The sequence below is a fragment of the Halichoerus grypus genome, chromosome 2 (genome assembly GCF_964656455.1).
Source record: "Halichoerus grypus chromosome 2, mHalGry1.hap1.1, whole genome shotgun sequence".
Lineage (NCBI taxonomy): Eukaryota > Metazoa > Chordata > Mammalia > Carnivora > Phocidae > Halichoerus > Halichoerus grypus.
The window spans coordinates 185,317,082-185,378,029 of NC_135713.1; the positions used below are offsets into that span (position 1 = coordinate 185,317,082).

At 47.3% G+C, this 60,948-nt stretch overlaps 2 protein-coding genes across 4 annotated transcripts in view; one reads left to right on the forward strand and one right to left on the reverse strand.

Annotated features, from left to right (window-relative positions):
* Positions 1-12,622, reverse strand: part of CALCOCO2 (calcium binding and coiled-coil domain 2) — a 26,722-nt gene extending 14,100 nt beyond the window's left edge. The window contains exons 1-2 of one of the 3 annotated variants that reach the window (XM_036092823.2): positions 12,498-12,622; positions 5,530-5,719 (exon numbers count right to left, since the gene is read on the reverse strand). In XM_036092823.2, coding sequence (XP_035948716.2) covers positions 5,530-5,719; positions 12,498-12,601 — 294 coding nt within the window. In that variant the 5' untranslated portion in view covers positions 12,602-12,622. The other 2 variants (XM_036092824.2, XM_078065617.1) reach the window with 2 other exon arrangements.
* Positions 12,623-29,185: 16,563 nt separating this feature from the next.
* Positions 29,186-56,115, forward strand: TTLL6 (tubulin tyrosine ligase like 6). Its single transcript, XM_036092806.2, has 13 exons — positions 29,186-29,226; positions 30,165-30,283; positions 30,426-30,556; positions 32,100-32,256; positions 33,213-33,356; positions 33,980-34,065; positions 40,705-40,930; positions 42,232-42,407; positions 44,718-44,906; positions 45,934-46,108; positions 47,056-47,337; positions 55,007-55,373; positions 55,856-56,115. Exons 2-13 carry the CDS (start codon positions 30,263-30,265, stop codon positions 56,113-56,115), a joined length of 2,214 nt encoding a protein of 737 aa, XP_035948699.1. The 5' UTR covers positions 29,186-29,226; positions 30,165-30,262.
* Positions 56,116-60,948: the final 4,833 nt, after the last annotated feature.

The following is a 60,948-nucleotide window of genomic DNA, read 5'->3' on the forward strand; positions in this document are numbered from 1 at the left end:
ATTTGTGCTAGGTCTTCTTAAAATGCACTTACTATTTACTTGTTTATGTTGAAAATAGAATGAGTCCCTTATGATATGTGGTATGAAGTCTGATACACCTAGAAACTGGCACGCACACAGTCCAGAATACCTGGCTCAGAAGGAAATGAAAACTGACCCCTCAACACCCAGGACCAGAGTTCCAAAAATTCCATCACCACATCAGACAGAGAACGGTGAGTGGCTGGGGAAAACAGTGAAGACAGTTCTGGGGTTGTGAATCTGATCCCGCTACCTTCTCCCAACAGTGTTCTTAGAACTTCTTAATCAGAAAGCCCTTCTGACCCACCGTCTCCATGGGTCAGTCCTCTCCTGTGTCCAGGCCAGTCTTGTCACCCATACTGACCTGGTTATACTTGTGCATTTAAAAATGCTGTTTTTGAATCAGGTGCATGTGGAGGGGCAAAAGGGTTCTTAAATTATGAGGTAGGTCCCAGATAACAGAGTCCAGTCTATAGAATTTTGTGTTTTTCTTTTCTTTTTTTTTTTTTAAGATTTTATTTATTTATTTTACAGAGCGAGACAGTGAGAGAGGGAACACAAGCAGGGACAGTGGGAGAGGGAGAAGCAGGCTTCCCGCGGAGCAGGGAACCCGATGCAGGGCTCGATCCCAGGACCCTGGGATCATGACCTGAGCAGAAGGCAGACGCTTAATGACTGAGCCACCCAGGCGCTTAGCGACTGAGCCACCCAGGTGCCCCACGTCAGTGTTTTTCTTAATGCGTGCTTAACGAAGGCTTTTTGGTGACAGATACTGACAACAATCTGGCAGTCATAGAGGCCTCCTCCAGGTCTTGAATGCAATAAGTCATGATATAAAATACCGTAAAATATGCCTCAGAATAGAAAGCTGGCTAAGTGGAAAATATTCTCCGTAAACGTGAAGAGGGGTAAAAGATGGCCCAAATCGTATCTGGAGGATAAGGGCACACCCAAGAATAGAAAGGGAGCCATTGTGTCTTCGAGGGGAGAACACTCAGCAAAAGAGAAGTGAAATTACATTTATTGCCATATTTTGACCCTGCCTGAGCCCAGTGGGAAGAAAAAGAACTAAAAATAAATTCCATTTTTATATATGAAGGAATGAGTGCAGGGTTGAAAAGGCTACACTGAAAGCTCATCAGAACATAGCAGGGCATGTTTTAGTGGCTCATGAATACACACCCCATTGCTGTACGCATCTCAGAGACCGCGGCCTGTGGCGGTACAGGAAGCAAGAATTTTATGGAGTCTTCATTCACATCCTGTAGTTTCTTAATGCACTGTGACCAAAATACCATCTGGGAAGGCCTAAGAATTACAGCAGTCTTGGACCAAGGACACAACTTCTGGCCAGCTACAATTTCTGGCCTTGGCCCCTCCACCTGAGTAGTCCTAGTCCCGGTGGGCCTCTCATGGCATGACATGTCCCCTCTCGGGGCCCTTGGAAACATTTCAATGCCCACGGAAAGAACATGGAGCACAGGGTTGTGCACTGAGGGCAGGAAAGCCAACTCCCACTTACTTTAGGCTCTATCATTGCTGGTAGCTTTTGCTATATTGAGAAGATGAAACATATAGCACATTCGAAAACAGTTCACAAGCGTCTGCTTGGTGCCAGGAAGGACCAGCGTCCCGACTGGTGAGGAGCTGAGGAGTATGGTTGAGACTGCACTGCAAATGGTTCAGTTAATGGAGCATGCGACTTTTTTTTTTTTAATTAGAAAAAAGGAAAAAAAAAATTTTTAAGTGATCTCTACCCCCAATGTGTGGCTTGAACTCACAACCCCGAGATCAAGGGTTGCGGAGCTCCACCGACTGAGCCAGTCAGGCACTGTGAGCAGGGTTGTGAGTCTGAGCCCCATGTGAGGTGTGGAGTTTACTTAAAATAAAATTAAAAAGAGGGGTGCCCGGGTGGCTCAGTTGGTTGAGCGTCCCACTCTTGATTTTGGCTCAGGTCATGATCTCTGGGTTGTGGGATTGGGCCCTGCACTGGGCTCTGCACTCAGCTTGACATTCTCTCCCTCCCTCTGCTCTCTCTCTCTAAAATAAATAAAGTCTTTAAAAAGAGAGAGAGAGATTATACTACAAGAACACCAGGTGAGCTTTCCAAGGGAGATATGAAAGATAACACTTTATAGTCAACTCTCTACCATCTGTTGTTCATATGAATTCAGCAGAATAGGAAAAAAAGCAGAGGTTTAGGAATCAAACAAACTTGTTCACCAGTTACTCACTGGGAAAGTCACCATCTTGAGTATATTCATTTTATTCATCTGTGTGTAAGAGATAAGACTCCCTATCTAAGGGTACTGCTGTGCCGTGAGGCTCAGTGAGGACACACAGACACACATGCACGCACAAAACCTCAGACCCTGCACATCACATGTTCTCAAAAAGTCTGTGTTCTCTTTATTAGTCTTAGAACTTTCTTTCAGGCTTCTAGGTAGCTGTTCAAGTCAATAGCTTCATGGACAATGAACACGAGAGGCCATTTTTTGTATTAATGGTTTTCTTTATGGAATCATGGCGATACGTCTGAAATACATGAAGCATTCCAAAATAGATGCATTTTTCAAAAAAATTTTTTTAAAGATTTCATTTATTTATTTGAGAGAGAGAGAGAGCGATCACAGAGGGAAAGGGAGAAGCGGGCTCCCTGCTCTGCAGGGCTTGATCCCGGGACCCAGAGATCATGACCTGAGCTGAAGGCAGCCGCTTAACCAACTGAGCCACCCAGGCGCCCCTCAAAAATGTTTTTAAACATTTGTTTTTAAAAGGTATAAGATTTTCATTTGGTTTACGGTCAAGTCCTCACTGGAAGTTGCTAAGTCCTTGGAAAATACAACCAGTCTAGGCAAAACAGAAATATAACTGTGTTGAAAAAAAAAAAAGTTATAGGTTACATTTCATTTTTTTTTTAAGATTTTATTTATTTATTTGAGAGAGTGAGATATCACGAGCAGGAGGAAAAGGTAGAAGGAGAAGCAGACTCCCCATTGAGCAGGGAGCCCGACACAGGACTCGATCCCAGAACCTTGGGGTCATGACCTGAGCCAAAGGCAGACATTTAACCGACTGAGCCACCCAGACGCCCACAGATTACATTTCAAAGATGAATAAGCAGTTTTCAAATTGTCCTCTTTTTAAATTATCTGTAGCTGCACTGTCCAGAATGATAGACACTAGCCCATTTAAATTAATTAAATTTTCATAATTCTAGCCACATTTTAAGTGCTCAATACCCACATGTGGCTAGAGCCCATCAGGACGCGTCCTGGACAGTGAAGGTACAGCTCCATTGTAGAAAATTCTACTTGACAGCTTTGCTACATATGGGGAAGAAAAAAACAACAATCATCTTCCAAAATAGGAAATACTCCAGTGTGTCAGTTTTCTGTGTCAGGACATCCTTCAGTCTAACGAGTCAATATCCTGCAGTCTCAGGAGGTGTCCTGCTATCCCTGCCTCTAAACACGAGCTTCCATGGCTCCATCAGTTAGCTTAGAATTCCAAACAATTAAGGAAAAGTAACTCTGTGAGGGATGTGAATAAGCACCAGCTCCTCCACAGTGCAGTCAAGAATGATGTCTGATGAACCATGAGAGACTATGGACTCTGAGAAACAAACTGAGGGTTCTAGAGGTGAGGGGGGTGGGGGGATGGGTTAGCCCAGTGATGGGTAGTAAAGAGGGCACGTATTGAATGGAGCACTGGGTGTTACATGCAAACAATGAATCATGGAACACTACATCAAAAACTAATGATGTAATGTATGGTGACTAACATAATAAAATAAAATTAAAAAAAAAAGAATGATGTCTGATTTCAGATGAACAACACTGGCAAACAAGCACATGACATACTGAGGTGTCAAAACAAAGGTCACTGATCTTGGAACTCAGCAGTGTAAATTACTTAAATTTGACCTTTATCTTCTGTCTCTGGATATAATAGGAAGATCTGTCATTATGGTGTGTGTGTGTGTGTGTGTGTGTGTGTGTGTGTGTGTGTGATGTGAGGGACAGAGAGAGACACAGATGGGGGGAGAAAGGGAGGCAGAGAATAAGTTGACTATAATTAAAAAAAGTACCATTTCTGTACTTGAACTAGGAGAGGTCCCTGAGGGACCTCAGAAAATTTCTATACCTGGAAATCTTTACAAAGAAGCAAGTCACACTTACTCAGTAATAAACGTCTTGGATGCAGGACGTCAAACCAGGTAACTTCTCGACCTCCTTTTTAGATATGTAATACTCATATTAAAACAAATTAAACACTCTTCTAAGTAAGAAAGCAATGTTTAAGGTCACAGAAATTACATAAGGGGCCACTCATCCCAGTCAACTCATAGATGAATATTTCAAAATAGGATAATTTAAAAACATTTACATTTGGTCTTTGAAAGCATCATAAAACTTGGGGGCTATATGATTTGCCATCTTATTTTGGCTTGCGACTGAAATTAAAACTTGAGTCCCACAGCACATGTAGGTGTGTGAAGGGGGAAGTTGGGAAGTACCAGGGAGTTTAGTTTAGTATTTTATTTTTATTTATTCATTTTTTAAAAGATTATTTATTTATTTATTTGACAGAGAGAGCGCACAAGCAGGCAGAGCAGCAGGCAGAGGGAGAGGGAGAAACAGGCTCCCTGCTGAGCAAGGAGCCCCATGTGGGGCTTATCTGAGGATCCCAGGATCATGACCTGAGCCGAAGGCAGTTGCTTAACCAACTGAGCCACCCAGGCGCCCCTAGTTTAGGATTTTTAAAATTGGCCAGGGGTGGGTGCCTGGGTGGCTCAGTCGTTGGGCGTCTGCCTTCAGCTCAGGTCATGGTCCCGGGGTCCTGGGATCGAATCCCACATCGGGCTCCCAGCTCAGCGGGAAGCCTGCTTCTCCTTCTCCCACTCCCCCTGCTTGTGTCCCCTCTCTCGCTGTGTCTCTGTCGAATAAATGAATAAAATCTTTAAAAAAAAAAAAAAAAAATTGGCCAAGGGTGCCTCAGTGGCTCAGTCGGTTAAGTGTCTGCTTTTAGCTCAGGTCATGATCCTGGGGTCCTGGGATCAAGGCCCGTGTTGGGCTCCCTGCTCAGCGGAGAGCCTGCTTCTCCCTCTCCCTCTGCTGCTCCCCCTGCTTGTGCTCTCTCTCTGTCAAATAAATAAAAATCTTAAAAAAAAAAAATTTTTTTTTAAATGGCCAGACCAAAAAAAAAAAGAGGTGTGGGGCGCCTGGGTGGCTCAGTCAGGTAAGTGTCTGACTTCGGCTCAGGTCATGATCTCAGGGTCCTGGGATCGAGCCCTGTGTCAGGCTCCTTGTTCAACAGGGAGTCTGCTTGTCTCTCTGCCCCCTGCCACTCATACTCTCTCTCTCAAATAAATAGATAAAATCTTAAAAAAAAAAAAAAGGCCAGACATAAGATGCAAAATGCTTATAATACACACACGGTCACACACTCAGTTAATGAAGAGTAACCTCTAGTTCCCAGTCACTTGGTACTAAATTAACCACTTACTCTAAAGATGCCAATCCAATCCTTTCGGCGGGGAATGAAATGCTGGGTGAGTGTATAATAGCATGTGACATCCCCTCCAGGGACATAGAACTTCTCCACGCTGTTAAAGATGACCTGAGAGAAATGACAATGATCCAGCAAGACAGCTGATGTGGGGGGATCTTCTAGAGTCTCTTCCATGGTGGGTGTCCTGTTACGAGATATGGGATAGAATAAGACTCAGAAAGGGCTGTTTGAAATGTTGGGAGATTTCTGGGCTCTCACCCAGGGAACATTCCATTCGAGGCAAGTCAGGAAAAGCAAAAGCCTGACAGGGATTGAGATCATACAACTTGCTTTCTGTTTCACTTTGAGCCATTTTGCATTCATAGCTTCCTGTGCTATAAGATCTTTCTAAGAATGTCTTTGATCTCTGCCACAGGCACCCCCACCCTCACATACCTTTATTCTCTGCTCATAGCTTGTTTGTTCCACTTCTTCTAAGTGCCTTAAATAAGTAAGGCAGCCTCGAGGAAAATAACCCAAGCTGGGAATGGTAAGACCTAGAGTCTAGATTTTTCATCCCAACAAGTCCTGTGACTTCCTGAATATCAATTTCTCTAGATTTCAGCTTCTCCATTCATTCCATTTATCCTATAATTATCGAGTCTTTGCACTCTGCTGGGAGCTGGGCATGGGTGCAGGAAGAAAGGTAGGGTTGAGAGCAGATTATCTGACACGCACCGGTGACAAGCATGGGTTCTGAATCCAGAATGGCGAAGTTCAAATTCCAGCCTCACTACCTATTAGATGCATGAGCTTGGGCAACTCACTTAATCAGCCGGGCTCTATGCCTGTTCCCTCACCTGTAAAATGGGGCTACTAAAACACCTACGTCATTTGGTTTTCCATGAACATTAACTGAAATAATGTAAAGTCTGCAGGCCTTAAATCACTACCTGCCATAGCATCACACAAAGTAGAAATATGCAGAATGACAGAATAAAGTATTAGCAGAGTCTGCAAGAAGAAAGTACTTGCCAGATGTTAGTGATTTTCTTAATATTGTGGGTGTTTTGTTTTGTTTTCTGGCATAGGCTTTGCCCTCGAAAGGGTCCCAATGCAATTAGATGAGAAAACAAGTGACCGACAAAAGGATGGAATCAGTGCAAAATGCTCTTGGGTTCAAAAGAGGGAGAGATGCAACTGGCTAGGAAAATGAAGAAGAGCTTTGAGGGGTGAGTAGAGGCCTGGATAAGCCCTCAAGGAAGATGAGCCTTTGGGCTTGGGGGTGAGGAAATTCCAGGTGAATGAAATGGCATGCATAAAAGCAACGAAAGAGAGAAATGCTGCCCATGTTTGGAGGACAGCAAGCAAGTTGGATCCCTATTTATAACACTGGGGATATAACCTGTATTTCATCTTTGCAGGTCACGGTACAGATAAAATGTGATCAAGCATGGCAAACTATTTGGGAGGTAAAAACAATATAGAAAAGAATCAGAGTCTTTTGAATTGCTGAGATCTGACACTTCCTGCCTCTCAAAAGTCACCTGCTCCACCTTCTAAATGCTCCCCGGGTCTAACATTTAGTGAGTCCATGCTCCTCAACCCAGGGTTTCATTTGGAAATGGAAACAATATGGTGGCTGCAAACAGCAGCTGAAGGAGAGCTGTATACAGGGGACTACTATATGATACCTTACAAATTCGGCTGCTGGAACACGTTGGAAGATTGTATACAACTCAATTTTTAAAAATAAGAACAATAACCAAAAAACACAGCCCTTCTAGTCCTGCCTGACCCTACTTATTTCCTGGTTTTTATTTGAATGCTAAACCACCAGGCCTCTTCTTCCAACTCCTCCAGTGGTCAATTTTCTCACAGAGAAGGCAGGGGGACTTTGGTGGCACTGAACTGTCTATTCCTGGGATTAAGCTAAGGAACTAGGAAATGTATTAGCTTTCTGGTTTGTGGCACAGTTTTGCCACATCCTTAACCTCAAACCTCAGATCAGTTTTTCTGAGGAAGGGGGACGTCTCGTTCCAGTCTAGGTCAGAACTAGTTCCACATATACGCTGTTGCCTGTGTGATCTCTTGGATGCTATGGGAGGGTGGGCAGGGAGATTTCTCAGCTTGCAGACCCCTTTCTTTTCCAGGGGTCTCAAGTCTTACTGAGGCCAGCATATCCCCTCTGTCCTCAGCCTGGAACAGCATTTATCTGAGCTTGTAAAATGACTTAATCTGTTGTCTGTGGATCATAAAGAACACTCAGGTTAAGAGTGGCTTCAGGGCCTGTCTCTCAATTAACCTAAGTACCCAACTCCCTCTTCTTTTACTTCATAACACTATCACCGCTGTACACATGACATAATGCCTAGCCCGTAGTAATTGCTGATTAACTATTCACTGAATAAGTGAAATGCATGTGATTCATCAAAAAGTGAAAGGAAGGGGCTTTGTAGGTAAACAATGGTGTGAATGACCGCGGGGCTAATTCTTTTTTTAAGCCCTGCTCTTAATTTGTTGGGTACCCTTAGAGAAGCTGCTGTTTCTCAGCTTTCTCTTCTCTAAAATAGGGTGAAGAGATGATAATCTCCAAGTGCTATGTCAATTCCTGGTATGGCTGGTTCAACTGGCATAGCTGGTTCAAGTGGTATGGTGCCAAAAAAACAAAAGGCACAGATTTGATTTCCTTAAGGGCCCATAAAATTCACACTCCATTACCCACCTTCTACACACTCAAACTCTGGCAAGCTGTTTTGCAAATGGATTTTACTCTGAAAGGCAAGACCATCCAAGGGTATGAGGGCTTCGTACATCCTCTTTCCTACTAGAAAAAACAATCAATCTATAAGCTCATGAACAGAACACTAAAGAAAGGACATGCACGTGCGTGCACAAACACACAAAGACACAAAAGAGCTCATGTTGAGGCTTGAGAGTAGGGATAGCCAGTGGAAACTAGCTCTTTTCATTCATCTGAACACCTAATCATCTATCTGGAAGTCAACAGCCTTGGTTCCTTGCTTATCAAAAATGTAAGGCTCCATGAAGTTTCCCATTTCAGAGATCTCATCACCTTCCCGGGATGACTCAGAGGGCACCTAGTGGCTCTCTAGGTATTTGGAATTCAATTGTTCTTGAAATAGGAAACTCTCCTCTGTGGGAGACTGGGGAAGGGGTTGAGGAGGCAGGCAGAGTGGAGAACAGCCATGGCTTGCTTCTCTGCTCTTCACCAAAGCTGAGGACAGAAAAGGCCATGGGTGAAAGGCCATGAGTATAACCATGCTAATCTGAACTGGGTCAGCAAGGAGTTACCTCATTTCACTTTTCCTGGAAGGAAGGTATCTACTACTATACCAATTTTTAAGGTCAGTGATCCTTAAAACCCTTTGCTCCCTCCCAGTGATTAGGCTCCTTGGGAGAAATGGGTTCTGACAATGGCTGGGGAAGTCACCTTGCTGTCAAAGTGGCCCAGAAAGGACTGTTTGTGGAGGAGGCAGAGAGGATGTAGAAGAAAAAGCAGAATGATTTAAGCATCAACTTCCCCTTCTTTAACAGCTCCTCCCACTATAGAATCTGTTCACCATCCACTTCTAATTCTGACAATATCCATGGAGGGAAGTGAGACGAGCTAGAAAAAGCAAAAGTTAGGGGCACCGGGGTGGCTCAGTCGTTGAGCGTCTGCCTTCGACTCAGGTCATGATCCCAGGGTCCTGGGATTGAGCCCCGCATCGGGCTCCCTGCTCCTTGGGAAGCCTGCTTCTCCCTCTCCCACTCCCCATGCTTGTGTTCCCTCTCTCGCTGTGTGTCTGTCAAATAAATAAATAAAATCTTAAAAAAAAAAAAAGAGCAAAAGTTAAATTTAGAAGGCTGAGAGCTACGGAGTCATGGAAAAGCAGTGGGATGAATTAGGCCCCCTAGAAATCATGGGATAGTATTCCACCTAATTCCCTCCTCCTATCCTCATGCCCAAGACTAGCCACACGAGCAGTGAGCAGGAAAAACAAATAGGGATGTCTAAAAGCTAACCACTGAGTAGGGGAAAATAATGCAGAGATTCTACAAACTGTCAGAAGCACTTTACTTGGGCTCTGATTTTTTTCAGCTCAGTTTCCAAAAGGATTAGGGTCCTCAGAGGATGCATGCAATAACAGGCAATGTGTTTTAAAATGAGTCCCCTGAACTGGCTTCTGGCTTCTAAGAAAACCTGACACATTTTCATCTAATGAGCTTTTCAAGCCTAATATACTACTCCCAGGACTGTTCCATGAGGGCAGAGATTCTTTTACGTTCTCCTGAAGAAAAGGAACAGCTAATTCTACTTCTGCCCTGAGTGAATCTGTAAAGTACACAGATATGCTTTTTAGCAGAAAAATTTAAAAATATTATAAATCTTCCTGGTTCAGATTCTAACAATGCAAATACTCAACCAAATCAATTCACCAATTTTCCTACAGATTTTCCCCATGTGTGCTGAACCATGAAGAAGAAATAATCTCATTAAAAAATAACTGAAGTTCTACCATAGAGCATGCCCAACATTTTTACATTAGCCTTTCATACCTGTGGGCACATGTTTAGAGAAATGAAAGACTATCAGTAGTTTATCTGGATTAGTTCACAGAAGCAAATCAAATGTTCCCACAGCCAAGAAAGAAATGCAAATCAAGGGGCGCCTGGGTGGCTCAGTCGTTAAGCGTCTGCCTTCGGCTCAGGTCATGATCCCGGGGTCCTGGGATCGAGCCCCGCATCGGGCTCTCTGCTCAGCGGGAAGCCTGCTTCTCCCTCGCCACTCCCCCTGCCTTGTTCCTTCTCTCGCTGTGTCTCTCTGTCAAATAAATAAAATCTTTAAAAAAAAAAAAAAAAAAAGAAATGCAAATCAATTCATTTGGGAACAGTAAAAACAAAAGATAAGCAAAAAAACCCCAAACTGCATTTCATCTAATTCCTTCATCCTGCTTATGTAACTTTCTAAACTAGTAGCCGTTAGCAAAATGTATGAACTGATTTGAATCCCACTCCTCCAGGCCCTGGAAGAGATGCTTGCTCGAAACTACCCTTAGAGAACCTGGACAGTGGCCACTATGGCCCTGACCAAAAGCAAAGACACACAGTCACTGGCCTTCAAATTCTTGAGCTACTTGTTCTAATCCAAAATTTCCAAGTTCATTCTAGTTTTTACCTAAAATCTTTCAGAGTGCCTTAGAGAACTTGTATACCTCCAAGAGGCTTGTAATACTCCTCATTAACAACTGCTGGGATTGGCTGCCCCGCTTGTTCGAAGCAGGCCCTCAGCCATATCCCACACCAGCAGCGCTAGCGGTACGGGGCGAGGAAAGAAAAACAGTTGTGGGACATGAGATGCAGGCAACCAGAAGAAACTGTGTGAAAGCCTCAACGCTGTGTCCTAATCCCCTATTTAATTTAACTGAGATGGTACACTTTTCCCTTGAAAGGGGTGACTGTGCTAACCCCTGAAGTGCCATGGGTGGTGACAGGGTTTGAAGTGCCCTGGAAAGGGAACTAGGCTAGGAGCCAAGGGACCTGGGATCCTGTCTTAGTTCTGCCACTAACTAGCTGTGGCATCTTGGCTAAGTCGCACTGCCTCCTTTTAGGCCTCAGTATCCTCATCAGTATGGATCAGGCTAGAAAATCTCCAAGAAACTTTTCAGCTACAATGATGATCCTAAGTGAAAGAAAAAGAAAGTGAAAGAGGTCATATTAACGATCTCTCTTTTCATCTAAGGAAATAAAGAACCACGGTATTGTATCAACAAGCACAAAGTGTTTAAAGAGCCCTAGATGTACTATCTGACTTGAAAGATAATACTTGTTAGTGCTATGTAACTCTCACCACCTTTCTTGGGGTCCTTTCCACTCCACAGCTGTCATATCTGCTAAAAGGTAGAGTTTCAGGTAGAGGCCCTTTGAAAATATCTGTGAAAGTGAGTCACCTGGATATTCCCTAATTATGTACTCTACATAATCTACAAAGACCTTAAAAGTCCTCTGTTTTGTACTCTGCATAATCTACAAAGACCTTAAAAGTCCTCTGTTTTGTACTCTGCATAATCTACAAAGACCTTAAAAGTCCTCTGTTTTGTACTCTACATAATCTACAAAGACATTAAAAGTCCTCTGTTTTAGATGGTTTTTGCAACCGGGGAAGTTATAATAGATAGCATCTGTATTATTCTACTCAGCTCCAGCAATGGCCACTTGTTGGCTTGCATCGGGAGCAAAGAATCCAAGTGATAGAAAAAGGTTAACATGCCCGGGAGGGGTTGAAATCATAATGGGGGAACATTAGCCCCTAAATTAAATTGGGTTGATGGCAGCCGTAGGGAGGGGCTCCGGGAGATCAACAGTAAAGAAGCAGGTCATTACACTCCAGTTGCTCTTTCTTCTGTATGTCCAATTACAGAAGGCTTCATCTGAAGGAAAGAGACTTTAGGGATCAGGCCTACTCATAAGACAGGGAAACTGAGGCCCAAAGAGAAAGTAACTTGCCTAGGGTGACGGGGCACAGCCCCACCTCGGCCTCGCAGCAAACAGCGATGCTGATGCCAAGGACAGGGATTAAGGAACTACCAAAGATCTCGGCCCGCGCGGGAGGCGGGGGGGGGGGGGGGGGATGAAAAAAGGGGGGGCGGGGGGTGGTTGACGCCGTGACGTCAAGACCCCGACTCCCGTCAGAGGGGTTCCTTCTGCTCAAGAAGCCTGCCACCCGGCCACAAGCAATGAAGCTCTGCCCTCCTGGGGAGAAAACTGCCCCTCAACCCTCCAAGGCCGCAGACGGGGCTCCAGGGGCTCCATGGCGCCACTCACACTTACTGTCACCCTAGAAAGATGGAAGGAAGTGAAAACCGAAACCAGCCGCACCTCTGCCTGCCCAAGGTCCTTTCTGAAGAGTGGAAGTCTGAATTTGGGGAACCCGAAGGCCCAACTGCCCCTAATTGCCCTCCTTCACTCCAGGGACTCACCAACGGTAGCAGCCGGCGTCGGCGCAACAGCAACAGGGCAGGGCAAGGGACAGGGGCGGGGCTAAACACCCAGGGCAGAGCTGATCCCATCTGGTCCCGCCCATACGTCACAACGGCTACCAAGCCCCGCCCCCGCCGTGGTGCTTGCTGGGACTTGTAGTGCTCAGTTGAATGAGCACCCGGGAGCTTAGCAGCCCTATGGGGTTTTCGCCCATCCCGAACAGCTCCCCAAGGAGTCTGTTTCTTCCCCTAGAATGAGACGTTTACTTACCTTGAAAAAAAAACCCAGAACTTTATTTCTTTCAGTCCTGAACAAGAAAGGGCCATCGAGAGGTCATCTTCATTTTTCTCCTGCCTCAGATAGCACTTCACTAAGAGCGGTACAGATGAGACCCCCTTTGGCATTTAATCATCCTTCCGCCTGCCCCTAAAGGAGACCCAGCAATCTCCCTGGATGCCCCCATTTCTGTGTTTCATCCTTCCCTTTCTATAAAATTATTTTTTAGCATTAGTTCTGTCAAGGTGGTGTTCGTCCTAATTGCAGTAAGAATAAACTCAGAATCCTGCTAAGTCAGTTTAGAGGGAATTCCTTACCCTTGATAACTGATCAATCCCTGGCCTGTCTTCAGCAAGAATCCTGTTAAGTCGGCTCAGCAGTAATCTCCCCAGCCCCTACCCTTGATGTCTTCTCTTAGTAATTTTCCATCCACTTGTCCTTACTGTATTTGGAGTTGAGCGCAATCTCTCTCCTCTATTGTAATGTCCCTATGGCAATACTCCTGGATAAAGTCTCTCTTACTGGTTTAACAAGTGTCAGAATAATTATTTCTTTAACACCGCACATTCTATCTATGGATGGTTAAATTTAGAAGTGCCTCTTCTCCAAGGAGTAGCATCCTTCTAAATCTGGGAAGAAACTTTCTATGCAGTCTAACTGGGGAATTTATGCCCCTGAAGACACTTTATGTTTCAGGCAGGAGAATGAGCATTCCTTATACTGCCTTATCACAAAATTGGTGGCATTCAACTGAGAAGAATGGATGGCGGGAAATAATAAGTAAACCAGTAAACTACTGGGCATTCTGTTGAAAGTTCAAATCACCTTCTGCGTTACCAAAATTATGCTTTTCCATTTTAAACTCTGTCTATAGGGATAAGTGTCCTCAGTATCCTGGATACATCTCCTTTAATTTTACTTAGTAGCTTTTTAAAAAGCCCTTAGAATTGACACCTCCTACACCCACACACCTTACTGTCCATATTAACACAACTATTTCATGAAACTTTTGCCTGGATGTTAAAAATGCAAATGAATCCATTGTGCATTTTAGGAGTCACCTAGAAGAACCACTGATTTTTTTTAAAGATTTTATTTATTTATTCAATAGAGAGAGCTAGCGAGAGAGGGAACACGGGAGAGCTGGAGAGGGAGAAGCAGGCTCTCCACAGAGCAGGGAGCCCGAAGTGGGGCTTGATCCCAGGACGCTGGGATCATGACCTGAGCCGAAGGCAGACACTTAACTGAGCCACCCAGGCATCCCTGAACCACCAATTCTTCAATAGAAAGCATCACATGATGATAGTTCTATACTTTTCAAGACTCTTAGAACCCCTGGCCTCAAAATCCTTGCTTGGCTGTGTCCACCAATCCTAAGCTGTTACATCACGACTCTTACCCTATCCTAATCAACTTTTGCCTTTACCCTCACATTGAAAGATCCACCCCCTTCCCCAAACCAAACTTCAAAGTCTCAATAAATACCACTATTTTGTCCTTCTGCCTCTGAGCTGCTATTACAACTTTGCCAAGACAGTGTCCTTCCTCACTAAGGTAAGAATAATCTCAGTTTTTTTTTGAGGTGGGGAGGGGCAGAGGGAGAGAGAGAATCCTGAAGCGGACTCCCTGCTGAGCGCGGAGCTGAACACGGGGCTGGATCCCAAGACACTCAGATCATGACCTGAGCCGAAATCAAGAGTCAGCTGCTCAACCGAGCCACCCCGGCATCCCTCAGTTTTGTCTTATCAGCAGGTTGTTTTGTTGATATTTTGGGAAGCTAAATTTGACAGCATAGAATAAAAAAAATTAATTAGTCTGATTTATTTCCAATAGGAGTGTCAAGGGAAGGCTGCAAGTACAACCATTTAAAACTAGATATTGAAGGGATGGGAATTGATATTCAGACCTACAGAGAAAATCCTCCACTTTATCTTCAAGTGTTAGGAATTGAGAAAAAGACTGGGGCTGGGAGTAGTTATTCTGTGCCTGACACAGTAGGTTTTCTCATTGACTCCTTACAAGGGAAGCACTTTTATTATCCCCATTTCACAGATAAGACAATTGAGGCTTAGAGACATAAAGTTACTTGTGCAAGCTCACCTGGCTAGTGTCATCAGAAGGCTTTGAACCAAGCATTCTGACTCAAGCGACTATGCTCTTAATCATGACATTCACTATACTCTTTACGAGAGTCCAGTAATCCATAAGGGAAGACCAGTGCATAAATGAATATGATACCACATGATAGTGGCTTTTATAAGAGGAATCTACACAGTGATAAGGTAGCATGGAATTAATTTTAAGGTTTCAAAAAAAGGTAATAGAGAAAAAATTATTCTGAAGACTATTAAAACAGTAAGGAAAACTTTATTTGGGCCTATTGCAATAGGAATATTACAAAAGGGGAGAGAGACTGTGCTCCATTCCAAAAACAATGAGGACAAGTGGGGATTTATAGCCATCAAGGAGGATGAGGGAGTCAGTGGGTGGAAAATTACTAAGAGGAGACATCAAGAATGGGGGATTCTTGCTAAGCTGATTTAATAGGATTCTTACTGAGGCAGACTAGGGATTGATCAGATATCAAGAATAAAGATTCTCGGGGCGCCTGGGTGGCTCAGTCGTTAAGCATCTGCCTTCGGCTCAGGGCATGATCCCAGGGTCCTGGGATTGAGCCCCGCATTGGGCTCCCTGCTTGGCGGGAAGCCTGCTTCTCCCTCTCCCTCTGCCCCTGCTCGTGTTCCCTCTCTAGCTATCTCTCTCTCTCTGTCAAATAAATAAAAAAACAAAACAAAAAAACAAACAAACAAAAAAGAATAAGGATTCTCTCTAAGCTGATTTAGGATTTTTGCTGAAATTGGACTTAAAAGAGGACTTCAACTACCTCCATTTTGACCTCAGTCTGTCCTTTCTAATTAAGTTCTTTCCCGCCTATCTCTTAACTCAGGCAAAAGACCCTGCAGGTAAAGCATCCTGTGATGGGAACTGAAACTAACCCCCTCAAGCAACAAGGACTGCCCAGAGCCAGCAGGACTCTGCATGACCAACCCCAAGACAATGATCGACCTGACCTTTACTGCCCACCTGTTTGTACCCACTGACCGTCGTCTCACGTTTTCCCTATATAAGCCTGCAAGTATTTTCAGGACTTTGGAGACGGTCTTTGAAACTGTCCACTGTCTGTCTCGTGTTGGCCTCCCTGAAATAAATTCCTTTCTTGTTTCTCTATGACTCGTCTCTCTGCCTTTGGATTTGTCAGTGGTGAGTGGCAGAACCTGGTCTGTTTGGGGGCCCCAGAACCAGGTGCCCTTGCACCCCTGAGCCCCAGCTACAGATTTGGCAAGGACATAGGAGCCCAAGGTTGAAGCCTAGTCAAGAAAAGGGCTCAGAGGAACCTAGCTGATTAAAGTTGGTCAAAGAGAGAGTCTTTGTCAAAGGAGACATTTAATTTATTTGAATACCAAGCTTGGCCTGCAGAAAAAGGGATGGGAGAGAAATTTGACGTGGAGGGAGGGGGTAGTCATCTACAGTTGTGCTGTCCAGTAGAATTCTCTATGGCGATGGAAATGCTCAGTATCTGCACTATCTGATCTGGTAACCACTAACCACATGTGGCTATCGAGCGCTTGAGCTGTGACTATTGCAACTGGGAACTGGGTTTTTTTATGGAGTTTAAATTTATTTTACAGGAGAAAATCAGATTTAATAGCGTATGTATGTACGTATGGGGAACCCACACAGACATGGAAATTCCCGATCGAACTGAAATTTATTTATTTATTTTTATTTATTTTATTTTTTAAAAAGATTTTATTTGTCAGAGAGAGAGAGCGAGCACAAGCAGGGGGAGCGGCAGGCAGAGCAGGCAGAGGGAGAAGCAGGCTCCCTGCTGAGCAAGGAGCCCGACTGGGGACTCGATCCTAGGACCCTGGAATCATACATAATCTGAGCAGAAGGTAGCCGCTTAACCGACTGAGCCACCCAGGCGCCCCTATTTTTTTCTTTTTAAGATTTTATTTATTTCTTTATTTGAGAGAGAGAGTGCACGAGCAAGGGGAGGGACAGAAGAAGAGGGAGGGAGGGAATCCCAAGCAGATTCCTCCCTGAGCATGAGCCCCACTCGGAGCTCGATCTCACGACACTGAGATCATGAACTGAGCCGAAATCAAGAGTCGGACGCTTAACCAACGGAGCCACCCAGGTGCTCCTCAGACTGCAATTTAAATAGACATATGTGATCACTGTCCTCGCTGGTGCATATCTACAGCATCTGGGTGACAGGGGTGTGGACTATGGGAAGGAGAAGAGGGAGGTAGCCTACAAGGTGTCCAAGCAGCTCTGCTGCTTAGTTTCACCTCTGCCGTCAGCTCCGGCCCTGCCCAGCTCTACCAAGTGGCAATGACTCTGGCCTTTGGACTCTGAAGTCCATGCAAAAAAGAGGGTGGGAGGAAAGTTATCCCTGAAGTTTGCTGTCTCTGTAACCGCCTAGAACTCTGCAACTGGATGCCTTACAAAGTAGAGAGAATTTCTATGCCCAGGTTTGAGAAAGAGAAGGATTGAATAGTCATTGGAAAGAAGGAGACTACTAACTAGGTTGGGATGCTGTTAGGCTTTCACCATATGCAGGTCAAGTATGGTGTTTTATAAACTTGTGGAGAAATAGGAGCTAGGTGTGCCTTACATTGTTTCTAGAATGTGTGGACAAACCAAGTCACCTGTTAAACACTTCAGGGAATGTTAATATTTAAAGGTGGTCCCTGTAAGAATTTGGGAGGGCTATCTTTGTTTTTAAAAATTGCATTAAGTAAAACAAAAAAAGAGAGAGACATTTCATAATCCCACCCATATTTTCAAAACTGTTGTCTGCAGAGAAAAATCTCTCTGTTGGACACCCTTACTTGATTAGCTGATATGAATTGATTCTATGAGAATTATTTTACAACTCTGTGAATTGTAGGTAACTGATAGGCAAGGAATTCCTGTCTGGTCTGATAGAGGTTTGACTATTTTCCCTCCTTTCCTTGTGGGAAAAAAAAAAAAAGCAGTTTTGTATCCATTTACAATTTCTCTCAGCTTTCCTTTTGTCAGACAAATTGTGCTGCTTTTTTTTGAACCAACTGAACCATCTGACTGACTAGTTCCTTCACTGACTGAGTTACATAAAATCTTTAACATGTGTACATTTTTTTAATTAAAGATTTTATTTATTTGGGAAAGAGAGAGAGAGAAAGAGAAAGACAGAGAGACAAGATAAAGTCAGAAGCCTGGAAGCTCCATTGCTCATGGGCAAGCAGCCCATTCCCAGGGGCTCTGTTCGCCCCGTCAGCTATATGTCAAAACGGGAGGGCTGGGCAGCAGTTTCTGTTTCTATTTCACCAGTAACAGTAATAAGAGTGTGTGAAGGAGGGAGTAGTGGGCTCTATGAACCTGCTGCAAGGCCTTGGTCAAGCCACTACATTTTTCTGAGCCTTGATTTCCTCTTCTTTTTTATTTTTTTTATTTTTTTAAAAGGTTTTATTTATTTGACAGAGAGAAAGACAGCGAGAGAGGGAACACAAGCAGGGGGAGTGGGAGAGGGAGAAGCAGGCTTCCCGCTGAGCAGGGAGCCCGATGCGGGGCTCGATCCCAGGACCCTGGGACCATGACCTGAGCCGAAGGCAGACGCTTAAGGACTGAGCCACCCAGGCGCCCCTTGATTTCCTCTTCTAAATGCAAGGGAAATACTCGGTTATAAGAGCTTTTCTGATTTAACAGGAACTCTGATTCTGTGATTGTACACACTTCCACAACATTCCCTCATACCTTGTAGACTTAAAGCAAAAAAATAAAAATAAAATAAAATCTGGGGGTATGGGGAAAAAAAAATCTTCTAAGAATCTTTGTCTCATTTCCACTCCCTATCCCGTCCTCAGTACGTATACCAAGACTTTCTTTGGCACAGACAAAAGTGGGACTCTTTTTTTTCCGCATTAACGACTTAGAGGAAGAGTCCCAAACTGAGGAAAAGAGTCTTGGGTGTCAATTGTAGAGCAAACAACATTCTGAGGATTTTGTTATTGTCTTATTATTCAGTCAGGTAAGTGCTTTAGAAACAAAAAGACAGTGAAAACAAGTTTCATACCTATGTCCTGCAGTCCCGCTTGCACTCTTGCCTCTTGAGCTCGGGGGAGGGGACACAGTCCCAATTTTCTGCCCACTGGAAGGGAGACTCCAACACACTCCTTCAAACTCTCACACCCAGGCCCAGAAAAACCCTTGGCGTTTGCCTCGGGGATTTATCTTCTTTTTCCTTTTTAAGATTTATTTATTTATTTATGGGGGTGGGGATGGGGAGAGGCAGAGGGAGAGGGAGAGAGAATCTCAAGCAGACTCCCTGCTGAGCACTGAGCCCCACGCTGGGCTCAATCTCAGGACCCTGAGATCATGACCTGAGCAGAAATCAAGAGTCGGACGCTTAACCGACTGAGCCCCCCAGGTGCCCCTGGCCTCAGGGATTTTTCTGTTTCAGGTTTGCCTGGCACAAATCACTGATGCTTTCTGATTTCCTGGCTGTCACTCTGGCCCTGGAGGAGATGCCTGATAGGGCTGGAGCCTGCTTTGCTCTCCATTGGGGGCAGCTCTATGGTTCACCCCGTGTTTGTTCTTGTCATCACCCCTGAAAGGACAGGGGTGCCAGCCTCTGTCCTATTAACTCCCGCTGCAGCCAACCCTCTCATAAATAACCAGTTGTCAGGGATTTTAATGGAAATCCTCTGGAAGCTGTAAATCTTTGCTGCTCCCTCCCGCATCCTTTCCCTCATTTCCATCACAATATCACTCCGGAGGGACCCGAGACCAAAGCAGGAGCTTGGCAGAGCAGATTGGTAGGACACTGGGGAAAGAAAGAGGCGGGGTGGGGGGAGGGGAAGAGAGCTGGGACAGTTGGTCCTAGGGAAGCATCTGCCGTGGCCAGTTGATGATGGTCACCTGGGCCTCCTGGGCCCTGGAGAGGGGGCGGGGCAAGATAGCCCAGGGCCACCTGGAGGGAAGGGGGAAGAGGGAATAGGAAGAGGATAGGATGGCAGAGAGGTTTCAGGAAGAACAGCAAACCTACCGCTGGTTCCACCTCAGGCCCTGCAGGGGGTACTTAAGCATCTTGAACTAGACTTTCATTGTCCGCTTGGGGCTAAGCCATGCCTTTGCCTCTAGGCTCCTGCCTGGGCAGATCAGCAGGTTAAAAGGGCAGTGTCCTGTGCTGGCAGGAAAACTTCCTCCAACTTGGGTCCAAAAGGTAACAGTTTATTTCTATGCATATGAGAGCACTCAGTAGTGAGTAACTGTCCAAATAGCTAGGCATAAAGGTTTATTATATATCAGTTTTATAAAGGGTGGGAGTTAGGGCTTCAAAATGGGCCTCTGATGAGACTTGTTTACACAATTTTTGGAGTGTCCATGCGTCCAAGGACAGAGCCTGCCTGACTGCAGATCTCCACCCACCCACCCCCCCCGGGGTTTGGGGGGCAGGTATGAGGCAGAGGGCCAGCTAACCGTTTTAATTGTACATTCCAGTAGCATCAATTCAAGCATCTGGAAATCTCCAGAAGGAGAGGAATGGATATGGGCAACAAGAATCTTTGGCTCAATCCGTTTCCTAAAAACACCGTGGTTCAGAAATTTTAAATCGATCCTTTGTTTTTTTCTCCAATCCCGAACTAATCCAGGCAGAAACAGCTCTACCGGCTGCCAATCCTTTGCAGGCTGTCTGGCACGCATTAGTCTGGGCTTAGACAGGTGGAAACGGAAGGAAACCACAATTATCTGAATCCAGTCACTATTCTGATTCCCTACCTGCCAGACGACAGTCAAAATGTCGCTGTGAGAAGCCAAGACCCCAGAGCCCTGGGCGGCCCTCTCTCTCGGCCAGACCCCCCACTCTGAGATATCATGGTTTAAGAAGCCAGAGCGATTCATTGTAGGTTTTCGATTAGCTACTTTACTGTTAGAGAAGCTAAGCCCGGAGAGGTGCTATCAACTGCCCACGATGACACATGCCTGAGGTCTTGACTGGGGTCTCAATCCGGTGCTCTCTGCAGGGCTCCCCCTGGTCCTGGTTTCGGCTATTCCCCCCTCCCAACCCCCGCCCCGGCCCTGAGTACAGGGCGGCCCCGCTCAGCGCAACCCACCCGCCTTCCCCTCCCGAGCAGCCGCAGCTTACGAGGCCGACGGTTCGAATCCGCCCGGCCCCGAGGCTCCGGCTGCGCCTGCGCACGACGCCCCGACGCCCCGACGGCGCGGGCCGAGGAGGGCGGGGACCCGCGCGGGGCTAGCGGTAGTGGGGCCCCCAAGCGCCGGGAGCGCGGCCCAAGCGTCCTCCGCGTCTCCCGGGACAACCTCGGGCGCTGCCCTCTCAGAGAGCAGGGGCGGTTAATTGGATTCGGGAGGGAGGGAGGGAGGGGAGGGGGCACGACAGCCTACCGCTGGGGCCAATCGAAGACCTAGAAAGCCCTATATGCAAATATATGAGGGCTGGGCGTACCCCAAGTTACGAGGAGCGAGGGTTGGGCTTGCGGGTTGTCGGGCAGCCAATGGGAGAGTGTCTCCTTAATCTTTTTGAGGAGGGGGCCCGCAGGTGTGGTTGCGAGCGGTACGGGCAGCAGAGCGGGGGCAAGACGGGGAAATAGGAATCGCGGGTAAGAGCCCCCCAAACCCGGTGCTGGCCCTAGATCGTGGCCACCTAGTGTCTCCCCGCTGAAAACCCGGTCCGTCATACCCCCAAAGTCCCCCTCGATGCCCAGTTCCCCAGGGCTACCCCCTCCGCCCTCGCCAATGGCGCTCTGCCGCCAAAGCCACTCCCTTCCGGGTCCCTGCTCTTCCTTGGCCCAGTAGCTCGTCTCTTCCCAGGCCCATACTCGCGTTCAGCTCTCAAATACCCTCGCTCCCTTTCTCATCCTCAAAACTCCGATGCCAAGACCTTGCCCACACGCCAACTCTTCTTTTCCTACCTCCATTTTCCCTCCTGTCCCCACTTTCCCTCACTTCCTGCCCTCCCTCGATTTCCCAAACCCGGTGAGCCCAGGGAGCTGTTCCTTAGATACCAGAGATCCCTGGGAATCGCAAAACTCTCTCTGCCTCCTTCCCCATCACAGGGTCCTTCTCCTGGTCACCTTTCTTCCTTTGTCTGGAGAAATCTTCCAGAGAGACGCTTCTGTTTTGGATAGCCAGCACAGCGCTCTGCAAATAGCGCTACCCCTCCTCTCCACCCCCCCTCCCCCTTCCAGTTATTATTTCTCACCTCCTGAAGGAGAATTCTTCTAGGCTTGAGGAATGGTCTCCTTTGGGATTTGAATGCTAGGAAAAATTAACTTATATTTGGGGATGAGGTGGGAAGGGAGCTAACCTTTATTAAGCACCAGCATGTGCCAGGCACTTCAAAAAGTTATTTAATAGGTACACGAACCCTACTGTTGTATTTTCATTTTACAATAGAGCTTTTATTTTGAACCAAGCACTGCTTTAAGAGCATTATAAATATGAACTCATTTAATCTTTTAAAATAACCCCACAGGGGCGCCTGGGTGGCTCAGTCGGTTAAGCGTCTGCCTTCAGCTCAGGTCATGATCCCAGGGTCCTGGGATCGAGTCCCGCATCGGGCTCCCTGCTCTGCGGGGAGCCTGCTTCTCCCTCTCCCTCTGCCTGCTTCTCTGCCTACTTGTGTTCTCTATCTCTCTGTCAAAAAAATAAAATCTTAAAAAAAAAAAAATAACCCCACAAGATAGGTATTATTATCCTCATTTTAGTTATGAGAAGACTGAGGTACAGAGAGGCTCAGTTTCTCACCCACAGTCACCTGCTAGTAAGTAGAGCTGGGGTTTGGATCCAGATCCATCCGTCTTTGCTGGCGATGCACTGAGTATTGTGCGGAAAATGGCTGGACATGAGCCTGCCCTGTAAATTGCATCTTCCTCTCAGCTTTTAGCAGAATAAAAAACGTCATCGGAGTCAGCAAGATTCTTAGTGTTTCCAGAGAATGGGGCCAGTCATTCTCAGCACTTCTTACTGGCACAGCCCTTGAGCAACTGAGCGCCCACATCCTTCCCTTGTTAGTCCATGTCTTGCTAAGAACCCATTCAGTCCCTGTACTGAGATTTCAAGGGTGGCTAGAATGGAAAGCCAAAAGACCATAAAAAGCATCTTAATTTATCCTGCCTGCATCCAAGCTCAAAGCACTTTTCTAGATGTGAAGTTTTTCTCTTCCTAGTGGTCCTGTAATCACAGAAAAGAGAGGGAATGAGGGCGCACCTGAAACTAATGTAACGTTGTGCATCAACTATACTAAAAAAAAAAGGAAATAAGGGAGGAGATATTACTTGGCTTCTTATGACATACAAAGTCAAAGAAGCAAAGCTGGAAGCAAGATCCAGAGGTCTTACCTCCACATCTTCTCCCCTCATCTACTTTGACCTTTTCCAAGAGCTGGATACTGGAAGCCTTCAGAGGGATGCTTCCGGTAGGGGAATGAGGACCAAAAGATGAAAAGGCGAGGAGGTGCAGGAAAACCTATTATTTGGGAGGAGAGAAGGGAGTCCACAGCAGACACAGTAGGAGAGCTCTTCACTGGTGTATATACTATATACACTATATATATACTGCAGACTGAAAGAAAAGTCCAGGCTCTGAAGGTCAGGATGAAAAAACTTGGTTAAAACTTTAAACATGTTCCACTTCGGTTAAAACTTTAAACATGTTCTACTCTCTGTTCTTAATCAATCACCAAATGATTCTTTCCTCCAGTTTCTTGACACCTGTGTTTGAATTCAGCCTTGCAAAAGAAAGCCCTAAATATTTTCCATGCTCTGCAGCACGTCCAGGGGTAAGAAGAGTAGTTTACCTGTAGAGCCCTTCAGAAGTGGAAATGAAATACGGTCCCTCCTTTGAGATTTTCCAAATGACCTGCAATGTGTTTGCACAAAGCCATCCCAGGGCTCCTTCCCTCCCCCTGGTGGCCAATGAAGTGCATTTTCATGCTGTCTAACCAGGGTTTGGTTGGCTTTGGCTGGCTGGGGAGATCCAAGATCAAATGCCACACTAAAATGGAAGGAAGGAAACTTCAGCTGCCTCTTAGCAAGTGATTTAAAGTCACATCTCTGGGGGTAGCTGGGTGGCCCATTCGGTTAAGTATCCGATTCTTTTTTTTTTTTTTAAGTAGGCTCTACGCCCAGTGTGGGGCCCAGTGCAGAGCTTGAACTCCACCCTGAGCTCAAGATCAGAGCTGAGATCAAAGAATCAGATGCTTCGCCTGGGTGGCTCAGTCGGTTGGGCATCTGTGGGCATCTGACTCTTGATCTCAGCTCAGGTCTTGATTGCAGGGTCGTGAGTTCAGGCCTTACGTTGGGCTCCACACTGGGCATGGAACCTACTTTAAAATAAATGAATGAATGAATGAATAAAAGTCATTTCTCTGACTGCAGAGGCCCTTACACCAGGGTGTATGTATGGCTCAGGATGCTGGCAGCCCCCTTCACTCTTTTGTATTCTCCTTAGGCTTTGTCCTTAGAATTTAATGCCTCTCCTCCTTTGATTCCTCAAGGCTGCAAGATTACTTTTGACAATGAAATTGTTGGGCAGGAGAGTAGGTGGGGACCCCCAGATTAGCAGGGAGTGGCTGCTGAGACTCGCAAAGAGAAGGCTCATAGAGTTGAATAAGACTTGAGAGGTCCTGGGGGGAAGCAGCTTTTGTTCTAACTCATTGCTGCTTGAGGGCCAGGGATGTGCTAAAGGAGGACAGCTCAATCCAGATGTCCATGAGGCCGGACCTCTGGCCTGAAGGAGACAAATGACCTGGGCATACAAAAATGTTCCCTCTCTCTTAATGCCACTGTAAGGAAAATAATAGCACCAGGGCACCTGTTGCTTGGCTCGTATCAGGGAGACCGTAGGGACGGGACTGGGGCCGACTGAAAAATACCTAAAAAGGGAGCCACGACTTGGCTCTGTTGGATAGCTGGCATGAAGCAATGGGGCCCGACTTTCCCAAAAGAAATGGAAATTCTGGATTTTTATGAGAAGTCTTCATTGTCTGGTTATTGGCAACTACTTCTAGTTAAAACTATCCCAAGGACACACAGTGGTGGGCCAGGTGGACATTTCGGTGGGCTAGGTTCGGCATGCAACTCATGCACCCCCCACCCCGGCAAACTCAGAGCAAGATATTCTCTGTCGGGAGCCTTTGAGAGAATTCAGCAGGGATTTAGCGTTGAGGATGAAACAGGAAGGAGAGGACTGGGGGAAGAGAAAGCTGGGAGGCCAAAGGCAAAGCCAAAGTAGATGCCACGTGGCATTGACTGCTCTCCACCATCTTGCCCCTGCGTCGGGTACCATTCAAGTGGCTCTCATGTCATAGATAGCCTAGAATCCAGGGGAAGGCCGCTAAGTACGCTGTGGGGACCAGTTCCTGTAGAAGTACGTGGGCTCAGCTAATTGGTCTACGTGGGGGCCCTCTCGTCGTGCAAGAGTCCACAGCATTTGATCTTTTTGCCGTTGTTGTTTTTCTCTTTGACGCAGAGAAGTAGCAACAGCCATGACTTGTTCTTACCAATTGGGCAAAGACTCAAAAAAGAGCAAAGACAACTCGCAACTCCAGAGGCCAAATTCAGGGTCAGTTTTCTCTCCTCAAGTTAACATTAACCTTTAGGTAAACGGAGGCTACTCCTCCAGGGCCTGGTAAACAGAAGCCGGTTGTGGAGGGCTGGGCGAGTGGAAGTGGCTGTTTACCTGGAACCAAGGGAGCAGCTCAAGGTCAAGATTTCATGCACCTTAGTCCTCTTGAACAAGAATGTGCCTGTTCACTGGGAAAAGGGACTCACAAGGCCCAGGTGTCATTGGTTCGTTGTGCCACGTACAACGCTTTCTCCCCCTGCTCAGGTGTCGCCATAAAGGGGCTTGGCTATGAGTGGCAGCCCTCTTGAGCAAGAGAGAAACCCGCGGTGATCCTTGGCTGACCTAATAATGCTGCCCTTCCTCTTGGCGATGGTTGTGAGCATTCAGTGCGATGGTGTATGGGATAACTCTTTGAAAAACATAAAGAAGTACATGCATATAAGGGCTTATTATTAAGTTATTCCTAGGTAGCCTCCAAGTTAGAGCCCTCCACTCCCCAATTTTGGTTTGGGAAAGGGGCAGAGAGACGTGGAAGGGTGCAGTAATGGTAAAAACATGGCCCATAGGTACAAAACGTTGTCGAGAATTAGCAAGTGTGGGTACGAAGGAAATGTGATTCCCATGAGATTGGGTGAGTCTGTTGGGCCTGCTGTTATCATGTATTGCTGGTGGTAATCCAAATTGTTGGAGTCCCTCTGGGAAACAACATGGCGATATAAATAGATAGATAGATAAAATAAAACCAGAAGCTATATGATTTTTATATTAACCTAGTAATCCTGGTTCTGGATATATATCTTAAGAAAAATAATCCTCAAGAAGTAAAAGGCCTTCTATACACGAAAGTGCGCATTTCAGAGCTATTAATATAACAGCAAAATTGGAAGCAACTTACAGAGCCAGCAATAGGGCAATGGTCAGTTAAATTCAGGCACATTCCTTCAGTGGGGTTTTATTACACAGCCATTCAACACTGGAAACAAGTAAACTTTGTCACCACCAAAAGGAAGTTTCTGATATGATATTAAGTGTGTGTGGGAGGGGGCAGCAGATAGAAAATGGTTTCTATAGTATGGTTACAATTATAGAAGAATAATTATGCTTAGAAACTAAGAATCAAAGAGAATATGCAAAGGGGGCAAAGTTGCTCTTCCAGGGTAGGAAAGCCACATGTGATTTCTCACCCTATCCTTTTCTAAACTCCCTTTAATGTTTTATTATTTCATTATAATAAATTATCATAAAGACATTACTATCTTTTTTTAAAAGCCAAAGAATTGATGAGGGAAAAACAGGTAGTAAGTAGCAAAGGCATCAAAGGACAGGGGTTGCCGTGGTGAGGAGGTTGGCAGGGTTTGGGGGGTAAAGAGGAGGAGGAGCCCCAGAAAGTTGGCTTTATGGTCATAGAAGCCTTGGATGTGAAGGAGATGGATCCGTTGATTGGATCTGGGCTCTTCTGGGTTACCCAAAGGCACACTAAGCACATTCCTAAGGATTATTGAAACAGGGGCATTAAAAACCATTAAAGAATTTGATATTTGAAATTTCAAGCAAACAACAAAGAAGTCATCATGGGAATGGTGGGGGGGAGCAAGAACTTTGCTAGACTTCCTTATTGGTATTTTTACCATTTGGTCTTGTTTTTGGGTTGAATTTTTGTGTTGAATTAAATCAGGGAGACGCTGTGCCTTTTCTGTGGGTGGGATCTCTGAAGGTCTCCGTCCGGCCCTGGGCTTGAATTGTGTTCAGTCAGCTACGTATTGACCTTGTGTTCCAAAGCTAACTTTGCATTCAGCATCAGCAGCAGGTTGGGCGTGGGAGGTTCCGTGTAGTGTCGAAACAGTTAACACACCTCCTCAGAGCACCTCATTTGCACCCACTGGGACTAACTCCCTCAGTTGGGAAGGCTTAGGGCTTGGTTCTGAGGCTGTCTCCAGACACTCACTCACTTTAATAAGATTGTTTACCAGGTGGTGCCATGCAAAACCTCTCAGCCTGCTCCTGAAAATCCCAGGAGGGCAAAAACCAAAGCCAGGGTTGGATGAGTGAGTCCCCAGGGTCAGAGTCCCCAAGGGCAAAAGGTGGAATCAGCTCTCTCCCTGAGCTTGTACCAACCGTGGAGGTGGGGTGACATTTTCTAAATGGCAATCAGCGCCTGGTCTCAGAGTGGGCCTACCACCCACATGAGCAAGGGAGGGGGTCCCCCTGCAGGCAGATCCAAGTAACTGCTGCTCCCTCTGCTCTCTCCCCAGGGTGTGCAGGGATTTCCCCAGAGCCTCCTCCCAGGCTGGGGAGATGCTCCAGTGGCTGCCTTTGGATGGCGAGGAAGGGGCAGACTTGGAAGAGCGGGAGGACAGTTCCCAAGAAGATCCGAAAGAAATCATCACCCTGGCTTCCGTGAGCGAGAACACTGGGGCGCAAGAGGGGCTTCAGAATGCCCAGCAGCAAGGCAAGAAGAAGAGGAGGAAAAAGAGGTTAGGACTGAAAGACGGGGAATGGGGATCCATGTTGTTGGGAGCAGAAGGGACCTGGAGGGGAGGGGGCCTTGGCCACTAACGAGAAGTTAAAGAGATGTTGTGTGCTGGGACCTTCAAAATCACACCCCTTCAGTTCATATGAGAAGAATCCACCTGATGATCTGTTTGATTGATTGATTGATTGATTTAAGATTTTATTTATTTATTTGTCAGAGAGAGAGAGAGAGCACAAACAGGGGGAGTGGCAGGCAGAAGGAGAGGGAGAAGAAGGCTACCTGCTGATCAAGGAGCCCAATGCGGGACTCAATCCCAGGACCCCGGGATCATGACCTGAGCCAAAGGCAGAAGCTTAACTGACTGAGCCACCCAGGTGTCCCTGATGATCTGTTTGATAGAATCAAATAATGGTGTGTGTAATCTCAAACTACACCTTGTCCTAATCTTCATTCTATTTGTGTTTAGAGTGCTTTTTTTTTTTTTTAATTGTATGGGAAGAGACAATTTCCTCATTTTAAGGAAGTGCTTATTGTCCTGGGAACTTAGTACATTTTAAAAATAATGAAACTGACGCTGACTTCTTAGGATCTGCCTGTGGCTTCTGCGTTCTGGTTTCTACTTACTATTCCGTCACACCTTGCTCCTTTCGGGGACAACGAATCACTCCTCAGACTCACTGATGCTGGAAAGCTTGTCCACTTTCTTCTTTTTTTTTTTTAAAGATTTTATTTATTTATTTGACAGAGAGAGAGATAGCGAGAGCAGGAACACAAGCAGGGGGAGTGGGAGAGGGAGAAGCAGGCTTCCTGCCAAGCAGGGAGCCCGATGTGGGACTCGATCCCAGGACCCTGGGATCATGACCTGAGCCGAAGGCAGACGCTTAATGACTGAGCCACCCAGGTGCCCGCTTGTCCACTTTCTAACTCACCGCTTCCCTTAGTGGGGGGCAAGAGGAGGGAGACCATGAAGTAACTTGGCCCAAACATTTTTCACTTCCCGTTCCTGATGGGCCACTGGAGTGAAAGGATCGAGGAGGTGATGATGTTCATATGAAGCTGAAGCAGAAGTAGTTACAACCGCAGTACAGAATTTCTGCCTCCGTGTGGGGCACTAGGTGGAGTCCCTGTCTTCCGCCACTCTGCGACCCTTGGGATCCGTGTCTTTAGTCATGGGGGGTAGTCAGACCAGGCTTAGTGTGGCAGGATGGGTTTCATGCAGCCCCGCCTGGGACCGGATGCTTCTGGGTGTGGTCATCTGTTCTGGCAAGTGTGTCTGTCTTGCTTTCCTTTTTCTCTTTCCAGATGATTGGTGATCAATCTCTCCACCTGCCGATACGAGAGCGGTGAGCACCTGCATTCAAGGGATCCACGATGCGGACCCGGTGGATTACCCCCAAAGGGTTGGGAAGGGTTACTCTTGTATATTCTTGAGGATGGAAAGGGGGTGTCTCCACATCCCGTTGTTTCCTTCCTCAATGAACTATTTGAGGAAGTTGGGAATCTCATTCCAAGGAAATGTGGGTTTTGACCACAGTGGTGTATATTTCAGCTCTCTATAGTTCCTCTGTAGGGTTATTTGGGAATCTGATTGTAGAGAAGGCAGCTGTTTCTCCTTGTTAGAGCACGAGTTAGAGACTGGCAGTCCACAGGCTGAAGATGACCTACAGACCTATCTCGAACCACAGAGCAGCCTTATCATTGTATGGATTTCAAATTTGAATGTTTTACACTGGTCCTGACTCCCCTGGGTCACTAGAGGCACTTCTTCCTTTCCAGGCCCTCGAAGGCGTTTGAGTCTGTGCCGGAGTCAGCTCCCAGTTACTAATGCTAACAGGGACAGGGAAAGGAGGATGTGATAGCATATATGTGGTTTTGAAATGCATTGTATACTTTTTTTTTGTCAATTTACCTTCCTAATTAAGCTTGGCTCTGGCTGATGTTAAGGATTAGTTTATATTCCCTGAACATTCTGTGCTTAGTGTTTGGAGGAAAGCCAGAAGCCTACTTCCTGGCAAGGGGAAACCAGGGCGGGTAAAACATTCTTCCCAGATAACCTTCTGTGGGGTTCACCGGGTATTGGCTGTGTGCCTCAGCAGCTCTTCATGTTCCTTTCTTGGCAATGGTGTGTTCAGACCAGGCAAGATGGCTTCCAATCCCAACGAGCTGCGGTGTCTCTCTTCAGTGCAGGGTCTGTGAGCACCTAAAAGCATAACCTCCCCACCCCGTGCTCCTCCCCCACTCCCTGGGCTAACAGGCCTTTCTTTTTCCAACTCCATGGCAGTGCGTAGGGCCGCCCAGCGGTATGGCCTTCAAGAGGGAGGGGAGGCCAATGACTGGACTCTCTACTGGACGGACTACTCAGTGTCGCTGGAGAGGGTGATGGAGATGAAAAGTTACCAGGTATTGTCCGGGGCAGAGCTGGGTCTCAGTAGAAGTGTGGCATCTACCCAGTGGGCCCCCCCCTTTTAGGACTGTCCCCCAAGGGGATCTCATGGGTACTCCCACGGCCCCCGTTGTTCATGAATTCTGGCTTCCTTTGCAGAAAATCAATCACTTCCCTGGAATGAGTGAAATCTGCCGCAAGGACTTGCTGGCCAGGAATATGAGCCGCATGTTAAAGATGTTCCCTAAGGATTTCCACTTTTTCCCTAGGACCTGGTGTCTTCCTGCTGAGTGAGTGCCCACCTGTGTGCCCTTCTGCACGACCCACCCCCGATTTCCATTTCCCTCTTGCTCGGGATTCCCGGTGCTACTTTACCTTGCCAAAGGATCTCCCATCTCTCTCTTCCTTTCTCGGAAGAGAAGGGATTAAGGGTGTGTCCAAGGTTGAGAGAACACAAGGCTCTGCTATAAAAAATTAGATGACATTTAGGGGCTGGGTGCCTTGGAGCCTGCGCCTGCAGTTGGGATGAGAATTTGTTCTGACCCTGAACGCTGTTGATTTTGAACTTGTTCCAACCTTTTAACTGTGCAGTTTCTGAATTTTTAAAGACCCTGAGCACTTCTGGAGGGAGTGAGATAATGGTTAGTGCCCAGATTAGGAGCCAGGAGGGACACCTGGCCTCTCTTCCATGGCAGGACCATGGATGGCAGCCAGCCTTTCCCAGTCTTCTGCCTCACTCTATCCATCTTGAAACTGGGCATCCATGCTTAGTACACAAAATGCTCTGGACCACACCAGCAAGAAACAGAGGGAGTGTGAGATGACATGAACGTGACCTGGGTACAGTCTGGTCTTTGGGATGAGGAGGAGGGGGGCACAGAGGCATTGCCATTGGAATTCTATTCACATGGTGAGAATCCCACTCTGTCCTCTGTGCCCAGTGCTTTTCCAAACTAAGAGCCCCAGGATTCCCAGACTTCCCTAGCTTGTCCGGAACAACTTTCAGGACTCAGTAGCAACTTAGAAGGAAATATGTTTGCCTTCAGGCCAGTGGGCACCTCCAGATTTCAGTGGCCACTGAAGAACATTGCAGTGAAGGGACTTCGCCAGGGGTCACCATGCCAATGAGTTCCAATGCAAAACAAGAAGTGTAGCAAGACTGAGATTTAGAATGCCTTAAATTGGTTTCCTTCTTCTGAAGATACTTTCTTCAGAGTGTGTTCAAGGATAGTAGTTGCGCTCTGATACTCTGGCTGGAGTGGAGGTGTTCCCCGGGAAGAGCTGAAGCCTACAGTAGGGGAAGAGACCGGTTGATCCAAGGTCACACTGCCGGTCAGGGCTAGAGCCATGTGCAGAACTCCACATCTCCTATCTGCAAACCCAGGAAGCCAAAATACTTGGATCACAGCTACCTTCACGGGGCATGCAGCACGTATCAGCACCTTGCCTGCCTTCTGTCACGTAATTAACCACCATAGAAGACAGGTGTCCTTATCCTCATTGTGTAGATGATGGAATTGAGGCTTAAAGAGGTCAAGTCCTTGCACAGGGTTACACAGCTGGTGAGTGGTGTCACCTGGGTTTAAATCCAGGCCCGAGTTCCCTCCGAAGCCCACACTCTCTCCACCATGTGTGCAAGTGCATGGCTGTCTCTCTTGTTTCCAGATCTCCCGACATGTGTCTGTTGACTCTGGAGCTTTGTCACATTAGATAGCTTTAGTGTTTTTGTTGTTGTTGCCTTTCTTTTTTTTTTTTTAAATAAAGAGCTAGCCTTCCTTTTCACTGCTCCCCCCGCTAACAGTGTATCTCGTTCCCTCCCTGCTGCTCTGGTAGCTGGGGGGATTTGCAGAACTACAGCAGGTCAAGAAAAAATAAGACATACATTTGTAAGCCGGATTCGGGCTGCCAAGGGAGAGGTATATTCATCACCCGGACGGTGAAAGATATCAAGCCAGGAGAGGATATGATCTGTCAACTCTATATTTCAAAGGTACTTCTTCATTGTGATCATTTCTTTCTCGCCCACAACAACCTCAGGCTCTAGCTCCGCTGCACTATGGGAAATGAGGCAGGCGACAGGGGCAAAGCCGAGTCCTGTCTTCTGCCTTGAAAGTTGTCAAACCAGGCCTTCTGACCAGGGATGGGACATGTGTCTGGGCCAGAGCATTCCTCACCCTTGTACCCTGGTAGCTGGTCTGGCCTTACTAGGCTGGCCCGTCACCTCTAGCAGATGACAGCTGGAGGGCACCTTTAGTCTGTGGATGTCCCACTTCATTTGGGAGAGGGCAGTAGTCCTGGAGGGATCATGGTGACCGGCTTTGCTCCATAGCCGGAGGTCAGAGGTCACAGTGGCATAGCCCACCGCAGGGAGGGAGCCCTCTGGAAGTGTGTGTGGACTAGAAAGGACTGGCCAGGATTGCAGGAAGCACTCTTGCAGAACGGCCATGTAACACAGCCCTAGATGGTGACAACATGTCCTTCATCATGGGACTTTTAATGTTTTTTAAAGATTTTTTTGGAAGATTTTATTTATTTATTTATTTGAGAGAAAGAGAGAGCACACAAGCAGAGGGAGCAACAGAAGGAGAGGGAGAAGCTCCCTCAGCGGGGAGCCCGAAGTGGGGCTCGATCCCAGGACCCTGGGATCATGACCTGAGCGGAAGGCAGCCGCTTAACCGACTGAACCACCCAGGCGCCCCATCACAGGACTTTTTCATGTTACTTTGCTTAGTTGCCAGGAGATCTCTGGGAGGCAGTTACTTGTGCTGTAGGAAACTGAGGCACAGTGGGGTTTAGTGACTCCCACAGGTCAAGTCGCCTTGTCCTCCTCCCTGGCCCCAGCCAAGCCTGCACTCTGTAGTACCAGGCTAAACCAAGACCAGGCACTAATCTTCAAGTCTGAATCTCTCCTCTGAGGCTTATGTGACTTTTCTTCCCTCCTCGCAGCCCTTTATCATTGATGGGTTCAAGTTCGACCTACGGATTTATGTGCTGATGACCTCCTGTGACCCTCTGAGGATTTTTGCATACAACGAAGGACTAGCACGCTTCGCCACCACCTCTTACTCCCACCCCAGCACAGACAACCTGGTGAGCTCAGGGGATGTGCCCTGCCCCTTCCTCCTTAGGGGGATGAAAAATCCCAGTTCAGTCCACATTCTCAAGGCACTGTGGACGTGGCTGTCATTGGTTGAAACTTACTATGTGCCAGGTTGCAGACGTCCAGACATCCTTTCCTTTAGCCCTCTTAGGAGCCCTCAGAAATAGAGATTATCATCTCCATTTTACAAATGAGGAAATGAAAACTCAGAGTTGAAGGAACTTGTCCAAGGTCACAGAACTGGGAAGAGATGAGGCTGCGACTCGTGGCCAGATCTGCCCTCCTGCAAAGCTAGTGCCCCAGATCTGTGGTGCTGGAGGAGAGAAGGCCATGGGCGAGCCCCCGTCTCTCCCCCACCCCCTTCCTGCACTCTGTGACCCCCCAGGATTCCTGAAATGTCTCTCAAGCAGTGAACCACCCAATCTCAGGAGTAGCTGGACTCTCTTCTACCCCAGGCTGAAGGCTACCATTTTACTTCTCTGTTTTACCAGTTTAAGTAAGCCCCAAGACTTTCCCTCTTTTCCATCTCTTTAAGCCACAGGGGAGGGCACAGAGAAGAAGCAGGAGGCCTGCCCTACCTCCTGACCCCACAGACTTGTGTCTCTTTCCCCAGGATGATATCTGCATGCACCTGACTAATTATTCCATTAATAAGCACAGTTCCAATTTCATTCGAGATGCTCACACCGGAAGCAAGAGGTAAGGCGGCTGCCTCACTTCTCTCTCCTTGCCCTGCCAGGCTCAGAGCTCAGACCCAGCCCGTCCCCATCAGTGTTTCCATCTTGGGTCACATGGGCTCAGCAAATATTTCTTTGCCTCCTTATTCTCTGCCCTCTGGCTGTTAATCATTAAAAGAAGGCTACATCGTAAACCCTAGGAGGTTGGGAGGAGGAGAGATGAACATCCCAGCAGGATACACAAACACACACACAACACATACACCCCAAAACATACGCTTCTTACACTGGGCCCTTCTGACATTTCCAAACCAGTAGAATTTATTGATTCCTAGTCTGCCAAGGGAGAAGGACATGTCAGGCCATTGTTCCTTTGGCCTGTGGTTTTCTGGGGTGTTGCTCCAACAGAGATTCTCGAATGATAGGTCATGCTGCTTGGTGTGGGCTCACTGTGGCTGGCTGGCTTTGAGATTCCCCAGAGGGGGAGAAATGGGACGATTTCATGAGTGTCTTCCCAGTTATTACATTCATGTTATTGTCTGATCCTGTCTCATTTGAGTTTTAGGAAAAAGGGGGGAGCTGGAGGAAGTGAACATGGCCAGGTACGAGGGGAAGGGAAGGCGGTACCTACTAAGGCCCCCGGTGTGGTGGGGCCCGTGCTGGGGGCTCTGTGCGCATTTCTCCCCCCATTGCGTCTTCCCCGCACTATGACAGAGGCGTCGTAATCTGCCCTTTGCAGGTGCAGAACTATGAGTTAGGTACCATCTCCATTTTACAGACAAGGAAACTGAGTCTCTGAGAGGTTAAGCTGCCCAAGGTCACATGGCCGTAAATGCTAGAGCGGGATGAGAAGGCAGGTCTGTCGGATTGCGAGGCGCGTGCTCTGTCCCCCACACCGGGCTTCAAAGGACTGATAAACACGCAGTCGGTTTGGCTTCAAAGCATCAGAGAGGCACGTGAAATTTCACAACTCCCCTGGTGGCAGACTTCCAAAAAGCAAATGGAAAAGCACTGGCTGAAGCCTGCTTGAAGGGGAGGTCTCCCCTGTTCCAGAGGGCGCCCGCACCCGTCTTGCCCGAAGCTCTCCCACCTCCTGGGCTCCCCACCCGGCCCGCAGGCACCAGCTCAGCCTCCTTCGCTGCTGTGGCCCGGGCCCAGAGCCGTGCTCAGTGAGGCCTGGCTTTCAGGCCCGGCCCTGCCTCTCACCAGCTGAGTCCGCCTGGGCCAGTGTCTTCAGCTCTCTGAGCCCCCGCCCCTTGGTGTGTAAGGTGAGGGCAGCGAGATGCCCTGTCCTGCCCTCCCCTGTCCTACGTGCCCTGCCCGGCTCCCAGGGTCACTCTGAGGCTCAAATGACCCGTGATAGCCGCGGGGAAACTGCCTGAGGTTACTGTGATTTTTCCTCAGTCCGAAGGCATGTAACCTAAGGGCCCCCATTTCCCTCCTCTTATGAGAAGACACCCCGACGACAGGCTTTGGGCTCTCAGGCCATGACGGAGGGGGTGTTAGGGGGTGCCAGGACTCAGGGGAGAGTGTGTAGTATTGTTCGGCCGCCCTGCACCCCCTCCTGCCTTCCTCCTCTTTTTCCTCACCTCTCTCCCCTCCAAGGTGAGGCCTTGTCCCCCTGCTCCGCTTCCCTGGCCTCCACCCTGCCCCCTCTCCCTGAGCCCCAGGCTCATCCCTCCTCAGAGCACCCTGACGTCTGTTGCCTCCAGCTCAGCGTTTTCTCGCTCCTTGCTCCCACCCCAGCCTTCCAAACCGGCTCCCCTGCCCGGCCTCCCCCTCTCTGCCTCCGGACCTGCAGGATTAGGGAGTTCGGTGTTCTCTCACCAAAGAGAGTAGCTGGACTTTCTTCTACCCCAGGCTGAAGGCTACCATTTTACTTCCTCTGTTTTACCAGTTTAAGTAAGCCCCAAGACTTTCCCTCTTTTCCATCTCTTTAAGCCACAGGGGAGGGCACAGAGAAGAAGCAGGAGGCTTCTGAATGTTCCTCCTGCAGATGTCCCCGTGTCCCTTCCTTTCCACCAGACCCAGGCCTCGCTTCAGCCTCAGACCTGATGGGTGCTCAGCCTCCTTGCTCTCCTCCCTAATTCCAGGCTTCAACCTCTCTGTGCATCCATTTTCTCATCTCTAAAATGACAGTAACATATGAATCCTGGCTGGCCAGCCTCAGATATACCGTTAAGGACCTATCAAGATGACATGTATGAATGGGTTTCAGAAGCAATAACCCCCATGCAGGTGGATGCTGGTAGTATTCTGCATTCCGTATACAGCGGTCTCCCCTTATCCACGGTTTCAGTTACCTGTGGTTAACTGAGGCCCGGTAGCAGATGATCCTCCTTCCGATGGATCGTCAGAAGGTCAACAGTAGCCTAACGCTATGTCACGTGCCTACGCCATTCACCTTATTTATCTCATCAGGTAGGCATCTCATTATCTCCTATCATCATCATAAGAAGGGCGAGTACAGTACTGGAGGATATTTTGAAAGCGAGACAGAGACGACATTCACATTACTTTTATTACGGTGTATTGTTGTAATTGTTCTATTTTATTTTTAGTTATTACCGTGAATCTCTTACTGTGCCTAATTTATAAATTAACCTTTATTATAGATGTGCATGTATAGGAAAAACCAGTACATGTAGAGTTTGGTACTCTCCATGGATGGGTTCAGGCATCCTCTGGGGGTCTTGGAACATACCCCCTCCTGATAAAGGGGGGCTTCTCTACTCATTACTTCCATACCCATGTGGCTCCCAGGTGCCTAGAGCGTCACGTTCAAACTGTTCTGCTCACTGCACTGTAATCTGACCAGACACCACTTTCCATCGTTAACCTACTACACTGGTAGTCCGCATTCTCTTTGTTGAGGACTCGCTAGGTGCCAGGCCCTGGGCTAAGAAATAGACACACCACAGCCCATCTAATCCTCACAACAACACTCTAAAGTAAGAATTAGGGGCGCCTGGGTGGCTCAGTCGTTAAGCGTCTGCCTTCGGCTCAGGTCATGATCCCAGGGTCCTGGGATCGAGCCCCGTATCGGGCTCCCTGCTCGGCAGGAAGCCTGCTTCTCTCTCTCCCACTCCCCCTGTTTGTGTTCCCTCTCTCGCTGTGTCTCTGTCAAATACATAAATAAAATCTTAAAAAAATAAAATAAAATAAAAATAAAGTAAGAATTATTATTATCAGCATGATTTTGCATATTAGGAAACAGGTGTCAAAGGTTAAGTAACTTGCCCAAGTTTCCACAGCTAGGAGGTAGGAGAGCCGCAACGAAAACTCCTGAGTCTCTACCCTTCACCACTAGGCCACACTGTCTGTCTGTCCACTCCGTGGTGTTCCACCAGGACACTCGGTGGCTCACATTCCATATATAGGCTTGCTCATTTCCACTTCTCCATCTTTGCTCAGCTCTAACCGAAAACATGGGAGAACATCCTTGAAGGACCTTCTGGCTCGCTAGGCTTCCATGTTGCCTTCTCTGATCTGGCTCTAGGTCCTGGTCCAGCCATATAGCCACTGTGCAGCCAGTCCTCTCTTTGAGCCTCTGTTTGCTCACTTAATCAGATGAGAGAATTGGGGTCCATCTCTGAGGACGAACCTGTGGAATCTGAGTCAAACCACCCACAGGAACCTTCCCATCTCTGGACTCCCACCACCCTCTGGTCAACATCAGCCATAGCCCATAACTGCTCTTGGCTTGGTGCACACGTTTATCATGTGTTCTCAATTGTACTTAAACTCCTTGAGGGTTAGAGGGGCGCCCTGGCCTCTGGGTGCCTCCATGTGCCAGGCAGGGTCCTTCTTTCTTTCTGTCCCTCCCTTTTCCTTTTACCTTTCCTCTTCTTCCTCTTCCCCATCTTCTGAGGCGATCTGCTTCTCATGCTGACTGCCTCACCTGCTCCCAGTTCCCCCATCCTCAGCATGAGGCCAACTGTGTCCCCGGTAAACCCCCCCAGCAGCCGCACACTCAGCAGGAGCAGTGAAGGAGGGGAGGCAGAATGACTGGAAATCTGGCGGGGCTTGGGGGCAGAGACCAGGTCCTCTGCATCTTTCAGGGTGCCTGGCACATAGCTGATGTGTTAAATTGAATTGGCTAACCACTGGGCATTATGAAATTATAGAATAATGTATATTCATTTTGATGTGCCTGAGTCATCAAGAAGAGGTTATGTTATGATTTGCAGTGTCTGTTATAAGAAGGCACAGAAGTGTATAATCTATTTTGGCAAAATTTATTTCCCAATTAAGCAAATTAAATACATTTTTTTTTGCACTTGAATGGTTTGGCTTCAAGCGATCTGGAAAATTCATTTAGGTGCTCCACTCTATTCCCCAACAATGGCAGGTAGAGGCAAAAGTGGGCCTCTGTATTGAGCGGCCTTTGCTAATCTGTCTTTATATAAATGCATCCTTGGTTGTTTCACGTGTGTTGACCCCCAAAAGGGTCCTTAGGCTTCCCATGACAGTGGGGGGCAGTTTCTTAGGGTTCTCTCATTTCCCGAGCTTTGCGTGTACAGCAGGCTCTTGGCAAGTTTGCACTGGCTGACCGCCCCTGCTTCCTCCTTTTTGGCCCCACTGGCTGGGGCCCAGTGAGCCCTTCGAACTGTCTTGTGAGCCATGTCTCTTGTCTTATTTTCCTCTTCACTCTTCACGCCCCTGCGTCTTTTCCTTTCACATTCCCACTTCCCATTTCAGCTCTGTGCCTATGAGTGGGTGTGGATGTGTCCCCACCGTTGTCCCTCAGGCCCGTCAGATTTGCCTCCTCTCTGTATGACCCAGCTCAGAGCTGACCAGAGCACCCCTTTATTTATTTTTTATTATTATGTTATGTTACTCACCATATATTACATCATTAGTTTTTGATGTAGTGTTCCATGATTCATTGTTTGTGCATAACACCCAGTGCTCCATGCAAAGCGTGCCCTCTTTAATACCCATCACCAGGCTAACCCATCCCCCCACCCCCTCCCCTCTAGAACCCCCAGTTTATTTCTCAGAGTCCATCGTCTCTCATGGTTCGTCTCCCCCTCCGATTTCCCCCCCTTCATTCTTCCCCTCCTGCTATCTTCTTCTTCTTCTTTTTTCTTTTTAACATATAATGTATCATTTGTTTCAGAGGTACAGGTCTGTGATTCAACAGTCTTACACAATTCACAGCGCTCACCGTAGCACATACCCTCCCCAATGTCTATCACCCAGCCACCCCATCCCTCCCACCCCACCCCTCACTCCAGCAACCCTCAGTTTGTTTCCTGAGATTAAGAATTCCTCATATCAGTGAGGTCATATGATACATGTCTTTCTCTGATTGACTTATTTCGCTCAGCATAATACCCTCCAGTTCCATCCACGTAGTTGCAAATGGCAAGATTTCATTCCTTTTTATGGCTGCATAATATTCCATTATATATATATATACCACTTCTTCTTTATCCATTCATCTGTCGCTGGACATCTTGGCAGAGCACCCCTTTAGATGTTTCCTCATGAACCATAGACATCCTCTGATCTCTGTAATAGGGTGACAGGTCATCTCAGTTTGCCTGTGACTGAGGGGTTTCCCAGGATGTGAGACTTTCAGTTCTTTTTTTAAAAAATTTATTATTTTTTGAAATTTTATTTGATTTAAATTCAAGTAATTAACATATAGTGTATCATTAGTTTCAGAGGTAGAGGTCAGTGATTCATCAGTTGCATATAACACCCATGCTCATTACATCACGTGCCCTCACCATCATCACCCAGTTATGCCATCCCCCCTCCCAGCAACCTTCAGTTTCTTTCCTAGAGTTAAGACTCCCTTATGGTTTGTCTCCCTCTTTGTTTTCATCTTATTTTATTTTTCCTCCCTTCCCTTATGTTCATCTGTTTTGTTTCTTAAATTCCACGTATGAATGATATTATATGGTATTTGTCTTTCTCTGACTGAGTTATTTCGCTTAGCATGATACCCTCTAGTTCTAACCACATCGTTGCAAATGGCAAGATTTCATTTTTTTGATGGCTGAGTAATATTCCATTGTATATATCTACCACATCTTCTTTATCTAAAATCGGGACTGTCCTGGTTTGCCTGGGACAGTTGGTAACCCTATCTGTGGAAATGCCCCGGGGCTGCCTTTTCTTTGTGGATAGTCCTCAAGCAAAGTTTCTGTGTCTTTAGCATCCCCAGAATCCTGTCAGATGGCTGGGGTGGGACCCAGGTATTGGTGTTCTTAAAAGGCTCCCTATGTGTTTCTCATGAACACCAAAGGTTGAGAAACTATTTGCCATCAAAGCAAAACCATCATGTAGGGTGTTTGTTTGTTTTTTTAATATTTTTTATTCACCCATTAAGCTTTCCGCCTGGAATACCCAGCCCCTGCCCCAGCCTCACAGGTGTTTTCTGGGTCACAGTGTTAGTGCCCAAGCCAGGTCTTATGTGTCATTATCGGCACCCACTTCCAGGCTGTGGAGGCTTAAGTACTGTGGCCCTGTGGCTCCTGCAGGCCCCTCCTGAGCTGACACAGCCCTGTTGTCACCCTGGGTCCTGGGTGTCTGTCCCCATTACCTCTGGGGACTTAACGTCTCCAGAAGTTTCTGGTTTCCCGCCGGAGATGGCCTTAGATGACCAGAGGTGGGCTCCCTTGCCTCACGGCCTGTGGTTTCCTTCCAGGAAGCTCTCCACCTTCAACATGTACATGGAAAACCATGGCTACAACATGGAGCAGATCTGGAGAGACATCGAGGATGTCATCATCAAGACGATCATCTCCGCCCACCCCATCATCAAGCATAACTACCACACCTGCTTCCCCAACCACACACTCAACAGTGCTTGCTTTGAAATCCTGGGCTTTGATATTTTGTTGGACCACAAACTCAAGCCCTGGCTGCTGGAGGTAGAGGGGCTGGGGCGAGGGGTGAGAACTGACTGCTGTTCCTGGGGTCAGCCAGTGTCAAGGCTCATCCCTTCATCCCTGGCTCAGCCAGATCATTTTAATCAACTTCCTGGCCAGGCCTGTTCATCCGGCGGCAGTGCTGGCTGTCTGGGGCTCCTCCCTCAGCTGAGAAGTGGCCACCAGAGGGGGGTAGATGGCCAGGAATTAGAGAGTTCCTTGTGCCTTCTTGAGGTCCACCCAGACCTGGAAACTTTGATCGCAGGCACAGAAAGACTCTAAAGACAACTTGATTTTTTGTCACAGAATCGTCTCCCAGAAAGGGGGTGTTCTTTATCAAAGCTGGATGGTGATGTTCCAGATCAGAACCAGGCCTGGCTCTCAGGGGCTTGGGCCACTCAGGTCCAAGCACCAACAGAGAGTGGCCTGGTGTCTGTGGCCAAGGGAATGGGTGGGGAGCCACTCAGTGAATTTCCTACCTTCCCCAGACCCACAGCAGGGTGGATGGAGGAGGAAAAAAAACCATGTGGGTGGCTGTCTCTTTTCCCCATTAGACCTGCGCTCAGCAGCCCTCAAGGAACCCTTCAGTCCTCATTATAGGAAGTGGGGATTGGAGGAGCCAGGTGCCAAGTCAGAGGTGCTAGGGCCGGTTGGCACAGAGTCAGAGTCTTCAGAGGGCAAAGCCAGAATCATGGGTCCCCTTCCTGGGGCCTTGCCTTTCCTCCATTCCCAGCCCTTGTTCCCAGGTATAGGTGGGAAGGAGAATATGGCTGTTTGGAGCTCTTACACAAAGAGCGGAATTGGCCACCAGGCACAGGCCTTCAGAAACTGCTAGAAGTCTTCAAATGTTACAGAGTGCGTCTAAATGATCTGGTCTTTTCTGTGAGCAGGAATGAGGCCTCTCCCTCCTCCCACCTGCCTCCCCCTCGATCCTGGTGAGGGTCCAGAATGCATCACTCTGGCTTCTTCCCCACCTCCCAGCCTGGTCCTTTGGACTGCGCCCTTCCCTCTGCTTCAGGGCATGCTATGTAAGCGAGAGAGCACACCCACCAGGGGGAGGGAAAGCAAAGACAGGGCGCCCCTGATGCTTCTCAAGAGGAAAGGACTGAAATCGAAGCTGGTTAAACTAGAGGGGGTTCTGCTTTCTCCTCTCCTCACCATGGCTCCGGTATAGACTCCCTCTCCCTCCGCTCCATCTGGTAGCCAGGGCCCCATGCTGGGCTTCGGTAGCTCCCTGGAGGTGGCGTTTGGGCCTTGCTCCCTGCTTCCACGCTGGACAGCCCAGCCCCCTGCTGCCCTCACAGGTTAACCACTCTCCAAGCTTCTCCACCGACTCCTGGCTGGATAAAGAGGTGAAAGACAGTCTGCTATATGACACCTTGGTCCTGATCAACCTGGGAAACTGTGACAAAAAGAAAGTCTTGGAGGAGGAGAGACAACAGGGGCGATTCCGGCAGCAATGTCGTTCTCGGGAGACCAGGTACAGAAGTGCCCCCGCACCCTGGGGACCCCATTCTCTATGACTTCCCCGCTCCCAGTAAGACTGGCCTGTCCTGGTCCTCGACAGCGTACTAGTTATGTGGCCTTTACGTCTCTTCCCTGAGCCTCAGTGTTCTTTCTGTGAAATGGAGCCAGTGATCTATAAGGTAGAATTAAATGAGATAAGGTGTAATAATTGGTTCATCACAGTGCCTGGCACTATAGTGTGTGTTAGAGGTGGTGAAGAGTCTTGCCTGGCGGGGGCGGGCAAAATGAGTGAAGGGGGTTACGAGGTACAAACTTGCAGTTATAAAATAAATAAGTCACGGGGAGGTAATGTAGGGCATGGGGACTATAGTTAGTAAGGCCGTATTGCATGTTTGAAAGTTGCTAAGATCTTAAAAGTTCTCATCAAAAGAAAAAACATTTTTTTAAAAGATTTTATTTGTCAGAGAGAGAGAGAGAGAGAGCGAGCGCACGAGCAGGGGGAGGGGCAGATGGAGACGCAAGCTCCATGCTGAGCAGGGAGCCTGCCGCAGGGCTCGATCTCAGGACGCTGGAATCATGACCTGAGCCGGAGGCAGATGCTTAACGGACTGAGCCACCCAGGCGCCCCCGCAAAAATTTTTAACTGTGTATGGGACAGATGTTCAGTAGACTTATTGTGGTGATCATTTCACAATACACACAAATAGCGAATCGTGTTTGCAGACCTGGGAAACTAACAGAATGTTCTATGTCAATTATACTTCAACTTAAAAAAGTCATTACATTTAAAAAAAGAATCTTGCTTGGAGCTGGTGGGGAGTGGAGTCAGTTCTAACAAACGATAATCCTATTTGGAATATTAGTTTCTATTTGCAGAATGTGGCAGCTTGTACAGTTTTACTGTGAGCCTTTTTTTGGGCACATAAAAATAGGAGATTAAGTTATGGACAGACTATATATCATGGATATGAGTTTACTAATATAACATGAAGATTTAGGGATTACCAATCAAAAAATAAAACCGTTGCTTTATGGGGCGCCTGGGTGGCTCAGTCAGTTAAGCATCTGCCTTCGGCTCAGATCATGATCCCGGGGTCCTGGGATCGAGCCCCACATCGGGCTCCTTGCTCAGCGGGAAGCCTGCTTCTCCCTCTACCCCTACCCCCCCCCCCGGCTCGTGATCTCTCTCTCACTGTATCTCTTTCTCTCATATAAATAAATAAAATCTTTCAAAAAACAAACCCGTTGCTTGATTTTTACAGAAAGACACATTAGTCTGACCCACCCCGTATCACTGGATTGGTGGGGGCAAGCGTCCCCTGCTCCCCACACGGCAGCATTTGCCTGTAAACAGGGGCCTTGGTTCTGCGGAGTGATTTTAGTGTCTGAAGACTTGGAACCTGGCCGAGGAGACGACTGTGTTGCTTTTCAGACCCCGCAGCAGCCGCCGCGCCCCCATGAGCAGAGCCTGCTGAGTCTTGGGGACGGAGCTTTGGGAACTGGGGCAATAGCATCTGTGTTCGGAGGGCACTGGGTTTCTCAGAGCACTTTTGCCTGTGAACTGGCTTCCCTCTGAGGAGGGTTGGTAGCAAGGGGTATTGGATGGTCCTGTGGCTGGAGCTAAGGAGACCAGGCTTCTGGGAGGGGAACTGACTTGTGTGCAAGGTCCCCTCGCTGGGAAGTGGCAGGCCTGGGGCTGGAGTGCAGTGAGTGTGCTGCTTGGGATTCCAGAATAGCTTCCCCTGTGCCAGTGTTCTCCCCACTTCTCAAGGAGGAGGCAGCATCTGCTAGGGCAGAGCTGGGGCCCCCCCCTGAATCATCCTCTTGGTCATGACTTGGCCCTGGGTAGCTCAGTGCCCTCAGTTTGCCTGCTGTAAAAGGGGCTTCTAGTTCCTCCCTCCCTGACCTCCACCTCCCCGAGGGGCTGTGAGGGAGAATGAGATCATCGCAGCTCATAAAAGCACATCCGTGAAGCCCTCAAATTTAGCCAAACACAAGCTGCCGTTCTCCAGAGGAGGGTTATAGGGGCTGCGAATGGGGAGGTGGCGACAGTCTGCCTCCTCAGAACTGAGCCAAGGGGAAGGGGGTTTTTGTATGAGGAGAGAGTCTGGTGAGCTGTCAGAAAGACCGTTCTGACCAGCTTTCCGTGCATCATGACATTGGCCGTCCCAAGAGGGCTAGAATCTCCTTTCGGCAAATACGGGCGGGCCACTGTTGTACGCAAGGCCTCGGCCTGGCCCCATGGGACATCCAGCTTGGCACATCCCTTCCAGGCTCTGTCCCAAGAAAATCCACGGCAGCCCTGTGTTCTGTTCCCCCCCAGGATGGAGGAGGTCAAGGGTTTTCAGGCCATGCAGTTGGAGAAAACTGAGAAGTACGAGAAGGAGAACCGTGGGGGGTTCCGCCTGATTTATCCTACTCTGAATTCGGAGAAGTATGACAAGTTTTTCCAGGACAACAGCTCCCTCTTTCAGAATACTGTTACCTCCAGGGCTCGGGAGGTATATGCCCGGTAGGAAGGCTCTGGGCGAGGTGGGTGGGTGTTGGGACGCGTTGGGTCGTGATTGACCTTCTGGGTGACCAGCCTGGGATGGTGAGGAGGGTCTTTGAGCTTTAGTCCCCAACCCAGAAGTTGCCAGGGGGGAACATTTGCTTTAGTCTCACAAGGACCAGGAATCATAAGATTCCTTGGTGTGGGGTGTTCAGTAGATATGTAGCTGTTCCTAGAAACTCGCTCCCGAGACAGGCACCTTCACCCTTCCCCAGAATTCCCAGGGAGCTACCTCCTGGATTCACACGGGCATGAAATCTAAGAACTGGAAGGGACTCATCCTGTCCAGTCCAATCCCTACCTATCACCTCATTTTTTTTTAATGATTTAATTTATTTAATTAAATTAAGAGAGAGAGACACAGCGAGAGAGGGTACACAAGCAGGGGGAGTGGGAGAGGGAGAAGCAGGCTTCCCGCCGAGCAGGGACCCTGATGAAGGGCCCGATTCCAGGACCCTGGGATCATGACCTGAGCTGAAGGCAAATGCTTAACGACTGAGCCACCCAGGCGCCCCCATCACCTCATTTTATGGACGGAGAAGTCAGAGCACAGAAGGGGTCATATAGTAGGCGATAACAAAAGAGGAATTGGGATCCCTGTCTCCTGACCCATGTGACTGTGTTATTCCCACTACATCATTGGCCAGAGAGGCCTGGGATATAAAGTGGTCCAATGTGGGGGCCCCTTGTTTGGCCACCTACCCAGACCCTCTTCTCAGCCCCTGCCACGTGTGGGATTTGGCCTCGGGTAGAGCGGCTGACTTTGCATCACTCCTCGGATGCTATTCCCCAGACTGGGAATGGTGTGGTGGGAAGCATGGCTGTCCCCTCCACCTCCTGCTCTGGGCCCTGCAATCATTTGTGCAGGCTGGACACGCGGGGGGATGACACTGCACTCTTTGGCAAGCATCATCCCCCCCTCAGGGAGAGCGTACCCATTTGTAGCCCATCCCTAACCTCCATGACCCTCCCTGTTCCTCCTGGACAGGCAGCTGATCCAGGACCTAAGGCTGAAACAGGAGAAAAAATCCTTCCAAACGAAGGAGAAGAAGGTGGAGATGCAGGGGGAGTCCGCGGGCGAGCAAGCGAGGGGCAAGAGCACGAAGAGCTGCCGACAGAAACCACAGCAGAAACATCAGGCCGCCACCCTCACCTTCAAACAAGTAAACCCGGCTGGGAGGGGAGCGTGTGTGCCCGGCACCCTTCCCCGGCTGGGGCCGCCCCATGGGGGGTGCTCAGGAGACCACTACTCAGAGCTCTGACGCACTGAATGAATGGGGCTGATGAAGGGCTGGGCCACAGGAGGGGGAGCCTGGAAGTTGCGAGGAGCCTGGCATCCTTCAGAGGACTCTCACTGGTCTGCCCTTCTTACCTTGTCCGGTGGGAGGAAAAGCAGCTGGGAGGCTGAGCACGATCCCCACATAGGGAGCAGGCGCCATCATGGGTCCCAACCCCAGTTTGGGTTAGAATGTTCCCCTCTAGCAGGCCAGGGGCACAGCTGAGAGAGGGGGCTGCAGAGAAGGGCTTCAGGGAGGCAGGACCCTCACCATTATGTGGGGTGATGGACCGTAGCTGGGTCCTTCCAACCCGCTCTGTGCTCAAAGTGTGGACCAGCCCTGGCTGGGGGGCCAGCAGTCCCGTTGTCCTACAGTCCGAATCTTTGGATTGCCCCTCTCTGCTTCACTGTCTCTTCTGACTCAGTGGAAAGACTCAGTTGGGTTTTTGGTCCATCTCCTTTTTCTTGAACCCTCACCTGAAGGAACAGGATGAGAGCAGGATATTTTTGTGTTTTTTTTGTATTTTATAACTTTGCTAGGGTCATAGGCCTTTTGAGAAACTGATAAAAACTATGATACTCTCTTGCCATAAAGTATACAAAGATACTGTTTTAAAACTGCAGTTTTAAGTGGCCCAAAGATCCCGTGAAACCGTCCATGAACCCTCTAGGAGTCCCTGCACCCCAGGATAAGAACCTCGGATTAGAGAGACTTTGATACCGATTGCTTTCCTTCTCCTCCTCCTCTCCGTGGCACCTCCCCTTGGTGCAGATGAATCTGGAAGTGGACAGAGCTGGGTTCCCACAGGCTGTGTTTGGTTTCCTCCTTCCCAGCATCTCCAGCCAATGGCATTGGTATCCTGCACACCTGACTTGCTCTTGAGTGTCAGAGACGCAAAGACAAATGAGACAGACAGCAGCCTCGACCAGGAGACCCCCACGAAAGGGGCCAGCCCTCCTCCCTGCAAGCCTATAGCTGCAAGACGATACACCTCTGCACCTGACCTGAGGCGCTCAAGCCTTCTCAGCTGCCCGGGGCTGGAGCTCAGTCAACCCATCTCCAGAGTCAAGGAGGTCAAGTCTGCCTCTGCAGTGAACGTACTCACCAGCACTGGGGTGAGTAGAGCGGTCTACCTCCCCAGAGGGCTCAGCTCAGGGGGCAGTGGTAGGAGTCTTGCTTTCTGGTCCCTTCTAGCCTCCTGACTTGCTATCTCCTTTTGAGTAAGCCACTTAAGCCTCGATATCCCCACCTGTGAAGCCCAAGTTGTGCAAGAGCATGCGTGCTAGGAGAATGGACCTATACTTTAAGGGCTTTTCCAATGGCCGTCTTCCGCACCCCATCTTTAAGCATGTTCCCACCTGCTGCGTTAGCTTCCTGTGGCTGCTGGAGCAAATCACCATGGACTTGGGGGCTTAAAACACAAATTTATTCTTTCACAGTTCTGGAGGCTAGAAGTCTGAAAACAAGGTGTTGGCAGGGCCGTGCTCCATCTGAAGGCTCTAGAGGGAGGATCCTTCCTTGCTTCTTGCTAGATTCTGGTGGTTGCCAACAATCCTTGGAGCTCCTTGGCTTGTAGCAGTGGGACTCCAACCTCTGCCTCTGTTGTCACACGGACTCCCTCTTTGAATTTCTCCTCTGTAGATCTTCATGTGGCCTTCATATAAGGACACCAGTCATTGGACTTAGGGCTTACACAGATCCAGTACGACCTCACCTTAACTTGATTCATGATATCTGCAAAGACCCTATTTCCAAATAAGGTCACATTCTGAGCTTTGTGGCAGTGTTGAACCCAGTTCATCCCTTAAACGGTGTTTCTCAAACTCCATTCGTGTATGGACACCTGTTGAAGGAAAGAAAACTCTCTCAGATCCCCATTGTAGCCGTAAATAACTTTTATAGATATATACAAACATAAAACCAGATATATAAAATCTTTGTTTATAACTCTTATACAACTATGAAATCAAAACAAACATCACCAATGAAATTCACATCAAAAATATTAATTGAATGTGACAGCTGATTTTTTATTTTTGCAGACACTAAGATGCCACATGAATGTGGTACTGAGAGTTCTAGAACGGGTTTTTTTGTGTTTACTGTAGTCAGGCCCACCAAAGGCTATGTGATGACTGTATTGTAAGTACTAAAAAACCTTCGGCATTGTTGGACCTTTGCCAGGTCCAAGTGCAGTATGGAAGAGTGTGATGCTTTTCAAGTTCCTAACCATAGCCCACAGTAGAAATCCGTTTTATTTTATCCATCCATACACACACTGGAAAAAAGTTTCTAAAACAATGATGAGCCATACTACATATGGTAACTCCTTTGATATTTTTTATTCTCTTCTGTTCTGTTCTTTCAAAAATACCAGTTCCTGGAGCACCTGGGTGGCTCAGTTGGCTAAGCATCTGCCTTCAGCTCAGGTCATGATCCCAGGGTTCTGGGATCGAGCCCCACGTCGGGGCTCAGCAGGGAGTCTGCTTCTGCCTCTCCCCCTGCTTGTGTTCTCTCTGTCTTTCTTTCTCTCTCAAATGAATAAATAAAATCTTAAAAAATAAATAAATAAAAATACCAGTTACAATCCACTAAATTAATTTCATGATTTATTAATAGGTTTACAGCCATAGTTCGATAAACACCTTTAAAAGAGTAGGCTTTGGAGGGGCGCCTGGGTGGCTCAGTCGTTAGGTGTCTGCCTTCAGCTCAGGTCATGATCCCGGGGTCCTGGGATCGAGCCCCCACATCGGGCTCCCTGCTCAGCGGGAAGCCTGCTTCTCCCTTTCCCACTCGCCCTGCTTGTGTTCCTGCTCTCGCTATCTCTCTCTGTCAAATAAATAAATAAAATCTAAAAAAAAAAAAAAGAGTAGGCTTTGGAACTTCATGACATTGGATTTCACGGATATGACACCAAAAGCAGGGCCGCCTGGCTGGCTCAGTCGGAGAGTGTGTGGCTCTTTATCTCAGGGTGGTGAGTTCAAGCCCCATGTTGCATGTAGAGATTACTTAAACAAACAAACAAATAAACTTTAAAAAAAAAAAGCAAGGGCGCCTGGGTGGTTCAGTTGGTTAGGCGACTGCCTTCGGCTCAGGTCATGATCCTGGAGTCCCGGGATCGAGTCCCGCATCGGGCTCCCTGCTTAGCAGGGAGTCTGCTTCTCCCTCTGACCCTCCCCCCTCTTGTGCTCTCTCTCTCTCTCTCATTCTCTCTCTCAAATAAATAAATAAAATCTTAAAAAAAAAAAAAAGCAAAAATAGGTAAGTGAGACTATATCAAACTTGAACAATCAACAGAGTGAAAAGGCAACCTGTGAAATGGGAGAAAATATTTTCAAACTATGTATCTGATAAGGGGTTCATATCCAGAATATATAAAGGACTCTTACAACTCACACCAAAGATAAACTGATTTTAAAATGGGCAAAGGATTTATGGGTGGCCCAGTTGGTTGAGTGCGTGACTCTTGGTTTTGGCTCAGGCTGTGATCTTGGGGTCGTGGGGTCAAGCCCCCCATTGGGCTCTGCACTCAGTGTGGAGTCTGAGATTCTTTCCCCCTCTCCCTCTGCCCGTCCCCCTGCTCTTTCTCAAATAAATAAATAAATAAATAAATAAATAAATCTTAAAAAAAATGAGGGGCACCTGGGTGGCTCAGTCAGTTAAGCGTCTAACTCTTGGTTTCAGCTCAGGTCATGATCTCATGGGTGTGGGATTGAGCCCCATGTCAGGCTCCCTACTAAGCGGGGAGTCTTCTTGGAGGTCTGTGGCACAACATGGGTGTATTATTAACACTACTTACTGTATACTTAAAAACGGTTAAGGTAGCAAATTTTATGTGTCTGTGTATGTGGGGTTCCTTTTTTCTTGCAATAAAAAAAAGAGTAAAGAGTATGCATTGGGATTTGGCTGCCTGTTTGGATCCTGGAGTCTCCTCTAATGACTTGCATCTAGTCACTCTTCTCTCCCTAAGCCTCAGTTTCCTCATCTGAAAAAAAATGGAATTTTGACACCTGGGTGGCTCAGTTGGTTAAGCGTCTGACTTCAGCGTAGGTCATGATCCCAGGATCCTGGAATCCAATCCCCTGTTGTCAGGCTTTGCACTCAGCTGGAGTCCGCTTCTCCCTCTCCCTCTGCCCCTCCTCCTGCTCTTGCACTCTCTCTCTCTTTCTCTCAAATAAATAAATAAAATCTTTAAAAAATGGAATTTTAATAATAGTACTTACCAGTGGATTGCTTTGAGGCTTAAATGGAAGAATACATGAAAATGTGGAGAGTGACACCTGCCACATAGGATTCAGGAAGCATTAGCTGCTATTTTAATATTACTGCGACTTCTTAAGATTGCCTTTGTTCTTCTTTCATTAATCTAAGATGTAAAGTAGTACTACTTAACTCCAAAGAGATTTTTAAAAATAAGGCAGTACCATTTTATTGTTTTTTTTTCTTTTCTGGATTTCATGTGCAGAGGGTTAATTTAATAAAAAGCCCTGGTTCATTCAAAGCCTTTGCACCTTTCATTTATTTATTTTTCCCTTTTATCTCTATGCTCACCTCCCATTCTCCTATCCACCATCTTTTGTTAGTATGTTTCTTGGCAAAGTAGGGATATATTTTTTTTTTAATATGTGCATTTAAACTTTATTTAAATGTGATTGGGTCATTTATCTCATTCTATGACCTATTCTTTTTCTTGTTGAGCCTGTTTTTTTTTTCTTTTATTTATTTTCTTTTATTTTTTTAAGATTTTATTTATTTATTTGACAGAGAGAGACACAGTGAGAGAGGGAACACAAGCAGGGGGAGTGGGAGAGGGAGAAGCAGGCCCCCCACAGAGCAGGGAGCCTGATGCGGGGCTCGATCCCAGGACCCCGGGATCATGACCTGAGCCGAAGGCAGACGCTTAATGACTGAGCCACCCAGGCGCCCCTCTTTTTTTTTTTTAAGATTAAATTTACATGCATTGAAATGCTCAAATCTTTTTTAAAAAAGATTTATTTAGGGCACCTGCGTGGCTCAGGCATTAAGCGTCTGCCTTTGGCTCGGGTTATGATCCTAGGATCCTGGGATGGAGCCCTGCATCGGGCTCCCTGCTCAGCGGGAGGCCTGCTTCTCCCTCTCCTACTCCCCCTGCTTGTGTCCCCTCTCTTGCTCTCTCTCTCTGTCGAATAAATAAATAAAATATAAAAAAAAATAAAAGATTTATTTATTTTAGAAAGAGAGAGCATGTGCACACGCACATTGGGGGTGGGGCTGAAGGAGAGAGAGAGAGAAAGAAAAGAGAGAATCTCAGGCAGACTCCCTGCTGAGCGAGGAGCCTGAATGGGGGCTGGATCTCAAAACCCTGAGATCATGAGCCAAAATCAAGAGTTGGACGCTTAACCGACTGAGCCCCCAGGTGCCCCCCTCTTTTCAAAAGTTTAATTAAATCTCTATACCCAACGTGGGGCTCGAACTCACAAACACGAGATCCAGAGTCACATGCTCTTCTGACTGAGCCAGCCAGGTGCCCCATAATGCTTGGATCTTAACTGAACAATTCTGACAAAAGAAATACACCCATGTATCCTATAACCCTATTGAAGTATAGAAATTTCTGACCTTTCTGGAAAGTTCCCTCCTGTCCTTTCCCAGGCAATTGCCCCCTGTCCTGTGCGTCCCTCTTCAAGGAATCCACTGTTCTGACTTTGACTTTTTTGACCTTGGACTATTTTGCCTATTCTAGAATTTTCTATAAATAGAATGATATAGTACATATTCTCTTGTGTTTGGTTTCTTTACCTCAGTATTATATCTGTGAGATCCATTCATGTTGTTGGGTTTATCAATAGTTTGTTCTTTATTGCTGAATTATATTCTGTTGTACAAATATACTGCAGTTTTTTTTTGTTTTTTTAAAGATTTTATTTATTTGAGAGAGTGAGAGAGAGCATGAGAGGAGAGAGGGTCAGAGAGAGAAGCAGACTCCCCGCTGAGCAGGGAGCCCAATGTGGGACTCGATCCAGGGACTCCGGGATCATGACCTGAGCCGAAGGCAGTCGCTTAACCAACTGAGCCACCCAGGCGCCCATACTGCAGTTTGTTTATCATTCCCTTGTTGATGGACATTTGGGTTATTCCCAGTTTTTATTTTTTATTGCTATTGTGATTAAAGTTCCTATGAACATTCCTGTACAAATCTTTGTGGACATATGTTTTCATTTCCCTTGAATAACTACCTAAGAGAGGGTTGCTAGGTCAAAGGGTAGATCTATGCATAACTTGTAAAGAAATTCCAAAATCTTTATTTAAAGTGATTATATCATTGTACATTTCAGCCAACAATGAATGAGAGTTCTAGTTGCTCCATCTTTGTCAACATTTGGTGTTATCTTTTAAATTTTAGCCACCCTAATAGCTATTTGTGATTTCACATTGTGGTTTTAATTTGCATTTCCCTGATGATTAAGTGTGTTGAGCACTTTGCCAGGTGCTTGTTGGTCATTCATATATCTTTCTTTTTTTTTTTTAACAGAAATATTGGCATTCTTTTTCTTAAAAAAAAGATTTTATTTATTTATTTGACGGAGAGAGACCCAGAGAGAGAGGGAACACAAGCAGGGGGAGCGGCAGGCAGAGGGAGAAGCAGGCTTCCTGAGGAGCAGGGAGCCCGATGTGGGGCTCGATCCCAGGACCCTAGGATCATGACCCGAGCCGAAGGCAGACGCTTAATGACTGAGCTACCCAGGCGCCACACCCCCCCTTTTATTTTTAAAGATTTTATTTATTTATTTGAGAGAGAGAGCATGAGAAGGAGGGGCAGAGGGAGAGAGAATCTCAAGCAGACTCCTAGCTAAGAGCAAAATTGGACACAGGGCTCAATCTCACGTCCCTGAGATCATGACCTGAGCTGAAACCAAGAGTCGGACACATAACGAGCTGTGCCACCCAGGCTCCCCCATTCATATGTCTTTCTTTGTGAAGAGTATGTCAAGTTTTTGCTTCCCTCTCTTTTAAAAATTAGGATTATTTATCTTTTTATTATTGAGTTATAGGACTTCTTCATATATTCTGGAAACTTGCCTATTTTTCTTTTTTAAAATATTTTTTTAAAGATTTATTTATTTGAGAGAGAGAAAAATAGAGAAAGAGAGAGAGAGGCATGAGTGGGGGAGGGGAGGGACAGAGAGAGAGGGAGAGAGAATCTCCAGCAGACCTCCCCCTGAGCACGGAGCCCGACGCGGGACTCAATCCCACAACAACGAGATCATGACCTGAGCCGAAACCAAGAGTCAGATGCTTAACTGACTGCGCCACCCAGGCGCCCCAAGAGGAAAGATATTTAAAAAATATATATGTATATATGTAACATATGTATTTGTATGTATATATATCATCTGATGTCATTTCTCTTTAGCCTGAAAAACTCTCTTTAGCATCTACTGTAGTGCACATCTCTCTGCTGGTGATGAATTTTCTGTTTTTGCTTATCTGAAAATGTCTTTATTTAGCTTTCATTTTGAAGGCTATTTTTGTTGGACCTAGAATTCTGGGTTGACATTTTTTTTTTTCTTGCGGCACTTAAAAAATGTTCCATTATCTTTCGATGTTCTTTTTCTTTTTTAGTGAGACGTCCGCTGTATTCATAACATTGTCCCCTATATGTAATGTGTCATTTTTCTCTAGCTCTTCTCTTTATCTCTGGATTTCAGCAATTTGACTATGATGTGTCTGGGTGTCATTTCTTTTTTAAGATTTTATTTTTTTTAAAGTAATCTCCATACCCAATGTGGGGCTCAAACTCACAACCCAGAGATCAAGAGTCGCACGCTCTTCCAGCTGAGCCAGCCAGGTACCCCATCTGGGTGTGATTTTATTTGTACTTATTCTATTTAGGATTCTTGAGCTTGTTGGTTTTATAAATTGATGTCTTTCACCAAATTTGAGAAGTTTATGGCTATTATTTCTTAAATATTTCTTCAAATATTTTTTCTGCCTTATTCATTCCTCTCTGTTTTACTGTCTCTATGACTACTCTAGGTACCTAGGATAAGTAGAATCATACAATATTTGTACTGTTGTGTCTGGCTTATTTCACTTAGCATAATGTTTCAAAGTTCACTCATGTTGTCTGCGGCCATACCACCCTGAACGCGCCCGATCTCGTCAAAGTTCACTCATGTTGTAGTATATATCAGCATTTCCTTCCTTTTTTAAGGCTGACTAGTATTCCATCCATTCATCTGTTGGTGGACATGTGGGTTATATCCACCTTTTGGCTATTGTGAATAATGTTGCTGGGAACATTGGTGTACCTACTTTTTAAAAAGGAGTTATCTAATAACTCATTTAGTATGTATACCTAGAAGCAGAAATGCTAGGACACAGAGTATTTGTAATATTATTTAACTGAGTGTTTCCAGATGGTTCACCAGAATGGCTGTACCAGTCTACATTCTCATCCACAGTGCATGAGGGTCCCTATAGTGCCCCATCCCACCAACAGCTTTCTAATTTTTGCCAGTCTAATAGCTGGGAAATAATACCTATTTTTCTGATGGCCAATTTCTAGTGTTTAAAATCTCTCTTTTGTTAAAAACAAAAACAAAAACCCAGCGGAAGCTCTGTGGACATACCCACCATCCTCTGCCCTAGTGTTTAGCCAATTCCTGGTTAGGAAACTATTCTAACCTAATCTTTCTTGCTGCTGATGAGCTTGGCTTACTTAGTCTGTTTGTTTAAATCAAGAAGGCACGGGAAGGAGCCCTAGGCTTCCACAATCTCATTATGGACTGTTTTCTTCTCCAGCCCTTAACCTCACTAGAAACCTGCCCAGATCCTGCCACTCAGGTCTCAGACTCCCCAGAGTCTCTGCCGAGCGGGACCGGGACAACCAGCTCTGGAAGCAGTAGCCCCGAGGTGGATACGGTGGTCTTTAAATACAAGCAGCACCCCCTCCCCCAGGACCTCATCCAGGGGAAAGTATCAAAAATTTCTCTTCCAACAAAATCCCAGAGCTTCTTAGGAAGTCTGAAGCCAAGCTGGACCGCGCCGCAGAATGAGATGACGAAGCAGCCTCTGAGGTCAGAGCTGTTCACCAAGGTTCCACTGAGGGAGAAGCTCGCCCTGTTCCCAGCTTACTGCAACCCAAAGCTGGGGCCGAATCACAAGTCACGTGAGTGCCAGTGGGTCCAGGCGTGTGCCAAGAGCTTAGGGGATGGGGTCACTAACAGAAGCAGTCCTCGTCTTGGAGGAGGGCCCAGTCTGGGGTGGCAGTGGGGGATGCAGCCCCCGCCCTCAGGGAGGACCCCCCCCCCCCCTGGTGGTGGAGACATAGTCCACATCCTTAGGGAGTCTCTGGTCTTATTGAAAATACAAAAAAAGGTAAAAACAGAACGCTTTTGACAAGCACCCTGTTCGACGATTCCTGGTTGTCGTTCAGGTGAGGCGCACTCAGCTGAGCCTATCAGTGGAGGGGCATGAAGTATGAAAACAGGGAAGAGAAGCCACTTGCAGGAGAGGACCAGAGGCGGGTTCCGGGTCAGGAACTTGAGCTGGCCTGAAGCCAGCGGACCCCGGTGGGAGGTGGCCTCCGCCGGCAGTGGGCGCCTCGCCCCGCAGCACAAAGGGATGATGCCAATGATTTCGCCTTTCCAGAAACCCGCTGCCTGCCCTGGGAGTGCTCCTGCAGTAGCCGAAGCTCCGGTGAGAAGAGGCAGCTGCGTCTGTCCTCCGTCCTGCTCCTGCACGGTCCTCCCAGCCGCAACGTGCCTCCCAGTGATCTGCTGGTGGTTGCCACCCCAGCCCGACTGGATCCGAGGCCTAGCAGGAGCCACAGCAGCGCCGCGAGAGACCCGAGTCGGGAAGCGTACAGCCGTGGCCTGACCTCTGGCCCAAAAGGATGTGACAGGGACTAGGTAGGTCCCCTCATATTCCCTTCATGTGCTTGTTTCACCAGCCGGCACCGCGTGTATATATTTCTGGAATGTCGGGGAGGTAGGTGGATGGCTGGATTGATAAAAGACATACAGGTAAGTGAACAATTAAGACTGACCTCAGTCAGGGGTGCCTGGGTGGCTCAGTCATTAAGCGCCTGTCTTCGGCTCAGGTCATGGTCCCAGGGTCCTGGGATCGAGTCACCGCATCGGGCTCCCTGCTCAGCGGGAAGCCTGCTTCTCCCTCTCCCACTCCCCCTGCTTGTGTTCCTGCTGGCGCTGTGTCTCTCTCTGTCAAATAAATAAATAAAATCTTAAAAAAAAAAAAGACTGACCTCAGTCAAAATGTGACACACACACACCCCCCCCCTTGCAATGTGTGATTCTGTTATGACCACCGTGTCCCCACTGCTTTGGGGGTACTTTGCTTGTCTTCCACGGATGGCTACAATTGAGAGTCATTAACGCGGGTCCCAGAAGTAGAACCATGTCAGCTGTGAGAGGTTGATTTCCACACGTTTCGTTCAGTGCCAGCCTGGCCTCGGCCCAGGTTGCTTGTCCCCAAAGCTGGCCCTGTCATGACAGGCACTGAAGGGACAGAACCAACAGGACAGTGGGGACTGAGAAGATCTGAAAACAAAGACCTTGGAAAAGCTTTGATGCCACTGTGTGCAAGGACAGAGGAGAGAGCGAGGAGCCCTCTGTCAGAACCTAGGGCTGCTGCAGGAGGGAGGGGAGTACCGACTTAGGAGAGCTCTACAGCGTAGCGCCGTGTGGGGTAGAGGGGCTCATGTTGCTTGGCTGCCTAGAGAAGAAGACTACGCGTTTTTTAAAAATTTTATTTATTTGTTTGAGAGAGAGCACGCATGAGCAGGAGGAAGGGCAGAGGGAGTGGGAGAGGGAGAAGCAGACTTCCTGCTGAGCGGGAAGCCTGCTGCAGGGCTCGATCCCAGGACCCTGAGATCACGACCTGAGCCGAAGGCAGATGCCCAACTGACTGAGCCACCCAGACACCCCAAGGCTACGCATTCTAATCATCTCCCTCACTCCTGCCACTAAAGCGGACTGTGACCACCAGTTTGACCCTGCCCCCTCGTGACCAAGTAGCTCACGCTGCAGGAGGGTGGGCGAGTAAACATCAGCCCATAGACATCACTTTGGGTGCTTGTAAAAATGCATATCCCAGGGCCTGCTTCCAGAAATTCTGATTCAGTAGGTCCTGGGGGGCCCAGGAATCTGCATTTGAGAAGGTCTTCTCCATGATTCTGATGCCCTTCTCACCACCCTCAGAGAAAAACTGGGCCTGGTGTTTCCCAAACTTCCCTGACAATATGAATCATGGGGGGGCCCTTGTTAAGTCTACAGTTTTCTGGGTCACACCCCTGAAACTTCTGACACAAGAGGCTTGGGATGAAACCCTGGGAATCTGTCTCTTGAATAAGTATCTCAGCTGTGGTAGTGAGGACTGTCCTACATCTAGACCTAGGCCTGGGCAGAGGAATCTGTGACAGGCAGGACTGACCAATGGGCCTGTTACTGGAACAAAACTCCCCGATCCTTATGGAGCTCGAACCCACCCCTACTATATTCGGTTTGTAATTTTCCAGTACTAAAATTAAAAAAAAAAGTTTTTTAAAGATTTATTTAGGGGCGCCTGGGTGACTCAGTCGTTAGGCATATGCCTTCGGCTCAGGTCATGATCCCAGGCTCCTGGGATCGAGCCCCGCATCGTGCTCCCTGCTCCGGGGAAGCCTGCTTCTCCCTCTCCCACTACCCCCTGCTTGTGTTCCCTGTCTCGCTGTGTCTCTCTTTGTCAAATAAATAAATAAAATCTTAAAAAAAAAAAAAAAAGATTTATTTATTTATTTTAGTGAGAAAGAGAGAGAATTGAAACCAAGAGTCGGAGGCTTAACCGACTGTTCCACCCAGGCGTCCCCATACCGGTACTTACGTGATTGGTAACTCAGCATCAGGTTTGGGTTATGGTGAGCTAGAAACAGGGAGAGCTTCTTGCTTAGTTGAATCTCCGACATCAGGCGCCCCTCTTTGTGTCATTTTTTTCTTTTTAACTTATTTTATTTAAATTCAATTAGTTAACATATAGCGTATTATTAGTTTCAGATGTAGAGTTCAGTTACTCCTCCGGTGCATGTTAACACCCAGCGCTCATTACATCATCTTTGTGTCATTCTTTAGCGAAGTCCAGCTTGGGTTCAGACTCCCTGAGAAGCTCTGCGATTTTGTTGGCAGAAAAGTTTTTGATATTTTCTCCTCAGCGAGTAAAAATAAGTTCAAAAGTAAAGATAAATAGGTAGCTAGTTCTTTAGGAGAGACTTGTTTCCCTGGCTCTAATTTCTAAGAGCAGTTTGTCATACGGAGTCTTCTGTTAGAGACTTTTACTACTCTAGTGGACAGTGGCTGAAGGCACTGACTTTTTAATGAATATTAATGATGGTAATAGTTACCCCCTTTTTTGGTAGCCTACCATAGAGATGCCAGAACACTCTACATAGACTTCTTTTTTTTTTTTTTTTATCTAATTTCATTCCAATCACAATTGTGCCCTTTAGAAAAGAAAAAAAATTGAGGCTCAAAAAGCATAAGCCCTAACCTTTGGGAGGTCCCATAGCTTTTAAGTGGCAGAGCAAGGATTTGAGTCAGATGGTTCTGATTCCCAAGCCATACTATCTTTCTTTCCAATGGCATTTTTAGTAGTCTTCAGTTTGAGCTAAGGGCATAGTAAATAGCTCTTCAGTGAAGGCATTTCTGCGGGTAGCAGAGGTAGTTAAGACCAGGCAGGGCCTCTTAGCATGCTGTGTGGGGTCACCAGATCTCAGAGCTGGCTCTCTGCTCTTATGTCAAGTGATGGCTTCTAAAAATCCCCAATTAACCAGTCTGCAAAGGACTGACACGTACAAGGCAAACTCATAAAATCTAGTTATGTACAGGGCGATGCCCCACTATCGATGCATTGATTTACAAATGGAGGATGATGTGGCTTAAGAATAGGGCTTCTGCATAATAAATAATGGTTGAATGAAAGAAGGAAAGAGTAGAGCAGAGGTCCAAATTATGGATCAGGGGCTCTCCTGGTTGGTGTAATACCTTCCACACATCAAGTAGAGGTGCCATGTCTCATGTAATCCTCAGGTCAATGCTGTGAGTTTGGCAAGAAGACCTCATTATCCTCAATTTGCAGATGAAGAGAATTAAGGTTTGGGGACAGTAAATGACTCGCCCAACCTCACATAAGTGATGGCTTCTGGACAAATAGCACAATGTTTCTTCCATCTTGCCCCATGTGAGGAAGGGAGCTCTGACAAATTCCTCCATGTTTCTACTTAAATCACTACAATCTCATCATCCTTGCTCTGGATCCACTTTCACAGTGGGTCAGTCAATGAGCCTCGGGTTTCAGATCTGTCAACAGTTGAGTTTTAAGGGATAAATAGCCCTTTCTGTAGATTTTAAGATGATCAAAGGCTTGCTAAAGTGGGGTACCTGGCACCCTAGTGAGTACACGGTAACTGCAGTGGTGATGATGATCATGAGCATGAGGATGATGATGATACTGTGTTGATGGTGGTGAGCCCAGCAGGGACTGAAGCAAGACACACTTGCTTTTGGTGTACTAAAAGCTTTGCATACATTCTCTCAATCCTCAAAGCAACTCTGTGTGGTGAGTGCCATTGTAGTTCTCTTTTTTCAAAGGAGAAAGCCAAGGGCCATAGAGGTTAAGTAACTTGCACAAGGACACTCAGAGCCCCTACACCTGTGCACTTAACCACTACCACTTCTTGTCTCTGACCAGCCATCTTGGCTGCTCTTAAACGGTCCATATCAAATGTCTGGGGCCTTAAGGATGCAGGAAGATGAATGGTGCATAGGTAAAATGAGTTTCTGGTGACTGTGGATGTGGATCACTTGGGTGCCTCCTGACCTACTAGACAGGATGGTGATGAGAGTTAATTGACTTGAATATTCTAGAGGACATTTTAAAGGAAAATCTAAGAAAAAAATGTTTGTTTTTTTTCTTTTCAGAATCAGACTGGATCTCTGCCATTTTTCCCCCTTTCCACCTCTTACTCCCAGGAAATGATTTATCGTTTCTTAAAGTGTCTACAATGTCCGTGGAGTCAACTGAAAGTTTTATTTCCTCATCTAGATATCCTGGTCTTATAACTACCTCCCATTAACACCACTGGGCCAACAGCCTTGTCTTTTGTGCCCTCCCAGTTAACTTACAGTGCTGTAGGACCATGACTTCTGAGACGTATTGGTGCTGCCCCAGGACACACCCCAATTGCCCCACCAGTGGCATTCCTATGGGTCCCTCAGATGGCGCCATCATCTAGGACACTCCTCCCAGAGAAAGCAATGTGAAGGGAGGAGTGTTTCAGAGAAGGACTCAAAGTTTCCAGGAATCCAAAGCCCTCAGTCTACCAACAGGTCTGTGTCAGTTGGTTTTCAACCCCAAAGAGAAAAGACAGAGAAAGGGCAAGGCATGATGGAGGATTCTGAGCCCCGAGTAAGGGAATTGGGGCAGGTGTAACTTTACCAGGTACAGACCAGACCTCCTCCCACATGAGCCACCTCAGTGCCCAACACCTTCCTGCTACCTCCCTTACCAGTCCACATCCACATCAATCCAGCTGATGAAGAAGTGAGGCGAGAGTACCCAGCCTGCAGGTGTTTCTTCCACCAACCTGCAGAAATGATGCATCTTCCCCCGAAGTGTACATTAAAATAAATTGCCATGCTCAATACCGGGATGGTGAGCCTGATCCAGAGTGAGAATGGGAAGTGGGAAGTGGG

Excerpts from the sequence above, each read along its gene's own strand:
- TTLL6 (XM_036092806.2), top strand. The coding sequence starts at position 30,263 with ATGGAGATGAAAAGTTACCAG. Across the intron at positions 30,284-30,425 it reads TGGAGATGAAAAGTTACCAG|AAAATCAATCACTTCCCTGG; the intron begins GTATTGTCCGGG and ends CTTCCTTTGCAG. Across the intron at positions 55,374-55,855 it reads GGGGCCGAATCACAAGTCAC|AAACCCGCTGCCTGCCCTGG; the intron begins GTGAGTGCCAGT and ends TCGCCTTTCCAG.